This window comes from Phragmites australis, chromosome 2, assembly GCF_958298935.1.
Source record: "Phragmites australis chromosome 2, lpPhrAust1.1, whole genome shotgun sequence".
Taxonomy (NCBI): Eukaryota; Viridiplantae; Streptophyta; class Magnoliopsida; order Poales; family Poaceae; genus Phragmites; species Phragmites australis.
The window spans coordinates 50,713,181-50,774,128 of NC_084922.1; the positions used below are offsets into that span (position 1 = coordinate 50,713,181).

Here is a 60,948-nt window from a genome sequence, read left to right on the forward strand (position 1 = left end):
TCTGTCCTGGACATCTTCTCATGCATCATGTCATCGTTGACGACGACGAGTGTGGACCTGTACCCTCAATCTGATCGTCTGCAAGACTGCGACGGTCATCTGAATGCACAAAGACAAAACTAGGACGCCCTTTCCATTTCGACGAGAAGTCGAGGCTCCGTTCTAGCTGTTCTAGCCACCGGATAGTAGAGGAGCGTATGAATGCAAGTATCTTACAGCGCAGCGGTAGCACTTAGCTCGGATGCCAGAGAACACTACTGTTCTGATACCATAGGAAATAAGCGGTGCACGATTTGCGGCTCAAACAGATGCCGAACAGTGCATGCCAACATTAATTTGTGGGTGTTTGGAAATGATTGCTGAGATGGTGCAGCAGTGTCGCAAAGTGTTTAGCAAGTGGAGTGGCGACAAGACAAAAGGGAAGACACTCCGGGGGGGAAAGAGCTAAGAAGGGTAATTGGAGACCCTTTTTCCATATCTGTGGTGGTGCTTCACCACCGGCACCGAACCACACGATCCAAAGGTCACTAGCTGCAAGACCGAAGCAGCGTAGGACACAGCAGGAGGGGAGAAAGTGATGGAGCAACAATTATTGGGTGCATCATGCAGTCCACCGCTGAAGCTTCCATGGCATTGGATCCTTGCTTCGATTGCACTGCAAGTAGTACAACAGCAGTGAGCAGCATGTAAATTATGAGGCTCTTTGCTGCATAATGTGCGCGTTCAAAGGAAAAAAATACTGCAGGAAGGACCCTTTTCCATGTTATCACTCCCGCAACCCTAGTTTGCTGGTTCTTCTTCTACCAATTTTTTAGAGAATCTTTACGGTACACCATGATACTAGATAATGGAGAGTATTATTGTTGTGATTCAACCGTTCATTTTAGTAGGTATTATTGTAATTATCTTGATACCCTTAGCTGTAATTACGTCATTGACTGACCAGATTTCAGACTTTCGTCACCCATCATCGACCGACCGACCGACCGACGGAGGGTGGAAACCCTAATAAATAAAATGAACAGAATAAGTGAAAGCTTATCCGAAGAATAAACTAACATTTTGATCTTCCCTAATTAAACATATAATTTACAAGTTTATTATAATTTTTTTTTTCCAATCCTAACCTTATGATACACATGGTACTCTTTAATGATACCTATGATACTGATGGGCGATAAAGTATTATTGAACCAATCTAAACCACCGAATGAAGAAAATGAACAGTATATACTCGTTTAGATGTATTGTAAAAGTCCTCATTTCTTATTTTGGCACCATACGTTGTCTAAGGTAACATGTCTTTCGCATAAAATATCGGTGTCGAGATTTCGGTTTGTGTGCAGCACACATTTCTTTGTTTTTTGAAAAAAAAAGAGGTGCAGCCTCACTACTGTACCACCTCTAGTATACAGCGTGCAAGAGTGCCGACGGCACGGCGCACACCTATCACAAGTGAAAATCTGGCGTATAGTACTCGTGCATGCACCTGGAGGCGCGGTTGGCGCAGAGTGAGGCAGATGTGCCCAACGGGGATGCATGGCCCCCCCGCGCACGGGGAAAGAAACTTTCGGCGCAGACGCCACGCCACTTGGACGAGGGCGGAGGAGAGACGTTGCACGCGGGCTGTGCAGCAGGGAGGGAGGGAGGGAGGGAGCGACAGCCGGCGTCTCCGTCTCGTCTTTGGCGCCGCGGTTTCCGAGGAACAGCTGCCGAGCGGAGCGGTGGATGGCCGCCTCGAGCCCCGCGTGGGCAGGCGAAAGAGGGGACCGGGCACATCCACACACCTACCCATGCCACCCGGCCTCCGTCCTCGTCTCCTCGGTTTCTTTTCGTTTGTTTTATGCGCCCGGACAGCGACCACAATAACTAAACCCTGGCGCTGGCAGAGGCAGTAGCAGTAGCTAGTGGCCGCAGTCGGAGATTAATAAAGCCGGCGCTGCACTGCACCGCGCTGGACGGCCAGCCTCTGGTCCGGCCGCAGCCATCTCGTCGCCTCCCCGAACGCCAACACGTCCCCGGCGTCCCCCACTTACGTCTCCCCCGCGGAACCACGCTCACGTGACGACTCGTGTCTCGCGCGCACTAAAAAGGCCCCAAACAGCCACGTTTTAGGACCGGTTTGTTTCAACTCTTGGATTTTAGATCGTACTAACATCTGTTTTAAAATAATTGATAAGGTGATTTTACTATTTAAATTTTGACAGTTCATATTTACTAATAATATTTATGCAAATAGTTTGACCTACGTATCATGCTTAAAATATATTGATAACATATCTACTGATACTTTTCGCTTTACATAACTAAATATTTAAACATATATAGTTAGTTAAAGCTTCAATAGTAAAAGTCAAAGTTATCAATTATTCTAAAACGGAGGTTAGTTGAAAGTTGATTGTGAAAAGGTGGGTGGTGTTTGATAATCTGGATTTAGGTGGATTGGATTATTGTTTTTACATATCAAAAGTTTAAAATGCCATTATCTGTATTGGGTGTCTGTTTACTATTTCGTAACATGTTTCTTGTTCAGTCGAACTTGTATCTTCTAGTAGTCATAACTCTAATAGGTATATTCTCGGTTTCTATCTCCTCAACAAAATTTCACAAAAAGCTCTATTATTGATGGTATTACAATTGGCTTTGTCAAACTCATCGATCCATTCGGTAACAATAAGCAAGATTAGCAACCGTTAAACATGCAACAGAACAGCAGAACGACACCAAACATGCTCCAGAAGAATTTCAGAACATGTGCTGAATCAAAGATGGAAATCAAATACATATATGTAATTGTTCAAACATCCAATTACACATAATTTTTTTTTCATTGTCACTATAAATTTACTCAAAAGTGTAATTGTTCAAAGTTCATGTATTATTCAATCATGAACAAAGCATCATGTATTGTTCGATCAATGAGAATTATTATTGTCTATTGTTTGAGCATATGTGATGTTATTATGGTTCAGAAATCAACTCTCGCAATATGAATTGTGCTACAGAACATAGCAAACCACCTATAGTATCAAGCAGTTGCACTATACTAGTGCATCACTCAAACAGAATCAATCGCTTCACATCACTCGAATCACATGAGCAATCCACATAAAACATCACTATATCTTCACTCAAGGGTCGCCCCCGGTATTCCAAGGGTCATTTTCGTGCCACCAAATTGCGTCGCCCCACGAGAGGATCATGACAGGGAGACACACTATGCGCCTCAGCCTCATCGTAGCTAGGGAATGAGGTAAGCGAGGGAGAGGCGCTGGTGAGGGCATCCCTATAGGCGAATGCATCGTCGAGAGGGGGAATATTGCTGATGCTTTCATCCATTGTGGCGGTGCTAGGGTGTGGGGAGCAGAGAGCAGCACTCGAGCTGTGGGGGGTGGAGGTGGGGTTTAGGTGCGGGGGCGGATGGATTGGGGGTAATTCAATGAGAATGACGGGTAATAACACCTAAACCCCGATTAGTATTTTGGTCTTTCACATATCAAAAGCAACCGAAAGTTCTTCTGGATCGGATTGTGGGATTTTAACAATATAGAGGATGAGATTTTGGATGATGGGGTCAAAAGCTAGTTGTTTTTTTCCACTTTAGATTATACAAGATGCTTTCCACAATTAAAATGGAAACAAACAGGTTCTTACTCTGACCACTTTTGGATAACCTCAACTTATCGCTTCAAGGTGTTTTTGGATGGATGGATGCATGGTGTTTTTGGATGGATGGATGTATGAATGAGATATGATCATTTATATTTTGTTGGATAGAGGGGTTTGATTTCTTATTTGGTAGGTTGGATATGATGGTCCAATTTTTTATTTGGTTGAACGGATAAAATTTGGATGAGGTTAGCTAAAATTTTATAGAATTCGCTGGTCATATATTTTGTTTTTCAATAAAAATATAATCATACAAGATCTTATTTTGTTAATTTAATTGCAATAAATATAATAGTACAATCAGATCACAAATAAGATAAATGATTTATGAGATAATATCATTTAAAGCGTGTTAAAAAACTACATTTACTCTAAACAACTATAATATGCATGCTGATAAGTAGTATAAAACTCCCGTATACGACTACCATATACATATATGAATCCGCTAGGGTTTTATAGATTCTCGGAGCATACGACTATATTTAAAAAATAAGCCCAGAACATATGAAATACGACTATCCGTATGTTTCAAGATAGCACTTAAACTAGAAAGCCTTATCCCTAAGTTCAAAGATTACCGAATCCTACTCGGAAAAAAATCTAGATGCTACACGATAATCCATATGTATACAGAACCAGGTGACCCTATGAAAGAGATAAGTCCATCCAAGTTCAACAAACAAACCCTAAGCCTAAAGAAGTCTTGAGCCCTTGAGCCTTATGCACTCGCGATCTATATCAACATCTCATCAAAACTATACATATGAAGTTATAGATTAGTTTTAGATCCATCTAGACTAGCTAAACCCTCAATTGATATATTGTCTCAAAGATTAATACAAGACTATATGACATATGACTATTATCCTCTGGGAGATCTGCAGCTATATAAATCTCTATGTTTTGACATGTGATTTAGCTACAGAGAGTATCAACTACATACTTCACATATTTGTAAAATATGCCGTTCATAAATCGTCCATAAGACAACATTGGTAGAGATAAAACTCATTCGGAATATAAATAGCTCCGTCTAACATTTTTTTGACGGATGATCTCGACCAACATCTCAGATAAATATTCTCTCAAACTAGTCATTTCATTAAAGCTGAGTTTCCACCAAACACTTTGATAAACTGACTGGCCCTATCCCATCCGGCAATATCCCAGGATCCAAACACACTCTCGCGCACAACGGCGTCCATTTCAGAACTCATTGAGCTCGTCCCTCTCGAGTCAAACGCTCCAGTTGCATTTGTGTAGTCATGACTTGCGCTCCGACGCCCCCGGCGCGGCGCGGCGCAGGAGGTTTGTACACTGGCACGCGTTGCATCGCATTGGCACGCGTGATGCCGCCTCCTCGATGCCGGTGATTTAAAGGCTAATCGGACCAGGGTGTCAGTGGGCCAGGTCTGAGCGCCCCAGAGGCCTGCTTGATGTCTGTCCTGGGCCTCAGGCTAGTGCATGAACCCTAGGGCACGCTGGGCCTGTCCGGTTCTCTTTACAGCTTTCTGGCCTGCTTCCTGCAAAGTTACTACATTTTATCTCTTCGCTCGCTGCTGCACACAGCGTTGCAGAGTTCCCCCACGGTACGGTACGGTACGGAGGAGATATCTGATCCATGATAACCTGCCTCAGTGCTTGTCTCCTAGTCCTGTCACGTGACGTTATTTTTGTTCTGCACAAGGGGGGACCTAGCTAGTCACTGACGGTACCGCACTAAGCTGCTGGCTGCAGCATGAGCTACTCGTTTGTGATAAGAAGGGGTGCAAAGGAATTTGATGCTACCTCTGTATAGGGCTGGATCCGTGAGTCGCGTGATTCCATGGGTTTTGCACTTGACGGTTCAGGCTGAGATCTAGATTTTCTCTCATAGGTCTGGTGGATCGGGTAGGGGCTGAAATTTCATTTTCATCCGCGGATGTCCACGAGTTGTCTGAAATACATGCTCACGTACATAGGTCCATCCCAAGTAACCAATCAGCCACCAAACGCACTATACACGCCCGGTCTCCTTGACTCCCCATGCGGCCTCCCCGAGACCTAGACGCGTGGCCTCCTCGACGCCACCGGTCACCCCGCGAGGCCTCCCCATCACCCCGCCCGGCCTCCATGACGGCTGGCGAACTTCCTGACCTGGTGGGTGTAGATTTGGATCTTAGTTTTAGACCGTTCGTCATTTCAAGCTCAGGTCGAATTGATACTGTCGGGTTTCGGATCCAATATAGTTTTGCTTTATCTAGCATCAACCCGACCTATTGCCGTCTCTGCCTCTATATTGGAGTCAGTGGTTGGATTTCTTTTCTTCTTCTGGTTACACAGCAACAAGCCAGGACTCCTGTCGAAAGAAGAAAATGCACTGAGTCAGGACTGGTGGTGACTCGTGTTGGACCCAACTTTACAAGCTACGAAGAAAAGCTTAAACTCTTGTTTCAGAAGGAGAAAAGCCCATCTTAAGTTCTTCAATGGAGCTACTGGAACCCAAGCTTTGTTTCAGAAAGATCTGCATTCCAGTTCCAGAAACTCTGGCCTACACGGCCCATATGATAAGCTGAGTACGATGGATAGCTACCATTGGGCCGTATTGATAAAATGCTACACCAAAAACATGTACGGGCTGGCTGGAAAACTAAACACCAACTTCAAATACTGCACTGCAGGAATCCCTATCTGCCGTGTAAGCCGACGGCATTGGATTAGTGTTGGGGTTGATGGACTTGAAGGCCAGCCAGATGGGTGTAGAAGACTACCCTACTTCTTTAAAAAAATAAATTGAAAATGGGACATAATCATCGAAACTCTAATATTAAGCACAAATTCTATTACTAAACTTTCACCTATGCTTGGCAAACATTTCCATCACAATAATCTCCAAAAGGCGGCAACCATCCTTTATATAGTGTCACTCCTCCTACTTCTGCAACAAAGATCATAAATGAATTCAATAGGTGCCCCTGAATACAACCTGCTTAGGAGAATGAACTATTGTTTTATTAAAAACAATGTCATTATGATTTAGCCAAATCGCCTAACACATTGCACCTTCCCCAACTAGAATTTGATTCTTAAGTTTTAGTTTCACACCTGGTAGCCAGGTTCCAAAAAGATGAGACACACTATTAGGATCATGAATACCAAAAGCAACCTGAACCATGCGTCAAATAAATATAGCAACATCGTACTTGTACAATGATATCTCAAAGATGTGTATCAATCCAAGTTTGAATACTAATGTGTTCTAGGATTCCAGAATAATGTGGCAAATTTTGAATATGTTCATGATTAAGGAATGTTTTCAAGTATCATTCAATCAGTTCCTCTGCGTGATCATACTCTCCTCTTTTCTTTTTAATACTTATTTATGGTGTACAAGAGTTTTCTTAAACAAACTTTGGTTCAATGCTGCACTCTTATATTGTTTGTTTGAAATATAATTTTCTTTTATTTTTTCACTGACACACCCAATATTTGTAATGAATGCATTTTTGGCATCTGTAAATTATATTTGAAGTGGCTGATGAAATCCCTCATCTGTGCTTCTAAATAGACCAGAAATGTCTTGGGGAGGGAGAGGAGGAAACCGGCCTGTTTCTTGCCTTGTCAGCGCTCGGTTCCCACGTCAGCGCAATGTCAGACAGAAAACCGGGCTAAGACCAAATTGGTACGGTATTGCGAGATGAAGGATAAATCGATCCGAACAAGAGTTTGGGGTGAAAATTAAACCACTGAAGGAGTTGAGGGATCAAATATGGTTTTTTTCCTTCCAAAAATGCTTATTGGATCAAATGTTTTGCTTCACCACTTCAGAACCGATTTTATGCTTCATCAGGTCGATAACCACGTTACACTAACAACGTTCCATGCAATGAACCAAGCATCTGCAAACACACGGTGACGGTGCACGACAACCAAACACTTTAGCACACATCAGATATTCACGCGTTCCGTCGATTCAGGCCGTGCAGAGTTCGCGCGAGAATCCGACGCGGGAGTTGGCGACGTCGAACAGCACGCGGTGGTTCTGCTGCTGCATGCTGGCCAGCACGTTGAGCGCCGCGTTCACGCCGTCCGGCGGCCCCGCCGCCATCGCCAGGCACGCGATGCCTCCCGACGAGCTGTGGATCATCACGTTCTCTTCGGGCAGCGTCACGGTGACCGGTCCGGCGAACGCGAACGTGATGGTCGGCACCGTGATCGTGACGTTGTAGCACGTGTCGAACCCGCCGAGCGGCCCCGCCACCGGCGCCCGCACCCTGCGCCGGAACGCGTCGCGCACGGCGGTGTACACCGGGGCAGACAGCCGCGTGAACATTGTCCCGGCGTCAATGATGGTCCCACTGCCACTCACCAGGTCGAACGCAAGAGCTGATGCCGGCACCGGCACGGGCTTGCCGCCAACACGGATGCCGACCATGTTGACGTAGTAGAGGGAGGGGCGTCGAGGGTTGTAAAGCAATGGCGTCGTCTTGATCTTCTTAGGTTGCCCAATGGGACCTAGCTTGAGAGTGCCCGAGAAGTTGGAGGACTTGTAGTTTGGAAGGCAGTAGGAGAAGACGGAGCCGTACACGTCCTTGGTCTGTGACAAGAAGGATAGGGGCCCGCGGCCGAAGCCGATGAGCCCCTGCGGCGGCAGGGAGGTGCCCGTGATAACATGGAGGCACCCAAAAGTGTACGACGCGATGGCGTCGTTCTCGAGGGCAAGGGAGTCCTGTCCGAGCAACGCTTGGAACGTGGACGCCGCGTACGTAAGGTTAAAAGCGCACGACGAGCCCGCCCCGCCGGGGCACGAAGGGCTGGGCACCTGCGAGCACTGCGGCGAGCCGCAGCTCACCGGGAGGTACGTGGCTGATTGCGTCGGGGAGAAGGACGGCCCCGAGGCACAACCCGTGCAGGCGCTGCATGGCACCCACGCGGCGTCGTTGCTGGGGTCGATGGCGACGAGGAGCGTCTGCGCCGGCGTGCCAAGGCGCGCGCGGGCGACGTAGTTGGGGATGTTGAGGATCTGCCAGCCCGGCGCGATCGGCACGAACGAGTGGCCTTTCTTGGCATGAGCAGGCCCCGCGGCGAGCATGGTCACGCGTGCTGCGTCGGCTGCCGACTGGGCAGCGAGAGAGGCCGCCCAAGTTGTGATTGGTGCCCCGACGTCGGGCGACACAGAGTGAGAGCGTGCCAGGTGCAGTGTCGAGCTGCGCACAGCAGTGGCAGCGGCCCAGAAGTTTGACAAGAGGACGAGGACTAAAAGGCTAAGCGGTGACATTGTTGCTTGCTCCCAGCAAGTTTGAGGAAGGATCGCAAGGTGGGAGATGGGATGCAAGTTACATGGTGGTGTATTAATTTATAGGCCCTGCCAACAACAGAGGCAACAAGGGCACAGTGTGTTTGGTAAATGAAGTTGCATGCATATTCATCGCCACTCAGTAGATGCATCTAACGGTGCATATCTTACACGGCGATGTTTTCTTCTGCGTCTTGTCATGAAAACTACATGGCTAAAATTCTTAAAGATGATGCATTTCCAGAGAGAATTCTTCAACAGAGGAACATCATTCCGTTGCCGTGTCAGCCCTGGTTTAATTTCTGCATAGCGCGTAACTATCATGACGATCTATTGAACGGCATGTTGATTGCAGGTACCCAAGGACCACATTGGGCATCTCTTGATCCAGACCGCCGATTCCGGATCATGTGGATTCCACACAATGCGTGATCACTAGCCGCGTTGGTGACCGACGAGGGTTCCATGCACTGCAGAGACTACACTCCATGGTGTCGGTGGTTGGGATGGTGCCCGATGATGATCCTCATCGAGAGGTGCAGTGCTGGCTGCTGGCACTGTGAGCTTGCGGTTGTGTGGGTTAGCGGGAGGCAGGAGGTAGTGCTGCACCGGGATGAGGAGTTGAAAGGTAGGCGAGCGAGACCGCTAGGCCGGTATGTGCTTGCTAGCTACGGCTGCCGCGCTCGGGTCCGGCAGGTAAGGAGAGCAGCACATGCATCTGGCTGCATTTCCAGCGATGGTGGACCGGTACTTTTCCGCGTGCAAACGTCAACGATCGGTAGAAGACAGTTGTTGATTACTACGATTGGCCACCCTGACACCGTTGATCTACATCTCTGCACGCTTTTAAATTTCGATGCCTGGTGTTACGACTTTCTTGTATTTTAACAGGCAAAACTGCACTTGCTCTAATAGACAATGCGATCGCCTAATGGTATGGTGTAGTTGTGGATCTGATCCTGCTCGGCCTGTTCTTTTTTCTTTAATTATTGTCAGAAGACACAACACTGCCAAGCAGAACACGAATCTGTATAACAAGCAAATATATTGTTCGTACATTTATCTGTTACCCAAAACAACCCTTGAACATATTGATATTGCCAGAAAGAGATTCCTTTGGTAAGGTGGTGGAACAAAGAAGAAATATCATTTGGTTGCTTGGGAGAAAATTGCAGACCTAAGATGAAAGGGGGTCTAGGCATCAAAGACCTTAACATAATGAATTATACTCTGCTGTGTAAGTGGTGATGAAAACTCGAAAATGAGGAAGGCACGTGACAAAGTATCGTAAGAAAGAAATATTTGTCTAACACCACTATTGCTTTGGTTAAGCACAAATTTGATGACTCCTCATATTGGTCTAATCTTTTAAACGTCAAAGAGTTATATCTTTTAGGGATAAAGTGTGTTGTTCGCAATGGGAAGAGCATCGGATTTTAGGAGTATACTTGGATAAAGGATCAACCTCTTGCTTTTCTTTTCCCTACTCCGGATAATGTTTGCTAGAATAAAAATATTTCTGTTCATGATGTTGATATGAAGCGATGGCATTTATCCTTTAGAAGCTGGTTAAATGGGGACATTTTCATTCAGTGGGAAGAAATTAGGAGCCGGGTATCCCATATTCAGCTTTCGGCGACTGATGATGTGATAAAATGGAGTTTTTATGTACTTTTGATTGATGAGAGATTCTCCCAACTACCTTCACAAGCATATTTGGAAAGCTAAAATTCCTACCAAAATTAAAATCTTTCTTTGGCTTATGGAACACAAAGTAGTGCGCACCAAAGATAATTTGCTTAAGAGAAATAGGGTAGGTGACGGTACCTGTGCACCCAACTTGAAACCAATAAACATATGTTTTTCTTATGCCCTATTGCTATGGTGATTTGGGGTATAATTGCTGTTTAGATTGATACCAATACTATACCTAGTTCTATATCTCAGCATTATGTTTGGATCGACTCTTTTGTGAAAGTAGATAAAAAAATTCCATACTATGGATTTGACTGTTGTTTGCTAGGCTATTGAAAGCTCGAAACAAAGCCTATTTTGAGAAAATTATGATTTGTCACCCTAGCGAGATTATCTTTCATATTTGTTCTTCACTGATTTTATAGGCAGATTACCTCAAAAGTACAAGTAAGGAGGAACTGATCAGAGGGGCACAAAGTCTACTTCAGTCTATGACTCAGGTGCTGGCTCAGCATCAGCCACCCTGCAATAGCTCCACCTACTGGTCGACTGCTGCTCCTGTCAGGTGAGGATCAGACGGAAGGTGACCATGACGATGAAAAGAAGAACTGAAGAACGTTTTCATGTTTTCCCATATCATGATATTTTGGATTTTCTGGACTTCTGGATGTTGCTGACTATGCCTCTGGCTTTAAACTCAGCCCGTTTTATCTCGTTGTTCTTAGATTATCTGGTTAGATATCTGTCTATCGGTGATCTGATAACTGTCAGTTTTATCTTTCTTTCATATAAGACTATAATATGGTGTGTTTTCCGTTAGGTTTCTTAATGGAAATGGATTTCCCCGAGTTCGAAATTTCGTTTGTGCAGCACATGTATACTTCGATCTAGCGCGAGCACAATCCACTGGCCGTGCTGGCTCTTCTGTTTGTAATGTAATTTTCGATATCAGTTTCTATGCTTTCTTGTTTGTCTCTATGGACGTTGAATCCTGGTGGTGAGGGAGGGCCTCATCTTGACGATCTGCTCGTCGTCGACGCCCATCCGCTTGGCCGACATGCCGGCCTCGAAGAAGCGCTTTACAGCGCTCCTCATGTACGCGATGCCTTCCCTGACGTTCATCTTGTCCCTGATCCTGTCCTGCAGGCTGGTGAGCTGGTGGTCCCCGTTGAGCACCGACGCGAGCTGGATGATCTCCTGCTGGAACTCACTCAGCTTCGCCTCCTCGTTCGCCTCCGTTTGCCTGATCCTCGTTGGCATCGGAAGTTGCTCTGCGTATATATGTGCATGGATAAATAAAATCAGGGACTGAATGCAGCAAAGCAAGCAACACAAACAGTGGAACGACTGACAAGACGGAATCCTACTCCTACCTGGGCAATCCGTCCTCGGTTCGGTTCTTGTCTGCACAACGCCTTCGAAGGTTCCAGCCCATGCGTCTCTTTCCGTCAAGAAATCTTGCGGCAGATCGAACAATTTTTTCACCGTTGCAGGGATCGACGAATGCTCGTATTGCGACGTCGGCGTTGGTCCATTTGCCCCATGGACGACTGAAGATCATTAGCATTCAGTCTTTGATCAGGACAGACACTCAAAGCCAGTGACAAATACTAACTCAATTTCACAAATTAACTAACTCCGATTACCTGTTCCTTTCTCGATCCATGGGGAGATGAAGATGGCCGGTACGCGCACGCCCAACCGGTCGAAGGCGAAGTTGTACGGCGGCGGTCCGACGATGCCGTCGGGGCTGGGCACGCCCTGGACGGGCGTGGGCACGTGGTCGAAGAACCCTCCGTGCTCGTCGTAGGTGACGAGCATGAGCGTCTGGTTCCACTGCGGGCTGGCGCGCAGAGTCTCGTAGATCTCCTTGATGAACATCTGGCCCTGGTAAACGTCGTGGGAGGGGTGGTCGTCGTTGGCCGGGTCGAGCTTGGAGTCGAGGTAGTGCTGTTCGATGACGGCGTAGTTGGGGAGGGAGCCCCGGCGGGCGTGGTCGTGGAAGGTGGGGTGGAACGGGTGGAGCTTGGTGAGGTACTTGAGCTTGCGCAGGTTGCGGTAGAAGAGCACCGCCGGCACGTCCTGGAAGTAGACGCCGAACGACTTGCCGGCGTCGTAGATGCTGTCGAAGATCGTCCGCTGTGGGTAGCCCTTGGCGAGCAGCCTGCACCATCACGCTCATTGCTCATTTTAGGGACTTCAATTTTCACACAGAACAGCACAGCTAATAGTCTGTCACTGGCATTTGCATCGTTAGTCTGCCATCGGAGAACAACTGGGCCGACTAGGCTGGGCTTCTGGGCCATGTGAGGTATGGCCCGAGTAGTGAATGAGCCTGTTGGTTCTTAAGGCCCAATTAGTACGCGTAAAATGCCTGCTTTCCTTCTTTTTTTTTAGAAAAAAATGCCTGCTTGATATGCTTAAGAAGTTCATGTCCGTTGTACCAATGAACATGTTGATCAATGAATAAAATGCCTGCTTTCTTTCCTTTTAAAAAAACTAAGCAGCTCATGTAGCACAGTCGATAGACCATAATCAACACCACTATCTCGCACTTCGCTTGATAAAGCTGACAGGTACGGCCATCACGACATTCTACACCAACACAGGTTGGGCTAATGTGATGCTTGCATATTTTACTCCTCCCAACAGTGGAGCAGCACATATACACCTCCCCGTAACACTGCCGATGAGCATCTCGTCCCTGTACGCGCTCGAATTTAAGAATGCTCTCGCATCTCTCACTCGACCCCAGCAGGCACCGACATGAGTCGCTGGCTGCCTGACACACCTGCTCATCCGCAGGCATATCCACTCGACTGACGAGTGAGATCACGATACTATCTACAGTGCTCCATGTCGTCTTTATCTCTCGATCGAAAGGGACCACACCACCCTCTCCCTCGAGGTTGCGTGCCGCCACCCTTGGCCTCCTTTCACATGGACGCTGGCTAATTCTTTGGTCATTTCTTCATCGTAGCGCACTAATCTCATCTCCGGAGCCGGGGCAAAAGCAACGCCATGGCCGGTGGCCCAGAGATCAACTAGCGAAAGTTTGCCGGGCGACGTGCTGGCACAACACTGGCAATAAAAAGGCTCGCCTCTGATATTAGTTAATCACAGCCGGACGCGTGTTCTTACCTACACTAGCATCAATTGTGAGCTGTGACATTTCTTTAAACACAGTAATCAATTATGAGAACGAACGATAATCTGTCAGAAATTCAGAGTTGGACAAATATGTTTATGTCAGAAATCACACTTCTTGCAAGAGAAGATATATACTACACCACACACACAAAAAAAAGGAGGAAGCAAAGAAATGTGTTTTGCCGAATTGTTCAGGTAAGACAAGTCGAGTAGGTCATCCGGCTGGGGAAAATATATGCAGACAAAGAAACCGTGACTTGGTATTGGATTGCGGTCCTAGACAAAAAGGATGCAGGTAGCAGTGCAGCACTGGGACAAAGAAACTTCGAACTCAGCGTTCGTTTCTAGCTTGTTCTGGCATTCTAGAGTTCGGGCAGGAAAGTACAGCGCAAAGTTGGTGCCCCACGGTGACTCTGATCTCACAAGGAAACCAAAATGACTATTGAGTATATATTGGGCTGTACTTTCCTGGCACAGGCTAACTTCTGCCGGCAACTGAAAATCCTCTACTCTCACATGTAAATACTGGCACGTGATTTTGACAAATATGTTTACGCAACTTGACCGCTAGTTAGCATTTGACAATTGAACTTCTATCTCAGTAGCATTCTTGTACTGGCGCAATAAACAATGCTCAAAATCTTCAAGTCAACAATATCCAAAAGAAAATGTAGTATGTTAAGGCAAACATGGGTTAAATGTTGCTTACGTATGATTTCTTTCGGAGATAACGCTGCCTGTGTATGTTCACATCAACTCTATTTCTGAAGTCACTTGTACCAAAATTTTGGTTAATCTACTGCTATACTAACACTCTCTTATAAAGTAACAAGGATGCCGTTAGCAATCTATCAATAAGTTTGGCGCCAGCTTGCAGCAGCTCTAACACCATAGCAATCTATCAATAAGTTTGGCAACCAACTCCTGCGGCGGTTTGGCATTCATACGGTGCATGGATCGTCCACACGCTACGGATCGAAGAATGCATCGCGGAAACCAGCTAAATATCTACGATATTAACAGCTCAATTCATAAATATGGAATTACAAAGCGCTGAATTTAAGAGGAGCCAGTGGATGGATATGATGCACGTACTGCGGGTTGTTGCTGGTGGCGCCGCCGGACGTCCCGGAGTGCACGAACAGCCGGTTGGGCTGCGTGGACGACGGCACGGACGCGAACCACCGGTCGCAGACGGCGAACTCGCTGACGAGCTCGCGGTAGACCGCGACGCTGTCGGGCGCGAACCCGTGCATGACGGCGTCGGTCATGTTGCCCCCCAGCGAGCGCGCCTGCTGCACGAAGCCGTCCATCTTGGCCGGGCCCGACGCGTCGTCCGACCCGAATATCTGCTGCCGGATCTCCTGGAACGAGTGGCCCGGGTCCGGGTCCACGTACTGCGCGCCCTCGCCGAAGTAGACGCGCCCCGCCGACGGGTCCGTCGTGTTGGCCGGGTTCCACTCGGCGCCCGTCACGCCGTCGATCTCCGGGTTGAGGCGCTTCATCCACCCCAGCATGTGGTCGAAGGAGCGGTTCTCCATCACCACCACCACGAGCGTCTTGATCGGGCTCTCCGCCAGGCACGGCGCGACGCCGGCCAGGAGGAGGAGCACGGAGATGAGCGCCAGGAGGCTCGGCCGACGGTGGCGGCCGCACGTGCGCACCGCCATCCCGTGCTCCCTCCGACTGTGAACTGTGTGTAGTGGGGAGGAGGATTGGGGAGGGAGTGCGGGTGTGGCCGTCTTTGGGGAGCTCAGCTCGTGATGGAATGGACCCATGCTGGTGGTGGCAAGTGGGTGACGGTTGTCTTGTTGTGGACGGGCACGGACAGGGTCTGTTGCGGTGCATGTGTAGCCCCAAAGGAGCCATGTGTGTGCCGCTTTCGTCATGTGTAGCCAAAGGAGCCATGCAGCCGTGCCCGGAAATAAATTCTATAGTATTAAATTGAGAAAGATTTTTATAAAAATTTATTTATATTATTAATCTCGTAATATAATAGCTGAACTGAAGAGAATTGAAAAAGAATAAACACATGTTATCATAAAGGAGAATAACTTTTGTATAATAGAGCACTATAAAATTTATTTCTAATGTGCCCATCCGATGAACTGCTTCGGTTCGTTGGGATCGATCCGAAAATCCCGTCAGGCTCGTGCAAAAACTGCGCTTAACTTGAAGCCCACTTTCACCGAGCAGTACTCCTCCACTGTATCGAAATACATGGAATGCAATTGAAATATTTTCGTTGAAAGATGAGAACTGTTCCGACCCGTGTACTGTAGCGCGATAACGTAGCCCGGAACGCTGTAGTAATACGGAGCCGGAACGCAGTCGGACGGCCGGGTCATATGCATATCATTCTCGTTGAAAGATATGGTGGCCAGTAGATGGTGTTTAGGTGATTCTTATGAGAGATGCAGTATTCCTGCGTGATGATTAATTCTCGAGTTGTAAAAAAGGAGAAAGAATTAACTATGCGCCCGCCCATCTGCATTTTCCATTCCAAAATAGGAGTGAGTTTACGATCTACAAATCTTGTCCATTTCAACTATGTAGGATGTAGGACACCGATTAGGGTAGCGTGCAGAACGAGCAGTAATATGCTTCCGAGATCCAGCCGTAAGATACCTTCCGTGTGCGTGGATCAGCTGCTGACAGAATGGCGGTCTCAGCTTGGCCATGGTCTCGTTCTGCTTTTCCATGTAATCATGCGTGCGTAGCTATCAGCAGAAATGGCATGTCCGTGCGATGCGCTGCCGTGCACGGCTGCTGCCTGTTTGTTAATTATGGTTGTGTGTAAACACTTGGATTGCTTGGCAAGTCGGCAGACAGATACGCATGCGACTGTTTGGCATGTGATCAGACGATCTAGTCTTCAGGACGCAAATCCCTTCATGTTGATCCTGTCAGATATACCTAGACCTGGTGTACCATCCCAGTTTTCAGCCAAAATTCGAATTCAAAAATCATTTCAAAATTCAAACTCAATTTTAAAATCTTTGTCTCTTCTCTCTAGGCTCCAATAATCTATTTTCCCGGCAGCCCATCTCCCTCTCATTTTTCTTTTTATTCCCCGACCCATCTACCTCTTTCGGCCCCCTCTCTCTTTTCCCTTCTCTCCCACACATCAGCCTGGCCTGGCCGCCTCTTTCTTCTTCTTTTCACCACCCACGTGCTCCCGAGCTCGCGGTCGCCACACCCGCGCTCATGTGCCAACCGCCACCCGCCAATCACCTCCATCGTCGCTCCGTACCTCCACCAGAGTCATCAGTTCACACCGCCGCGTCGCCGCCCCTCTACCACTGCAACTGCGCACGACGACCACACCCAAGAAGCACCACCGGCTGAGCACGCGCACGAAGAAAAAGTCACATCCGTCTCGATTGTCGAGCTCGACTTCTCCCTCCCCGCGCCGTGCGAAGTTCGCACCTCTACACCGTCAACATTTATTCTCTTGACATTTCCTCGCGCCGTACCACGCGTGCACCATCATCGAACCCCTCTATCACTCTTTCATTGGCTATAAAAGCTCGATCGACCGCTCCCTCACCTTTCACCGCCTTCCACCAAGATCACAAGGCAAGCCTTGGCCACCCTCTCTCCCATCTCTCTCCCTCGCTACTCTCTCCCTCTTCCCCAGCTATGCACCACGCCCCTCCTCTTCATCGATCTCCCTCACCGGCCCTACTTCGTAGCTATCAAGCTCCTCAGAGCACCACCTCACCCTCCTGTGAGCTTCTCCCCCTCCTCCGGCCTCCACCAAGCTCCTCAACGAGTTCCCTGAACCACAGCCATGGTTGCGGCCAGCCATCTCCATCCCTCCCTCGCTTGGGTTTTCCCGCAAATTGAGATCCGCATGCTCCTCTCTCTCCTCATGCAATCAACGTCATGAATGGTGGCTGGGAGACCCGTGCCGGCGAGTCTCTGGTGAGCCCGCCGCCGTGACCAGGCTACTGAGTGACGGCGCCACCTGAGACCCGCTCCGCTTGGGGTGTCGTCTCCCACGGGCCAACACTAGGTCACCACAGCCCGATGGCCTACTCGGCCTAGCATCACACTACCCAGCATAAATCGACCTAGTGGCCTGAGGAGCCCAACCCAAATGAACAGTACAAAAGACAAGTGAACAATAGTCAGCCTAAGCTCACCTACGATGCAGCTCAAATGCATAACTTCAGCATGGTAGCATTTCCCTTTTTCCTAGATTTAAACTTTCAAGGCATGTATCTCCTCCATTTCAACTCTGATTTTAACGATTCTTCCACAAATATTTATCTAAATTCAAATCCTATCTATTTATACACTTTTATATTTATTTTAAATTTATTTATATTTTATTTGTGTGTTGATATTATTGTCTATGTGTCGCGTTTTAGAAACTAGAGAGTTCGAGGAGGAGGAGGAGGAGTCGAGAATGCAAGACTTCAAGCAGGACCCCATCGAAGACTTCAACGAATGCAAGTCCCGATCTATTTCACTTTGATCATATTAAATTCAATTTTATCACCACGACCCGTAGCAGCTGTTTTCCACCATTAATTGCATGAAATATTACTTGTTGGCATAATTTAAACTATTGAGCTAGTTATGTCCTATTTAAGATTAGCCAGCCTGTTTGCGATCATCCTGAATATAATCTTGGTAATCCTATAACTTTCGTCTTAGCTACTTTATTTATGCTAAGATGATTACCTTGTTACTAGTACGCTTATGACAATAATCTCTATTGTTATTTCATGCTTAATCAAATATAGCTTTACGAATTGTGTAAAACTTGATGCTTGGCGTTGCGTGAGTTGTGGGATGGGATAACTTACTGGATATTGATAATAGTATAAGAACATGTTAGATCTGAGGCAAATCAGGGTTCTATCGGGAATGCTTCAGGAGTTGAAGTTTTGGCTATGTGGCAGGCTTCGTGTGGAGATATTTGCCTTGGCTAGATTAAGGACTGAGTTGATGTGACATCCTACCTAATCTTTACAGTATAATCACTCGATCTTATATGTGGCAGAGCTTAGTATAAACCTTACCAGCTAGCCTACTGGTTGTCCGAAAGCATGTGTGCAACGGGAGGCCATGGAGCAGGTGCAGGTGCAGGTTTAGCGACCCAGTTGGAGGCTTAGTTAAAGGTCAGGAACTCCTGATTAGTTCCCGTAGATGACTATTGAGATGATGATGTGGTGGATAATGACTTTATTGAGTCGCACTACCATGACGGTGGTATGTTGCTAAACTCAGCTTGTGGGTAAAGTGTATCACTCTGCAGAGGTAAAACTATTCGAATAGTCGTGTTCACGGTTATGGACGAACTATGATTTAGTCACAACAATTAGCTTGGGTTGTATGTGTTTTCCTTTTTGTGTGAGTGGGCAAGGTATGTCATTTTTGAAAAATAGGTCTAATCGTATGCTGTGGGTTGTCATGGATGAGGTATCCAACAATGTTAAAACTTAGGCCATTGTGACCTTTCACCACGGCCGAACCCCTTTCATTTGGGAATAGTGATATGACGCTTTCACAAAGCTGCTTTAAGAAAAATGCACCCTAGCATGTGTAAACTTGGCCTTTCTGCAAATATTAACCTTACATCTTATTACTTGTTGATATAATATGCATGGTTTTGTATGCCGTAGGGTAAGGGTTGAGACTCACTGAATATATGTGTGCTCATCCTTACTTGTGCTTTCAGAGGACGATCCAGATTTCACTAAAGTAGACGGTGAGGGGTTGACGAGTAGGTCTCAATCACGTCCACATCCGAGTTGCGTGTGGAGTGGCGTGTCTTCATGTTGTTCCTATTGTGCTATTTGATAATGTGGATTTTGTTGATTGTATAAATTCTTTATGTGTTTTTAGGATGATGGATCTTTCTCATCACTTCCCGTGTTGTATGACGGTGATATTATATGTTGTAAGATTCTTATTTATCAGTGACGGATCTAGAGATTGGTATAATAATAATTGGGAAGATGTCAATGCGCACAGCATATACTATACAAATGCAGCCATTTAATTTGGTATCCCACAATAGCTAGCTAATTAATCTTCAGATGTACGGTTGAGATCTTGCAAGAGCCTGATCGAGCTGATGGGGAGCAATATAATGCAGTTATGAACTAGCTAGCTAGCTAGGTGTTTGCAATTAGAAATTTAAAATATATACGCTTGCACACCTTTCGGCGCGGCTGGAGAAATAATAATCCGCAGCGCTAGTGTTAGCTAGCTGTACGATGATCCAACTTAATCACTAGAAGCAACAGCGAAATGAAATGCTTTCCAAGGGCGTGAGTGCATGGTACCGTACGTTTATGAAAGCGGAACATAGTGCACAGCCCCTTCAACTTCTAGTCTGGCGTATGCTTTTTGCCAGTGGCCTGATTCCTACGTGGACAGCATCATTGGATTCGTTGTCGGTATCTTCGCATAAAAGGAGCTATTTATCGCGTGGGGCACGGTATTGGTGGCCTGTCAACCTCCACAGTGCAAAACAAGTGCGCTTGGCTCCATCGATCGAGAATTCGAGACGTTATTTGCATTTGCATAAGCAAGAAGAAGATACGCATGGCAGCGGAGAGCAGTACTTGCTTGCTCCGGACCCATCCGTGTGCCGCTTGGCTTGGCTTGTGTGCCTACCTACCCAGTGAAGAAGCATATTGGACGACGCCAAGGCGGTGGGGGTTGTAGTGCCATGAAAGCAAAACCGTTGTACGTCACAGGGCGCAAACATACCACCGCCGAACAGCAAATATCCGGAAGATCACAGATCATCAACACTATTTTTTCTTTTTCTTTTTTAAGGATCAAAAGCACTACTATCCTAAAGTCAGCGCTAGCAGATCTGTAAATCCAGTGCTACAGTGATTTGCTGACTATTGTAGCGTCAGAAATCTTCTTAGATACTCTATCCAGTGCTACATACTTTATCCGTAACACTATAGTAGTACTGTTTTATAGGGGCTGACAGTGGTCCGGAGGGGGAAAACATTGTAGTAGTACTGTAGCAACACTGTTCATAGAGCTGCCAGTGGGTCCGAAAGGAGAAAAAAAGTAGTAGAAGTAGTAAATAGAGTAGCTATTGGAGATGAAAAAATAAGGGATGCTGTAATAGTTATAGATGATGCTGTAATAGTATTTTTGAGATTGAAAATTTAAAGTAGCTGCTGGAGATGGTCTAAGTCATATTTTGTTAGCTTACTAGTCTATACAGTATATACTTAGTTTTTTAACTAATTTGATCATATTTGTAACTACAAATTTTTATTTACGTGTTTTTATATCAAATCATACTTAACTAAACTTATACGCAACCTATATAGATCTTAAATTAAGATTTTCAAGACGCCTAGCCTGGAAACAACACAGCACTGGGGCGGTTGGGCTGCCGCGTGGGTTGTTAACCGGCAACACTCCCTTCTTCCAAAGCAACCCTCGTTCAGTCAGTCATCGAGGCAGAGGTGTGCGATGCAGAGGCAGAGGTCGAAAATTCAGGCCCATGTTGCACTATCTGCTTGCATTTTCAGATTGTGGATCAGCACGAGAATACCGACTAAGGACAAAACAATCCACACAATGAGCCTATTGAAGAGCACACAGACAGTCCACAATCGGAGTTCACAAGGGAATTACAGTATTACGCCTATAAATACAGACAGAGCTGCCAATTTAACAAATGAATGAACGAACGGACTATGTATGAACACCCTACACCAATCAAGTGAACCAATCAACAGCTATGTATATACATACACGTACGACAACCGGCAACAAGAAGCACAACCGATCGATCCTGATTCCTGACAAGCTTCAAGCGCTCATCATGATCTTGAACTCGTCGAAGCTGAGCACGCCATCGCCGTTGAGATCGAACCTGCAGATCATGGCGCGGCATTCGTCGATGCCCTGCTCCGACCCCAGCCGGCCCAGCATCCGCTTCAGGCTGCTCGGCGTGATGCACCCTTGGCCTTCCATCTCGTACATCCCGAACGCCTCCTCGAGCCCTCTACAGCGCTCCTCCTCCTCCACCTCCGCATGCACCAGCCTCTCGAACTCGTCCCCGTCCAGCAGCCCGTCGCCGTCCGCGTCCACCGAGGCCACCAGCGCCTCGGCCTCCTCCGCCGACACGTCCTCGCCCAGCGTCGCCTTCATGCAGAGCCGCAGCTCGGCGGCCGAGATCCTGCCGTCCGCGTCCCTGTCGAACGCGGCGAACAGCGTCCCGAACTCGCTCGACGACGACGCAACCATCGCACGTCTCCTTGGCCTCGGTGAGCTGACAAGGTCTCGGCGGGCTGGTTGATTAGAGGGAGAGGCTGCTCAAACCAACCCTTTGCTTTGCTTGACGCCGCTACGTTGCTGCAAATGTTGTTGCGTGGCCATGTGTTTATATAGGCACGACAGACGCTAGCTTATGTACGTGGGAGGGAGCTCGCTCAGAAACGCGCATGTCGAAGCTTCACGGCAAGGAGGAAAGCTGGTCGTCGTAAGAACGCCGTGTCTTAGTTTGGACCAAGGTAGGAGCCGACTTTGATATTAGTACTGGACTAAAATGAAGTCGCGGGGAAGTCGAATGGGAACTTGGAAATTCCGTGGCGTATGAGACGACGTTTCAGCGTGACCGCCGGGTGGTTCAATTTGGGTGAGATCGGATCAGATTCCGTGTGATTGCTTCCGCTTTACTTTTCTGGTTTCTTCTAATTAAATAAGTTGTTGAAAAGTGGTTTTTAAGAAGTCAGATGTCTGTTTTTGAGAAAATAAATTAGAAACTGAGTATAGTTTTTATGAGAAGTAATGTGCTGAAAAGACAAAAAAATGTTATAAAATTCAACCGCTAAAATTTAAAAGCATCTTTTAAGAAAAAACAAAAACACAACTTTTCAGATAAATCAGAAGCAGAAACACAAACAAACATGCCCTAAGTTGAAATACATGCGACGTACTTATCAACAACGAGATGAATCAAGGGCATGACCGAAACCGGTGATTAATGCTTCACCCTCGGAGCTCTTAGAAAACTTCCTTCTCAAAGAAAAGGTGCTGCCGAGGAACTGGGGGATCGGCTTGCCTCTAGGCATATCAAATGATTGCATTGCAAAGGGGTAAAGGGAGTTCGCTGTATGATAATTTTATTAATCTTTAAATTTTATCTCTCCAATTTTCAATAGACATTATGTAAATACAAACATATAGTGATATAAATATATACGTATATCTACTTATTGTACCGGGTTTCTAAAAAAAGATTCTGTGGGGTTGAAATTCAAAAGCAGAGGAAGAAGTGAGGGTATCTTCCGACTTTTACGTGGTTGGTGTGTTCGGTCCGACTCCGACCTGGATAATGGGCCGGTCCACGGAGGTGGCTCTTATCCGATTGGCTGGGACGCCGCTCCGCGTCTTTCCTACATGTGGACCGGGCTATATTCGTCCGTCATGTTGTCATCGTACCACTGTTCCATGAATATTTTTTTAACAGTAGTTTGATTGAAATCGACAAATGGGAAAGTCTGAAGAAGTGACTAGTAATTTCTATTCAACCTTTCGTCATTGGCATTTCACTTGTAAAACTCGGTAATCTCGGTTACTGACATGTGCAAAATTTACAAGTCTATAACGCTAGATGTAGGCAGGTGAAGTTCCGGGAAAAAGGATTCCGTGGGTATCTCTCGAACCCACATATACGCTGACGTTGACGCTTGTCAAGACGCACCTCCTAATTCAGGTTTACACCGTCTGTTTTTAATCATGTTAGGATCAATGTTAAACATACCGGTTTAAAGAAATTACCTAGAAACCCCGGCAAGCCGATTACACCGGTTTATTTATCCACGCATGAGATCATCAATCTCAAGAACAGCAAACGTAACTTGATTTTTGGCAATAGAAAATTGACTGGATTTAACAAAATTTCAAATTTGTAACAAAATTTATTCAGTTCCAAACAATTCATGTCGGTAAAGACCTACCGGGTACTAGTAAGGCCACTACAAGATTTAGCTAAAATTTATCCAAATCATTTTCACCGGTTAAGATAGGGTAAACACGTGCTGATGCCATTGCAACTTTAATATAACCACCACCCAATACTACATAACGAGTGATCCATACCTCTTTTTAATGTTGGTTCGAAAATAACCGACAATGATAAGGTATCACCATCAATTCACAAGCTTCAACGACCGATCAATCAGAGAGCCGTTAAGAACTGGCAGTGATATAATATTGCCGATTTGTGTTACAGATTAACACAAATCGGCAATGATATTTCTTTATCATTATCGATATTTTCATGTAACGACAGTGATATTTTTTATCACTAGCGGTTTATAATACGAACTAATCGTGATATAACACTGTTGGTTGGTATTATTGACCGGTAGTGATCTGGCGTTCTATAAGCTTAATAGGCAAATCAATGATTGAGCCATTATGAAACAACTGTGATATGTCGGTTCATAAGCTCAATCGAAATATTAATGATTGAGCTATTATGAACTGACAATGATAAATCTTATCACTGCCGGTTCTAGCTCATGTCATTGATCTCGTCGCCGTCCTCGTTCAAGATTGAGGCAATAAGATATCTAAATGAGTGGTAGAAAACATATTTATTTTAAAATGATTGTGTTTTCACTATTTATTTAGGTTTACTATTGTCATTCGAGGTCGACAGCTTCGGATAGCAAGAGATGTAAAACTGGTATAAACTATGGTGCAAAACTGCTCTACCAAGAACTCTTTATCGTATGAGAATATGAGATAGATACTCATGCTAAAGAGCTCCTAATATAGCAGTTTTACACCATTCATGTCCATTGATCATTACCGGTTCAAAACATAAAACTAACAGTGATAATTAGGTTATAACTGCTGATTTATACCATAATAGCTATACCCATTATCATTGTCGCTTAATCTCTACCGGTTTAAAAACTAGTAGTAAAATAGTTTTTAAACTGATAGTAATGAGAAGTTATGTAGTAGAGTGTACACTATCTTTGCCATATATTTTTTAATTTGACGGTCCGAATTTAGCACTAAGTTGGTTTCGTTGTTATCATTGCCTATTTGACATAGTGAAAAATTGCTGCAGTGTTTGCACGTACTATTCGATGCTGGTTAATTTAGCGGCTTAAGTTGCATTCCCCCGAGAAGTAGTGAACCCATCATAACAAACCTTGGGATGGCGGCAAATCTATGTCTAATGCTACATCCAATTGGATTCCTACAGGTCAAGGTTATTTTAACATTGAGTGTGTTGACTTCGATGTCCTAAACGACTTACTTTTTGATCGGAAGGAGTAGGTCCCGAATTAGTTTATATAAGCGAGTCAATTTATCATTTGCACTTGTTTAAAACTATAAGAATTAAAGTACTAATGGCTAATAATAATTACTAGTTGGATTAGAGTATTGTTTAGAGCGTTTCTAACCATATATATCATCTAGTTATAAGGTTATTTATATGGAGGAGATAGAGAAAAGAGAGAGAAAAATTTAATCTTAATCTGTAGTTAAACTATAACATACGAGGCATTAAATACAAGACAAATATATATATGGTGATTGGTTGAGAGAGAACATTGATATGTGAACTAATTAAAATCTTAATTATGCTATAGACTAATCATGGGAGATGTTGGCTTTTGTAATAGATATAAATGGTATAAAAAAATAATATATAATAACTAGTTTCACTTTTAAAAACACTCTTACGTGGTCCGTGCACGTAGTGATCTGGTCCGTGAGAACCCAGTCCCACTGAAGTTTCAGAATAGTCGTTTTAGATATGATTGGTTTGAGTTTAATCTTGTTACATCTAAGCTTAGTTATATTATAATATCTGTTTAGTTTATTATTATAATTATAGTAAATCATACTGTGTTAGTATTTATGATTCACATGTTATATACTTAATTTTTTTAACTAGCTTTGATACATTTATAACTAAAAATTTGTTAACTATACTTTTTTGACAAGTCATATTTGGCTAATTTTAGGTGTGACGAATATAGTTGTAATACAAACGGACCTTCAGTGTTGGTGTCAGCAATTTGCATTTCATTGTGAATTTGTAAACATTTATAGCATTATCCATTTAACCATTATGAAAATGAATTTGCAATGACCAGACACATCAAAACAGAAATTACAGCTTATGCAGATGCTAATTCAATCAGGACTGAGAAACAAAGGCTGACCAGAAACCATATTTATTAGCATCGATCTCAGCCCATCATCATCGTCTTGAACTCGTCGAAGCTAAGAACCCCATCCCCATCCAGATCGAACCTGCAGATCATCGCCTGGCACTCCGCAATGTCCTGGTGGCACCCCAGCTTGCTCAGCATCAGCTTCAGGCTCAGCGGCGTGATGCACCCTGTGCTCTCCATCTCGTACATTCCGAACGCCTCCCTCAGCCACCTGCGCTTCTCCTCATCCTGGCCCGCTTCCATTTCTTGTGCCAGCCTCACGAACTCCTCTTCGTCCAGCAGCCCGTCGCCGTCCGTGTCCGCCGACGCCATGAGCGCCCTGATGTCCTCGGCCAACATGTCCTCGCCGAGCGCCGCCTTCATGCAGTGACGCAGCTCGGCGGCCGAGATCTTGCCGTCGCCGTCCTGGTCGAACGATGCGAAGACGCGCCTGAACTCACCCGAGGCAACCATGTCCGCGTTCACCTGAACAAGAACGGTTGGTGCAGGTGGACTTGGGGACTTGTCCATGGTTGTTTGGTTGGCTCTTTGACTTGAATCAGTAGCTGGCCTGGTGGTTGGGAGATCATTCGTACCAGAATTTATAGTTGAACATCTAGGTAATAAGCTAACTGGGAGTCTGGGACTGCTACTAGATTAAGCAAAAACAATTGGCATCACGTAGTGCGTTTCTAAGGGAATAACAAGAACAGGTAATTTTTTTTGACTGGAAAAGTGGGTGGCGGTTTTAAATTGCACAGGAGCGTTGAACAGATTGAAGTCCTTTTTTTAGGTCCAAACAAACTGAAGTTCGTGCATGCCTTATGTGACTGGCGTCCCCAATTTTATTGGCCTGCGGCGTTTATCTGGAGCTCCTCTTCTCTCCGGTAGTGTAGACAACTATTTGCACGATCTGGCTCATGTTGAGTTGTTCTTAGTTTTGGAGTGTAAGGTGTTTCTGAGTTGCAGGTCTGGATTTAAGATGCAGTGTTGCTTTTTATGCACATTGAGGTTCAATCTTTTCTCCTTTCTTTCTTTCTTTTTTTCCTTTTTCTTGTGTAATGGGCAAGTGCATCATGCTGGACGCAAAGGATGTTTCACGGACTCAAAACATGAGTCGAACTGTTATATAACTTGAATGTAATAATATGCGGGTGTACTAGTATACACAAAGTATAAAAAAATAGGAGAATATATAACGGAAACGTTTGAATTTTATTCATTCATGTCGAATTCATCAAGTATATTTCTCTGATTACAACGTGGTATTTCACAACACACACGCTATCTGACTATCTCGATATAATCTGGCAACTGCTTCATCTTGGTTCCCGAGACTTTGTGAAGCTCTCCAGTTAATTACGCACATCCTCATGCTACCTCCGATTAAGCTGTATTGGCGGTCGTCATATCGAGATCATCTCCGAGTCTGCAAGGTTGTAGTCACAAACATCAAAGATCAAACAAAGTGATAGCATTAGTGGTAGAAGAAAGGACAAACGGTCTCATATCATTGGCCGTTTAGTCAACTTGAGACATCATCAGTCTTGTATCATCGACCTCAACATATATATAGTGTAATAGAGGTGAGTTAGGAGCATGGCACAACATGTAGCTTCAACCGGTACGGCAGCTAAGCCAAGGCTGGTCTCGTGCTTAGCTCATTAACTCCCTCGGATCCCCGTATGTACGTCATCGTTCCTCTCCGAAGACAATGAGCAACTGCCACGAAGGCGATAACCACACATGTATCGTGCCACAAAGGTGGGGTGATCACAAAGGCAACCTAAGAGGGCTCATAGCAGCAGAGCCACATAGGCAACAAGCATGCCAAGTCATCGTCAACAGCAGACAGGAACACATTAGTAGCCATCGGCTGTGGCGGCGCCATCAGCATGCTTGGCAATAGGGTGGCCGACAATAGCATAACACCAAATAGTAGCTCAATTGGCAACAGAGGCCAGCTATCAAATCCTCAGTTCACAAGACAACTGAACTGACAAACAAGAGATCAACAACAAGTAATCCACTCGTGGCCGGACCCCAACTACGCTATCCTATGATAGCCAGAGGTTGAGCTGGACATCGACCACCAGTGACAACATTGGGCAATAGGGCAATAGAGAGCATAGCCCCAACACCATCGGCCAACAGAACAGGACCAACATTGACGCATCAGGCAATAGGGCAACAGAGAGTGCAACCCCAACACACATCGGCCACTAGAACAGGCAGCAACAACATACGGTGTCGGTGACCGGGCCTTAAGCTTAGGAACGACGGCGTGTGACAAAACTAGACAGCCAACAATACGACGGCCGGGCTATAACACAAGCACAACAGCGACACGATTGCAATCCCAACAGAGAAAGGGGGGTCACGATGGCCGGGCTTTAGCTCACAAGCACACCGCACAAGGCCGACGAGCACCCACAACAGCACCACTCGACATCAAGCAACGACGCTAAGTTACAACAACGTGACACAATTGGATCCCTATGCTACAACGACACAACACATCCGTGGCCCAAGGCTACAAATGCGTGGCCAGAGCTTGAAGCTTCAACGGTGCACGACCGGAGTGGGGCATTCATGATACGCGCTCGAAACGCGGACCTCAACAGCATGTGGCCGGAGCGCGCCATCCATGGCATGATGGCCGGGCACAGAAGCAATCCTCATGGTGCGATGGCCGGCACAGTGTCACACATTACTGATCTCTAACAGATTCAATTGAAGATTGATCAAATTCGAGACGAATTTTGAGGAGGAAGAACGATGAACTACTATTACTTGGATGAAAAGTTCATACTGGATGAATGGTCTGGAATGTCTCCCCCCTTCTCTCTCAGTTGTCTATACACATCCAATCAGATTAAAACTTAATCAAGCCTAAGCTAATCACATATGAACCATAATCCATTTGATTAACTGAAATAACATGAATGAAAACGAAAAGAGGTGCGCTAAGCAATTGTCAATTGTCTGACACTTTTACTTAGTTCTCCACCGTCCATCATCAACTCCAAGTGGTACCACAGTATCTTGGTCGTTGCTTCAGTCTTCCTCCTTCAGTTCATAACACACAGTTCTCATTGGTGACATCACGAAGGCATGACCGAAACCAGTGGTAGAAAAAAGAGGACGGGAGCTCTAAACATACACACGGCCACCCAACTCACCAGCGAGGATGACGGTGTTGAGCTCCATCACAACAGTGGGCAAGACAGCATGCGGCGATGGCCGTTGGCGAGCACGATCAACCTTCACCAATTCCCTGACTTGGTCACTCAAAGATAACCAGAGGTCAAGCTAAATGCAATGGGTAGATGTCAAGACTCGGCGATGACGATGGTGCAGCAAGGTCGCAGTTTGATGGCCAGGTCTCAAAAAATCGATCCCCTCAGGCACCCTCCCCCCTGCAGCCTGGGGTTATCACGCGAGGAGATAAACATCAAGCCAGGTGGTTTAGATTTGGTGGGGAGGAGGGATAGAGATAGAGCATGTAGAGACTTGATTTGGGGGCGATATGGATAGAGAGAGGGGCGGTAGCACCCAACTTGGAGATAAGGATGCAGGAACGCACAACTCGGGGGGAACAAGTGCACGCGGTTGGTGTAGCACAGTGTGGGCACCACTGGAGGTAGGAGATAAGAGCCTCTCGAGCCGACTCTCTAAATCTCGCTTCTTGTATCTCTAGTAAGTCTCTCTAAAAACATTCACTCTTTATTTCTCTACGCGCTCCAACAAGTCACTAAATCTCACTCTCTAAATTCTACTCCTCTATATTTTATTAATATCCTATATAACTTTAAAAAACATTTCCAATGATTCAGACGTTCGATGCTATCAGTGATGACACATTTTTCGGTGGAGGTTTGTCAGAATTGGGCACGGCGTGCGGTTTCCTCCGGTGAGTGGCGGAACACGGAAAAGGGGCTTTGGTGAACCCATTTGAGGGTGCTCCGGGCGACAAGGCGCTTCACAAAGGTCTAGTGACGACGAGCGGCGACTAGGTGCGCCCTTCCCTCGCCGCCATCATCACTCAGTCGTGCTCATGCACCGTCTAGCCTCACCGTCGCCCGACCGAGGAGTAGGTACTCGCAACCGGCCTTTCCGCTACCGCCGCCCCACTTGTGCTATCGACCAACCAGCTGCTTGGCCAAAGGAGCCGCCATCGGGAGGCCCCTTCCCCGACCGGTCTTCCTCCCTAGCCAACCTCCCTCTCTAGCTCCCCCCTTCTCTCTCTCTCTCTCTCTCTCTCTCTCTCTCTCTCTCTCTGACAATGGTGAGCTCATTTTCGGTCACTAGATTTGGCGAGCGATGGGAAGCAAATGCCGAGCCAAAAAAATGATGAGCAGGAGTATCAGCCGGTTGGAGGCCATTTTTTGGGATAAATCACTATATCTAGTGATGGGGACCAAGATATCAACTAGGTTGGAGTTGCTCTAAGAAGGAGAGGAGGGCGGGCACGCCTCTTGGGCCGGCTCAGCTTCAAGGAAGAAGATAGGTGAGGGTTGGCTCAGGCCGGGAGAAAGAAAGCAGAAAGGGGGGCTCGGCCAGGTGGACCTAGGCTCGCAAGGGAAAAGGGGTAGCAAACCTGGGTTGGTGCAACCCAAAGGATAAGAGAAGAGGGGCTGACGGAGATTCTTGGCCGGTAAGGCAGAGGGGGAGCACTAGGCCGAGCCCGTGCGGGCAAGAGAGGAGGGGAGAGATTTTTTTAATTTTCATTATTTGCAAAAATACATGCTCGTTTAAATATAATGCACGTCTAGACTATATGTCGCGCTTCCAACAAACGTCATTTTAAAAAAAATAAAGATATCGCCCTTCCAACGGGCGAAACTTAAAAAATAAAAAATATTGTGTTTTGTTGCTCTCAAAATTCAAAATACTATAGAAATAATCATGAAAAATTATGAAAAAGAAATATGTGGTAGAGGATGCTATAATCTACCTCTCTAAAAAAATTTGAACTCAAAAAATTACTTTTACAATGAGAAACAAACTCAATAAAATTTGTCTTTTTTTGTTTCTCATTGTACAAAATTTATTTTTGTCTAAAATTTTTTAGAGCTAGATCATAGTATCCTATATAACATATATTTTTTTAGGATTTTTCATGACTATTTTGATAGTATTTTGAATTTTAAGAGTAATATAACACAATGTTTTTTTAAAGGTGTCACATACCACACCTTGTTGTCGCCCTAATAATATGCGATTGTAGGCTAGATGTGCAATATTTTAAAATAAATATGTATTTTTACAAATATTAAAACATAAAATGAAATAAAATCGGAGGGGAGAGGAGGAATAGGAGAACGGGCCGGCTCGGGTAGTTGGTCCGAATAGGAGAGGAGGGAGGCATGCATGTACCTTTTTATTTTTTTCCTTTATATATATATATATATATATATATATATATATATATATATATATATATTTTGCAGGTATGCTCATTGTAGTTTATATTTGTGTATACCCATAAGATGTAACTAACAGTGTTTCGGTTGTAACTGGAGGATGTGCGCAGTGTGAATAACAAGTTGTAACTCACAGTGTTATTTTTTCGTGTTGCAATTATGTATTTATGGACGTGAAATTATAACTGGTCTATTTAACAAATTGTAACTCACAGCGTTAGTTTCTCGTATTGCAATTATGCATTTCTAGACGTGAAATTGTAACTGGTGTACCTAACAAGTTATAACTTATAGTGTTTCAGGTTGTAACTAGGGGATGGGTGCAATACGAATAACAAGTTGTAATTCACAGTGTTAGATTCTCATGTTGCAATTATATATTTCTAGATATGAATTTGTAACTGGTTTACCTAACAAGTTGTAACTCACAGTGTTTCGGGTTGTAACTGTGAGATGTGCACAGTGCGAATAACAACTGCGTATAGGTGTAGAATATATATATATAGAGAGAGAGCTCCCTTCGTCCAAAAAAAAAAAAGTTAGACATCTGCTCGTCTGTAACTGCAGTCACCCTGGTTCAGGAAACAAAAACACAAATGCTGCTGCACAACATCACTTCCAACAGACATTCAGATGGAATAATGTACAAGAGCGGCAATAATGCTGATAATTCGAGCATTTTCTACCACTTCCATGATGTTGGTCAATTGTATCACTCGTGAGAAAGACAAAACAATAATAATGGACCAACAGCCGAAGCAAGACTCTGTCATCGCCGGCTGCACAACAGTTATTATATGCGTGCCATACTGGAGACGTCAAACTCTTGCAATATACTGCAAATAATTTGTCAGCAGCAACTGACGAGGTCCCTTTCTGTTGCAGGCCGGAGCTCTTCTTGTATTAATTATTTATCGCAAAAAAGACCGAAACTACTAGCACTAAAAAAATATCATTGACACTATCAACTGACTCATTCCTGAGGCAATTGTGCATTGAATTCATCAACACAACACGCCCAGCCCATGCATGTTTGATTCCTGTATAAATGCATGTTCCATTGCAGTTGCAGACAGATCACGAAGGCAAAGTGCCCAATACTCATTAGCTGCCTGCCAAACGGTCTTTGAACTCTTCGCAAGATTAAAAATGGTGGCCGCCACAGCCGAGTTCAGCCGCGTGTTCTCTGCGTTCGACCGTGACGACGACGGCAAGATCTCGGCCGCCGAGCTGCGGTTCTGCGTGAAGGCCGCGCTTGGCGAGGACCTATCGGCCGAGGACGCCGAGGCTCTTGTGGCGTCGGCTGACACCGACGGCGACGGGGTACTGAGCCAAGAGGAGTTCCTGAAGCTGGTGCAGCTGGAAATGGAGGAGGAGGAGCGGTGCCGGGGACTGAAGGAGGCGTTCGGGATGTACGAGATGAAAGGCGAGGGGTGCATCACGCCGCTGAGCCTGAAGCGGATGCTGAGCAAGCTTGGCGCGCACCAGGAGATTGACGAGTGTCAGGCCATGATCTGCAGGTTTGATCTGAACGGAGATGGGGTGCTCAGCTTTGAGGAGTTCAAGATCATGATGCATGATGCATAGTAGTACGATGTATCACTGGCATGTTTGTTCAGTGTGCTAACTCAAATGTTCATTAGTTTGTGTAGTGGTATCGTGTATGCAAGAGGGGAAATTTACATGTATTGATGGATTTTTTCATATCTTTCTGCCAAAAAAAAAGGTGCATCATTGACTTACTCTGGTTGCTCTGGCAATAGAAGAACTTTTGATAGCTACAGGTGTATGACTACAGAGCATACTGGAGATGACGTAGCAAAGAAAAATATTGAATACTAACCATAGAGCTCAAACGAAAAACGAGACAACGACACAGTAATTTTGGTGCGGACCTGGATATCTGCATCGCAGAAAAAGAAAATCATACAAGTTCTATAGGGTTTTGCATCTCTACCGCACTATCAGAACAAAGTGAAAATGTATGTATAATCATCAGGATATATTCGGTTCATCTTTTTTAAAGATCAATAGGACACCTACATTTGGTCCCCCAGTTCCAACTTTATTGAAACTGAGTGTATACAAAGTTCAGCTCAAATATCTCAACAAGGTAGTCCAAAACTAACTTCGGAGAAAGAAACAGTCCAAGAGTTGCACAAACAATTACAAGTGCCACAAAAAAACACAAAGATATCTGATACTGTTGTAGGCCTCTAAATCACATCTTGGCAGGGCTCCTTCGGAATGCAGGATTGTAAAAACGCAAGAATTCTGTAGTAATTATTATTTGGATGAGTTGTAGGAAAAACGCAGGAATTGTTAGAAGAGAAATAGGGAGTGAATGGTAGGTAAATCTTCATGGTCAATCATTACTTTGCAGGTCAATTACTTATATATCGTTATTTTGCAGGTCAATCACAGGCTAATGACAAGCTTTACCTCGGGCATATGTGAAGCAGCGAGCAAAAATGAGGTCAGAGTGGATGTTGGATTTCCTGCGAAATTCCTTCAAAACCATAGGCTGTGAATAGTGTTCCTCTAAAAATGGATCGATGCGATCATGTAATCCAAAGACATGAACAGTACAAATTCCTAAGGAATGTCGAATCCTCCGTTTTTCCCTTGGAAACCCCGTATTCCAAAAGAGGCCTCAGTCTGGGCTCCTCCTTCAGCAGTTCAGCTGCAGGTGGGCTACCATGTAGTCTCCATATTGGCTACTCGATACGAGTATCACTTTCACCACTAAACTTGTCTAGTATTATACAGAACCATATTTTTTCGAAAGATAGTATTATACAGAACCATAAAGAATAACTGATGGTACTATGAAAAGCTGACCTGAGAGGTGTAGTCAGATCAGGTTTCACTGCCGGTTGGCAACCGTAACTAAAATAGCATCATTAAATTGTCTCAAGAAGACAAAAAAATAAGAACATATAAGAACTTGTTTTAAAAACTGCGAGGAAGCATGGAAGACTGAAATCATTCAGAGTTGTTGTGCCATTTAAAACAGAGTCCATTTTTGGCCAAGTGGACTACTTTGACTGTCAAAAAAGAGTCTGATTGTTTCATGCCTCTGTCAACATCAGCTTCAGCAAGTTCAGTCCTTGGATGAACTGATGATGCATTTCTCATCGTTCCGATCTCAATTGCAGAAACATCTAACTTACTAGGAGATAATAGTATCCGAATTCCCAATCTATCCACCGATAATCACGTACGTACGCAGGTGCTCAATCTTTTTTTTTTTTTTGACAAATTGGCAGGAGCGCAGCCTTTCAATTAGAAAAAAGAAAGCTTACATGATTGCAGCACTGAATAGGTATTAAGGCTTTGCAAGACATTAGTTGTATGCTTTTATTACAAGACGGAAAACATGACTATCGAAGAAAACATGACTAATCATTTGGTTGATCTCCTTGCAGCTGCGTCTTGTTCTCGGTTTGAGCAGGTGCTCAATCTCCTCCAGCGAATTCAGCGGCGCTTTCGCGTCCTTCGACCGCGACAGCGATGGCAAGATCTCGGCGGCCGAGCTCCGGCTCTGTATGAAGGCCACGCTCGGCGAAGATCTCTCGCCCGAGGATGCCGCGGCGCTCGTGTCGTCGGTCGACACCGACGGCGACGGGATGCTGAACGAAGAAGAGTTCCTGAAGCGGGTCGACGTGGATAGCATGGATGACAAGGAGGAGGAGAGGTGCGGGGGACTGGAGGAAGCGTTCGGGATGTACGAGATGAAAGGCGAAGGCTGCATCACGCTGCTGAGCCTGAAGCGGATGCTGAGCAAGCTCGCCGCGCACCAGGACGTCGACGAGTGCCAGGCCATGATCTGCAGGTTCGACCTCAACGGAGACGGGGTGCTCAGCTTCGACGAGTTGAAGACTATGATGCATCACTGAAAGTGTCCTCGGGCGTCGCGGTTGGTTGTCCGTCCTGTATACGTACGAGTTGTATTGGTTTGTTCGTTTCGTTTCTGGTGTTCTGCGCATTTCGTTCAGGACAGAACTGCACTTGTTGAGTTGTTGTACTACATGTTATTGTTCCGATTGTTAACTCCGCTAAATTATAAGTGAGATTTATGTTTCAAAAATATTAATGCCCACTATATTATCTACTTATGAAATAGTTTTACAAATTCAGCCCGATCCAATTCGTTACCAACGTTGTTGCCTCCGAGGCTGAAGTCTGAAGACTGCAGTAACAAACAGATGCAGTTGAAGGAATCAGGCAAGAGCAGCCAGGGGCTCGAATAGACTGACCGAAACGAACCCAACCACCAGCAAGGGCATTACTGTAATTGAGCAGGATAGCTGCCGTGTGGACCCGAGTGGTCAGCGGGTGTGTGGAACGGATAAGATAAATACTCTGTAACAGCTGTTGCTGTGTGTATAGATGAAGAAGAGAGCTCTCCCTTATCCTAATACCTTTGGACTCCTCTGATCCCAGCTCCAATTTGTCTGAATTCTATCTCCAATCTCTCGTAGTTCGTCGTGATTCCTGATTCCGCGGTTGTTTTTAACGCTGTGCTACCTCGGCTAGTCGAACTCCTACAGAATGGTTGGTAAGTGGAATTCGATTAGATTGTAGGTGTGCAATGGGCGCCGTCGACAGCACGGTCTCTTGCAATATTCTGATCCGTGGCCTTAGCTGCTGCATTGGAGATATCAAATGGGCATGGAACAAGACGACTGCTTTCCTAATGTGGGCACGTAGCTGGACACGATTGCATCTGGACACGGAGCTAGGGAATATCGTGTAGGCTGTGGCAAAGGTTGCCAGATTTCTGTTGCTGCCTTCTGACATTGCTTCCTGTAGAGGGTATCACTGTCCTACACACGGAACATGGCTAGCAGTCTGACAAATATATGTAACAGAAGTACTCTAAATCGCAGGGAGACCGATCAGCTTCGTGCATTTCAAGAATGGAACAAGATATACTCAAGCCAGGCAAGGTATGCTGAACTATTTTTGTCAGATTCATTCTTGTTTACATCGGAGCACCGATGAGTGCAAGTGCGTCTTTTTTTTTTATCGTCAAATCGCTAACACGGCCAATCATTCTCTTTCGAAATGTTTGTAATTCTTTTGAGCCTCAGAAGATAAATAGGCTGATGTGGAAAAGAGAGTTTCTGCTTGATGTGGCCTTCGCATTTCGATTCTATGTAATATAACACATGAATGGCAGTGTTGATGTTTGTTTTGATTTAACAGTTGGAGATCAGAGTCAGACCCATAAGGGTGACAAAGCTGAACCAAAAGGCCCAAAGCCTAGTGATGCAAAAAAGCTTATTCAGTTCATGGAGAATCACTATGAGGAGTTTGTTGCCCGTGTGCAATCCTTTGATGAGTTCTACCACGCCATTTTTGAACACATCGAGTAAGTTCGGTAGCCTACGTTCTCAACTACAACCAGCTGAAGAATTAAACATTGACACCATTTCTTAAGTTCGATTGCATTAATTGGTAGCGATCATTTTGAACAGTTGCTTATATTCCACTAAATATCACTTGTTTGTACTTAAAGCAACTTAGTATTCAATCTAATATCACCAGTTTTATTTAAGGATATCTTACATTAAGCTTGTTCCTCTTCAGAATGTTTTGCGAGGAACGTGGTCAGTTGCAGTACAAGATACCAGATAAAAGAAACCCTTTTGAAGGCATATAGCGTGAGTAGAAACCATCTCTTTGTAAGGTGCTTAAAGTAGAAGCCTTTGTTCGGCTGCGGGCGCATGGGCCGGCCTCAGCAGAAGAGGGCGCAGGAGCGGCACAATGGGCCGGTGGAGGCTGGCCGGGAGCCTCTGCCCAGGCAGGCGTTCGGCCCGGTGGTGGCTGGCGGGCGTCGTGGGCTGGTTCTGTTGGAAGAGGCCCAGGGGCGCATGGCGCCAGGAGAGAGACGGCCCAGACGAGCGGCCAGGCCACAGCCGCACGGCGAGCGTGCATGGGCCAGCTCGTGGCGCTGGCAGCCCGTGCGGCTGGAGGAGATGCAGGCTGGGCGCGCGCTCGCGTGGGCTGGCGTGCCCGGCAGGCGCAGTACGCGGTGCTCCACGGCCCATGCGCGGGCGGCTGGACAGGAATCAGCCCAGGCGAGGGCGAGCGCGTGGCCACACGAGCAGGCCGGGGAGCGGAGGCTGGCCCAGGCGCGTGTGTCCGGCCGGCTCGAGACTCACGGCTCCAGCACGGAGTGCCCAGGAGCGCGGCCGGCAAGGAACGGCCAGTCTCTGACGACGCCAGTTGCGGGAGTGCCCAGGCGCGGGTGCGGCCCGGGTGGAGCAGTCCTGGGAGCCGTGGTTTGAGTGGATGCACGTGCCGGTGAAGCGTGAGGCGGTTGGAGATGGGCTGGTGGAGACGGCGCATGAGGTTTCGTTTGGTCGGTGGAACCAAATTGAATGCGATGTGATTGTTTTGGATAGCATGCAAGTGAACGGAATGATTAGTGATATATGTAGATTGTTTGGTTAAGTGTATAGGATTGGTACGAGAATGTTTTGAGTGGTTGTATAGAATGAGATGATTTGATATAAATTATGTTTAGTTGGTTAAATGAGTTGATTCTGAATATGTTGTATAGGATAACAAAAATATATATAAATAAAGTATTATAAAAAATATTTATTTTTTCACCATATAAACTAGGATTGAAAATAATTTTAAATTAGTCTATCAAAAAAAATATTAGTGAATTTTTCTAGATTTTCAAGAATTTATTTAATGTACTAACAATTGTTAGAAGTTATAAAAGTAGTATTTTTTAGAGAATTTTAGTTTCAATTCTACGATGATTTTTTATGTGAATCCAATTAAAATATGTTGTATATAGATTATAAAACATGTATAAAAAGTTTATGATTTTTTTTAAAACAAAAGGCCACCGTTTTGATTTTTGAGCATTAGACGAACATGAAAAAAAAAAGTACTGTTCACACAGACGACTCGCGTTCGGCTGATTTGAGCTTACGAGTTCGTTTAGCATCACAAGCGAATATCCCGGAATTTGGAAGAGTTGATCCAACTCAAGGAACAAAACGGACGCACCCGCCGATGCTGGACCAGCTGGTCTAGGATGGGACTAGGAACCAAACACATGGTTAGTTGCGCCCAGAGGTGTTCGATCGTTGGTCAACGTACCGTAGTGCAATACGGATACTTTGGTGGTGATGTTGCAGTGGGTGGTAAAGATGAAGAAACTAGCAATTAATGATATAAGAGTATGGGGTTAGTTGTGGCTGTTGTATGTGGCATGTTAACCTGCGGTGCGAGCTGATATCTTTGTATTGGAGAGGGTTTGTGTGTTTCAGAGGATTGATTCAAGTTGCATATACGAGGTTTTTGAAGTGTGGATCGAAGGATGTGAAGATGTATCAAAGGTTGAATTAAAAGGGAGTAGAGATATTCTTTATTTGCAATTGGAGTAATCTAATTAGTTTGTGATTGTAGAAGGCTATGGTATAAGATGTCGGTAAATTGTAACATACATAGTCGGGTGAAGGAGCAATGCTAATGTGGTGATTTTTATATGTGACTCGGAAAACAACAGTAAAAATTTTAGTATCAAGAATGTATTCAATTATGAGCATAGATGGTAGATTCAGTTGGCTTTTTTATGTCAAATTCTCTTCATGAAATCTGGTGATTATGTTTTTACCTACTTACGCAACGATGCAAGCTACCGCGATGTTGGAGTAGATGTTATTAAAATCAATATCTATAATAGAGTTATGTACTTCAAAGAGTTAGACATATGTCAAGACTAAAGATGAATCTAATTTCGCTCAAAAAGACTATACTTTGACTAAATAGGAATCTGATTTCGCTCAAAAAGACTATGCTCATAGAAGAGAAATGTGCTCAGTTGCAGTGAAGTCATTGAGATGAAGTTACAGAATTACAGTGTCTTTAGAAGACGGTGAGTATGAGTAAAACTCATCACACAGCTCTCGTTGAGCAGCAAAGGCAACAGCTTAAGTCTGGTGTAAATGGAGGTTTGCTTATGACAGCTTTAAAGTGACAGATTATTTGATAAGATGGAGTTTGTTGAAAATATATCGAATAATTATATAAAGTTGGTTATATACATGACTTGTAGTTGTATTAATGTTACATAGTGGAGTTAGAGTAGGACTTTAGGTGAAATCTTAATATGACTCATGTAATTAGGTCTCCTCATAAATATGAGAGAATGATTGTTGTTTGTAACCATGACGATAGGTTTGCAGGGGTAGTAATTATGTCAGAACTTCAGGTCAGCAGCCGATGTTGCTAGTTTGGGGAGGCAACTGTAGTTATGCTCTGGTGATATAGATCTCGACTAAACCTCGTTAATAAATTTCGTGACTTTAGTCTCGTATGTGATCTAATGCATCATCTTGTATATCAATTTGTTGGTTTAGCTGATGTCTAATTTCTTAACAGTTTCGCTAGCACCATACCAGTTAACTGACTTTCTAAGAAATCCAGAGGAACAAAACAATTTTGACACAAACATGTCTTGAGTGCACATTTGTTCCATCCCGATTACTGCATGTATATCTATTGTTTGGTTTCATCCTTCGAAAAATAACCTGTAAATGCTGGAGAATAGAATGGGAGCCTGGGCTCCAAATACTCAAATAGAGTGCAACGCTGCAACAGCATAGAACGAGGTGGAATTTCGAAGGGGGTGGGACCCTCACTCCACCTGGCTCTTTTCCTCCACTGCAGAAATCATCACAAGTCGGAGGGCGAGCTGAAGAAAGAGAAGTTCGTCGCGATCAGCAAGGAGGTGATTGCTCATAACAAGAAGTGACATATAAGATGATTATGATATGAATTTTATTCGAATGATTAGTTTTTTAATTAATTATGTAATATTTTTTGGTTTTGTGTCTACTTCAATGTTTTTTAGTTTCGTAACTAATTTAATGTTTTTGTTTAGTTTTATAATATTTTTTTTGTTAGTTATGTAATATTTTTTGGTTTCGTTACTACTTCAATTTTTTCGTTTAATTGTACAATAATTTTCTGGTTAATGATACAATATTTTTCGATTTTTATAGCATATTTTGGAAATACATATGGCCGAAATAAAATTGATATTTTTTTAAGTTTAGAAAGTTAAAAGATAGGAGCGAGATTTTTCATATTTGAATACACAGATCGAACTGCACAGTATATGATAGGTTATTCAGTTAGATGTTCACTTTATGGTTTAAAGATATATTTGGGAACATTTGTGATCCAATAGGAGAAATTGTTCTCAGCTGAGGAAAGATAGAAACATAATTAAGTTATTTTATAGTTATGTGTACGGGAGTTATATCGATTTGCACGAGGAAGAGTTCTGAACAATTATTAGTAAAGACCCGTGCCATATAAAAAGGTGATGGCGGAGAAACATAATCAACTTCAATTTATCATAATCATTCTTCGTTCTCAGAGGTTAGTTTAATTTATCTAGCTACCTTCTTTATCGGTTAACTTGTAAATTGTTCGTGCATCTCCATATAAACTAGATACTATTTATTAATTAGCTTATAAATCAATCATATTCTACCAGGTAAGTGCAGCCATATATATCCTTTCGGTCTTCATCAATTAGAGGTATGCGTGCGGGTGTCCCAAACAAATTTTCCGCGTCAACAGTGATCAGGCCCAACAGTTCACCTTGGGCAAAGCGACCATAGAATGAATTTGCCATGTTCATGTTCGGTGCTTCGGCGTGCGCTCTTCTCGCGAAGCGGAAGAGAATCCTGCCGGGGTTGGGTTGGCAGTCGGACGACGTCGTGATTCCGCTGGCCACGTCCGGTTCCGCCGCCTATCTCATCAACACAGAGACAGGGACTGTGAACCATCATACGCTGTCTTTTTGTTAGAAGCAAGAAAGGAAAATTAGGAGGGAATCGGAGAAGCAAAAGTGGGAGCAGTAAGGACAAGATGACAAGAGTCCAAGACGCAGGCTGCACGATCGATCGGGGGGCCAGGAGATAGGGTCGTGTCGACTCGCTCGCTACTCCAGAAACGGGAACACCTCCCAACGCGTCGCGACAACAGAATAGCGAGGGATAGCGATGAGATGAGTAGGGTGCGGTGGCCGTGGCGGGCAACCGCGTCCCGTCCGCTGCTGTCCTCAGCCATGACCTCCTCCGCTCCCGATCTCCATCCGCCGCCTGCCATGTACCACCTCACACCTCAGGTCAACACCCGGGCCGCCGCTGCTTTTCCCTGAACCGTCGTCGGGCCCTGCGCTACCGGGGCCACAGCATGTGCGCTGCGTTATTTTTCGGCTATTCTGCTGGCACCATCCTGGGCCCCGGCAAAACAGGGACACGGCAGGTGGTGGGTAGAGCCTATGAATTACTAGTAGTGTGTGCCCTCTCACTCTCGATGCCGACCAAAAGATTCGCGGGCCAGCCCTCTCGATCTTCTCGCCCACAGTGCCGCTTTCTTCTTCTTTTCGAGAAAGAAACACCGTGAGGCCCAGGGGCGGATGAGATCCAGCTTTCTCCGAACACTGGTCTAGGTGCCAACCCAAAGTCTCTTCCGCTGAATTGAATAAAGCCTTTAGATTAAAAGAAAATCTTGGGAGAATCAAACTTGTGTTTGGCTGTTTAGCGGAGGCGGTGGTTCCTTGATCATATCCTAAGTATCATCTTGTCAAGTATAATTTTCTTTCAGTTATATATAACATGTTTATCAATATCAAGATGTCTATAGTGATTTCGTTAATATTTAAATTTTGTATCTTCGGATTTCAACAGATGTTATGTGAGTATGTACTTATGGTGATATAAATATATACATGTGTCTACAAGTTGTGCTTTGTAAAAAAAATCTTGAGAAACATAAAATTGGTCATCCCCACGTGTGTAAATAAATAGTCAAGGACTTGTGAGCAAATACAAAAACTGCCAAAATGCAAACGAAACAGTTTTCCTCCCTCCAAGAGCACACGGAACGCAAGCAGAGGCGAAGCAACACAACGCAACCGCGAATCTTCCCCCCTCTTCCACGATTCCACCGGCACTTATAAAAAAGCAGGACCAATTCTCCTACTCCACCCGAGCGAGCAACCAGTTTACTCCTAAATCTCGTCGATGGCGCCGCCGTCGCCCATCACGTGCCGCCCCTCCGCGGCGCGGCATCCGCTGCTACTCCGCGTCCCCACGGCGCGCGCCGCGACGCTGGGGCTGGGTCTCGGGCTGCCGAGGACGGAGGCTGTTGTTGCGCTGCGGGCGCACGTGCGGCGGATCGAGGCGGAGCCCTGGGCGTCAGCGTTGGTTGCGGTGAGCAGGAACAGGAGAGAGGAGGCAGTGAGGTGCGCGGCGGCGGGGGAGGTGACGGGGAGTACTGGGGTGGGGAGGAGTGCGGGCATGGAGGTGGCCCTGGCTGCCGCGGCCGTCGTGGCCATGGGCACGGGGAACCGCGTCCTCTACAAGCTAGCGCTCGTGCCGCTCCGCCAGTACCCCTTCTTCCTCGCGCAGTTCGCCACGTTCGGGTACTCCTCTTCTCGCTTAATTTGCTCCACCATTGATCGATCGTCGATGCTTTGCCTTGTGTTACTCCTACTTGTTGCTGTGTCCGATCGGATCGAGCAGAGTCGCAAGGACTTCGAAGTTTGAACAACAGAGATTCGTCTCCATCAAGCCGTGCGGTGTCGTGAATCATTTCTGGTTGGGGTCCCACGTGTCTGAGGGAATAACTGGGCGAGATTTTTTGTTGTTATATCTGGATGCTGTACGAAATTGTCCTGTTTTTTTTTTCTGGTGCATGACTGAGCTGATGAACTGGCGTCAATAAAAAATGGCTCATATTTTCGGAAATAAGCTATCGTGATCCAGTTGTCACGCCCTTAAAATCGTAATGCAACATTAAGTAGTAGCATGCATCAGTAATTTGGTTTCAAAAGAACATACATCAGTAATCGTACTGTCACACTCGCAGAGGGCATTGCACTTTGAGCTAGATAAAATGGCTTTAGCTTTTAGAACTCTGAGTGTATGCTTTCTTTTGTTTAGCTTATCATGCACGAGTGAACTTCTGTGGATGTCATTCGATATTAGTCATATTGCTGTTTCTGTTAAAACTGATCGATATACGGTGCAGAAGTGTGCATCAACTTGGCACTGTTTTTATTGATATATGCTGAGGAATCAATAATTGTTCTAAAATTCCTTGAACATTGTTGAATAAGTTCTGTTTTATAATGTTTGAGGTTGTTGCTCTGCCATTACAAAGGATCTATAATATCAAATGACATAATATTAGGTTGTTTGATGACTTGTTTAAGTGTTATTGTGCAACTGTCATTTCATTCATCTTTTTAACCTTTGCTTAGCGAGACTACATACTCCATAAATTTGTTTGAAATGTTATCTTTCTATGAAGTATGCTTGAAGCATTTCTGAGACACTGATAATATGTTGTTAATCTTTTATTTTTTTTTACAGCTATGTAGTTGTCTATTTCTCGATCCTGTATCTTCGTTATCAAGCTGGTATTGTCACCGATGAGATGCTGTCTCTACCACAGAAACCTTTTCTAGTTGTAGGACTCTTGGAGGCCTTTGCAGCAGCATCAGGGATGGCTGCTGGAGGTAATTTGCTCTAACCAAATTCAACCTATTATTCTGAATCGGTAAAAATTGAAGCAAAAACACCCACTTACCAATGACAGATATCTCGTTGCTGTTATAGATTTTTTAATAACATCTGCCACTCACGTGCATAAATGACTCAGTAAACTGTTCTAGACTTCTAGTCACTTTCAGCTTCACACCTGTACATATTCTTCTGTACTGATGCTATTGAGTTTGGCTTGATAGTTCATTCGTAGAAGTAAATGTACTTGATATTTAATACGTGAAGCTTGCCCTCACAGTGTTATTTGTTTTGCTTTTGTTGGAGTAGCTGTTCTTTCTGGGGCTTCAATACCGATACTGTCACAGGTTATGAACACTATCAGTATTATATGACTATCTCGAGTCTTGACTTAATCACATTTAAGCACATGTCTATAATTGCTTCGTTTATTTCCCTGCAGACTTATCTTGTTTGGCAGCTTCTTCTATCTGCTATCTTTTTGAAGAGGCGCTACAGAATCAACGAGATAACTGGATGCTTTCTAGTGGCTGTCGGTGTCATAATAACTGTAGCAAGGTAAGTAATCTCTAAGTTTATTGTAGGTTTCTAAGCACCTAATGAAGCCGCTGAACACCTTTTTACAGCTGTAATCCATGGAGTTGTGTTCTTTCCGATAATGACGTCTTAAATGACACTTGAACAAATCTTATTGTTAAATCTAGTAGACAAGAAACCTCGAGTATTGGGATATGGAATTTTATTAGTATTTGGGAATGTGCACAATATACTCCAGAAATCCTCAATATAGCTCACAGTGGTACATGTACAGGCATCCTGGGGAGTATGTGTTAGAGTACTAATGTATTTCATTAATCGCTGCTGCTGGAAAAGACACTCTACTTGCAGCTAAAAAATGTGCATGGTTTACAAAAATGTTTCACCCGTGGTTCCTAAGCATGGAGGATTTGATACTATGTTTCAGCATAGTATCATCTTTGACATATTGAACTTTATATTGCAATAGAGTAAGAGACGACATCATTTGAGGTTAAGGAACTGTTATACACCTGCTTGGAGGATTTGATACCATGTTTCTGTCATTGCAATAGGGTGAGAAACAATAGCATTCGTGGTTAACTGTTTTACACTCCCTGAGCAAACTGTGTCGAAGTTATAATGTCAAACCGGAAGGCTTGCTTTTGATTAAGATATTTGTTGCCTTGATGTGAAAAAGAAATAACACGAATCTTACTTTGGCATGTGTAGTGGATCTGGTACCGGTGCTTCATTAAAAAGTACCGGAATTTTATGGCCACTACTAATGATAATATCATTCTTTCTCCAAGCTGCTGATACTGTATTGAAGGTAGCAAATATATTTTAATCAAGCAAATTACTGATTCCTGTGCTTCTCTGACCAGTTTTACCTGATCCAACTGAAGTCTATTGTTGCAGGAAATTATATTTATAGACGCTGCTAAGAAACTGAAGGTACCGACTTCCTCCCGTGATCATCATTTTTCACCACAATATGTAGAGCTATCATTAGCTAAATGATAATAACCATTCTTCCCCAATTTTGTCTGTTGGATTCTTTTCTCATTCCAGTACTTTTCTTTTGTTTCTAGGGTGGCTCAGTTGATCTTTTTGTTGTCAACTCGTATGGCTCTGCTTATCAAGTACGAATATAATCCTACTGTCTACTAATTTGCATGCAGTATATGGCAGCAACCCATCATAATTAGTAAAATTTCCATTTCAGGCTCTTTTTATGTGTCTCTTGCTGCCTTTCCTGTCAAAATTATGGGGAGTTCCATTCCATCTACTGCCAACATACATCAAAGATGGTGCAGCTTGCTTCCTAAACATGGGATCACTATCTTCTGGTATTTTGCTGCCTAACTATCTTTTACATCATGGCACCTCTTCAGGTTTAAATAATTACTGATGATTTGTTACCATATACATTCAATTCCTGAAGTTTCTACCCATTCTATTTGTGCTTAACTAGTCTCATTTGCCTCTTTGAGTTGAACTTTATAAGCATGTGAAATTTCATAGTTGTAGTTACAGTATGTCTTAAACCTTGGATTCATAATAGCAATGTTTGGTAAGATACTTCTTCACTAGTAATTTGACACATTTTTAATTTAAAGAACACATCAACATTGGATTGGTTTCTTCCTGTCAAAGAAATCATGTAAGCATGCTGAACTAGCATCTTCTTGTTAAACCTCCGAACTGTGCAGGTTGTGAAGGGGCACCACTACTTCCACTACTATTTGTGTTGGTCAATATGGGATTCAATATATCATTACTACACCTACTAAAGATCTCTTCGGCAGTTGTATCTTCCCTGGCCTCTACATTCTCAGGTTTACATACTTTCTTGAATGCACCATCTTATTTTTACTGGTGAATAGCACATATAAGATTTTGATTTCCTTTGTACTTCACCTTCTGTCATTTTTAAGACAAAGTGCCACATCTAAACGTTTTCAAGAAAGGTAGGGTGTTCAGTTTCAAACTCAGATCAAGTGTAAATCATTCGTATATCCAGTTGATATAGGCGCAATAGAGCATGAGATCAAGTTAAGGAGATAGGTTACCTATTTAATTAGGAGATAAGTTTGGTAATTTAGGATTTGATTTGTTTAGAGATAGAATCAGCTAGGAGATAGAGTTGGATTCGGTTTAATGGTTAGTTGGACTAGGATTGTGACTCTTTAGTCGGCCGGCTATATATAGTTGGCAATAGCTGTGTATTAGGGCAAGCAAAAAAATAATCAAAGTAAAGATTAGAGCCTAATAATCAGGGCGATCTACTTATCCCAGTTGCCATCCTTAATACAGTGTTGATTGATTTAAAACAGTTCTACTACTGATTTAAAACTGCTGTACACAGTTTATGAATATCATCTAACCTTTAAGTTGTGAAACTGCATTATGACCACACAAAAGCTGAGATTTGGTTTTCACATCTTGTTTTCCAGTAAGTCCTAACTGACAAACCGCTTCTTTAGTGAGATTCAACATTAAGCTATATGCCCTCTTTATTGAGAAAAACCTGGGTGCAGTGCTTATGTGCTATGCAGAATGTAGTGTGGATAGCAAGATGTAACAGAGTTACTTATTCTCATACTTAATCTAATATTTTGATCTGTTTGGTTACGATCTCAAATATTTTAGATATTATCGGTAAATGGAACTAGGGAGCCATCTTTTATTGAATAACAAGGTTTTCGTTTTTATCAGAATGCTAAATTGTCATCTATTACATGCATGGTATTCCTCATGTGCATTAGTCATATAGACCATTGTTGTTTAGATAAATAGTTTGATGCAACCCTTATCAGGGTATGACGGTTTGTCCAAAGCATCAGGATTTTGGATGAAATAAATAAGTAGCAATTAGCCACAACATAACAAATTATACTGGGTGTTACAATGCAGAGTTGTAACATTTATATCCCCAAGGAAGAAAATTACGTTTGGTCTGTTGACATTGCTGTTGTGGTCCAGTATGGCAATTATAACCAGAAAGGACAACAATATGGATGATAGGACTTCATATCTCCGTTCTTTCTTTATCACCATTTTGTAACTTTCTATCTTTTGAGGTGTAGGTTAGTTGGTTGGAACTTGACCATGAGGATATTGCAGACTGTAGGCTCTTTACCAAAATGATGACTTAGGGAGAAGATCGAAGTATTGAGCCAGGAAGTAAATCCTATTGAAGTCGCTAATGAATGTTCCCTACTTGGCTTCTATATGTTTAACTATCATAGCTTTCTAGAGCATAAGCCTAGGAAGGGAGAAAAGAAACGTGTGCTGGCTGCTTGGAATTGAATCCTTCAATCCGGACTGTGGAAAGAACTGACGGCTATGTTTTCTAGTCCTTTTATCCCGCATAACTGAGTTGCATCATGCCAATTTAAAACTAAGTTTACTTATATCATCAAGGAGGGAAAATACGGGAAGCAAACACAAATATTCTTCTTTAACTTTTTTTTCCTACATCATGATCTACAAATTGGTTCCTGCATAATGATTGTGAGCCTTCTCCTCGGCCATTTTCCTAGTGCAACTCTCATTGATAGCTACTTCCTGTCTATCTTCAGGCGTATAAGAGGCTTGCTGAACTTGTGCACGTGTTAGTGGTTTTGGAAAACTGTGTGCTCCTTTAGCACAAAGACTAACCTACAGACTAACCTGTGTCAGCAAACCATAGGCCTGCTTTTTCCTCTATTACCAATTGCAAATAGTTTAGGGTTTTCGTCATTGTTTGGTATCTCCTGTTCACGCCACCAGCTGCCGTGGCTGAATCGCTTGTAGGAATAAAGTGAATTTTTTTTTTAACCTTCACAGTTCACAGGCTGAGCAAGAGCACAATTTATACTCATTTTCTTATTATTCTCGTTGCTACCGTGTACAAGAAGACTGCAAGTAAATGGTAGCTTGCCATGTGAACTGATCATTAATGATGGTTTTCTCGTGCAGTTCCGCTGTCCATCTACGCTTTCACCTTACCACTGCCTTACATCGGTGTGGCATCATCTCTCCCACCTGGCTTTGTTGCTGGTGCAGCGGTACTCACTGCCGGCTTACTAGTGTACAGCCTCCCACAGGGACAACATTCTGGAAATTCTTTCCGCAACAGGAATGACTAGTTAGCAATAGTATTCTTTTCTTTATTGATCTACCACCATTTACTATGGTGCTTGATCTGGGCTTGAAAGGTAGAACAGAAGTTCTCCTGAATCCCATCTGACTGTTGTATTTTGTATGGTACATATCATATATACCCAATAAAAGCGGGGAAATGGCACACGGATAGGTAATAAATCTTTAGAGCAGGAAGTACCTGGCAATCAGACATTGTTGAATGAATGTCGGAGATGGGCATGCACCGTTGTGTGAGGCGGGAAGAGAATCAGGGAGAAGAGCAAGAGGAGCATCACCACAGGGACAAAGAGAAGGAATGGCGGCGGCGGCGGAAGCGGTGGCAGCACCAATGGCAACCACAGGAGAATCATCGCCGCCGCCAGCATCATCATCAGGACACCCTTGTTCATCGTCGTCTCCAGCCTGCAGTGTGAAGGAACTTCTGCCCCTCCTCCAATGGCTAACTGGATCCAGCCTTAGATGTCCATGCTTTTTGTGAGGAAGTGTTGTATGTCTTGAGACAATGTTGTATGATTATATCCAGTGAAACTGGAAAAATGGCAAGCTATATATGGCCAGCGTGAAGTAGCAGGGCCAGATGGGGTGTTATATTTGAATCATGCGTGTTCGTGTGACTTGGCATTTTCGATTTGTTGTTGCTTCCGGTTCCAGTACAAAGACTGCACTGACTGGTCAGGGGACCCTTCCTTCTGATAGGTCGAGGAGTCGGGTGGGCCCCCAGGGCTGCTGCCGGAAGGTCCCACTCGGTGGTCCAGACTCCAGAGGTGGGGCAGGGCTACCTGCTGCTGGCGGATTTCCAAAACCACCGGATTCTGGGTGGCTCTGATAGTCTGATTACGTGTTGACGATAGGGTCGTTCCTTCGGTTGATTCGGTTCGACAAATTTAGTATTTCAATATAATACAGTATTGTTACTTCGGTTAATATAGTATTTTATAAAATTACGGTTTGGGATCGGTACCATTTTGGTTCGGAGTCGTTAAATACCATTCTTATCAATTTTGATACCACTTGAGAATAAGAAGACGTATGCACCAATGCCGCACATAAACACTTTTCATCAAATATCACTATATCAGCGTTTAGCAATTCCGGTTTTGTTCTGTTCAAGTGTTTAGTCGTTCAAGTAGTTCAGTTTAGGCAGCACAACATTTAGGTAGTTCTGTAACTCCTGTTCAACCATATCCAAGTATCCAATAGTAATATAATACATCCCACATCAGGCGATATGCAAACGGGCATAAGCAATTCAGCAATAGGGTAGCAATCATTATCGGCATTGAACAAGATAGCAGTTCAGCATAGCTCCACAGGGCTCAATAGTACAACACATTTTAGATTTAAGAAACAAATCCATCAATTTAATCCTTTGTGCTAGCAGCCTAGCATGCATTCCAATTCAAAGAAAAAAAAGAGCTAGCTTTCACGGGCTCAATGGCTCATGCCTCATGGCGTGTCGTCACCTACTCTGCTCAGTACTCACCTTGCACTTGCAAGTTTCAATCAGCAATTGGGGATGACGGGGAGGCAATTGGGCAAAGCGGCAATCAACAATCTCGGCCTCGGCAGGAGGCATTGTAGATCCGCAGAGCGCTGGTCTGCTAGAGCAATGGAGCGACGGGTGAGGGGCAACACCGCAACGGCAGCAACGTCTAGGCCTCTAGGGAGTGGAGTCAGGGGGCGTCGGAGCGGGGCGACGCTGCAGCGGCTAGCGGGTGACGATGTGCAACACAATGAGGTGGGTGATGGCGATGGCGTCTGAGGCATTTTGATTTGTGATTTCTAAGGCATGATGCTACCTGCTAGTGCTAGCTAGGTTAGATTGTTAGAAGATGGGCTTGATTGAATGCTTGATGCATTTGAGAATTGAGCCCAAGTGCCCAACGCGGGACCCAGACATGCCAATGGTCCAACAGACCGAGAGGGCAAGACCAACAGTCAACAGAGAAAATCGATTCCTTCAGTTCATTCGGTTTTTAGCCTGTTTATACTAGAAAAAACAAACCCTAGAAAACTAGAGTTATTATCTACCTAACCGAAAACCGGTCAAACCGAGTTGACCGGTTCGTTTCAACATTTTTTTTGGTTCAAATGTGCACAGCCCTAGTTGAGATATCCCACAAAGTCGATTTCTCCTATTCACCGTTCCAGATTTATGTTTTCTATATGATGTGTTACCAGAGCGTGCTGACTTCAGTTGCTTATCTATTCTGAGAAGGAATTACGCATTGTAAGATTTTAATCTTGGCTTTCCACCCTCGTTTATCTTGGCTGCTGAAGAAGTACTAACAAAGTGATGCACTGTAGAGTTCTAGGAAGTAGAGTACAATTACCTTTTGTTTTTTTAGAGTTCTAGGAACAAAGCCCCATTCCAGCATTGTATAGCAAAAAAAGACCAATTCAACCATTTACAGTACTGGGTCATTACAATCTATCCAAGCGATTTAAAGCCAAGCCTCAACTGGCACCAAAACTACAAGAAATAGAACAATAGAAAATATATTGAATTCTCCACAACAGCTTCATGGCTTGAGCACGGTCTCAGCATCAAGGGCTGAAAAATCAGTGAACTTGCATATAATTAGTGTGTTTTAGTGATTAACGATAACATAGTTAATAATACTAACTTTGTTTTATATATATAAGATTTAGTCTTATGGATGCTATGTGATGTGCTTGGGTATCAAACACTTTAAAGGAGTTGCAATTCAAGGTTGAAGAAGAGCTACATGAAGATATAAGGACTATTATTTGAACAAGTAATCATGGTGTTGAGAGCATCATTTGTGTAGATATATTTATTTTCTTTGACCGTTCTTAAAAAAGAGGTTTATGTTCAGTAGCTTGATTTAGTGTCTTTAGGTTAATTATCTAGTACCAATACACACTAGGCTTAGCTAGTCCTAATACACCAGAGGAAGACATAAGACATTAAGGAAGAAAAGATATCAAAACCGGAGCAAAGTCCCTATCGCATGACACTCACGGAATGATCCAATGTAAACACCAAAAGGTTCATCAGAAGTTCTGGTGTGCACTGGAAGGTTAAACCAGAACAAGTTGTTTCCAGAGAGGGGTGAAGTGAAGAAGTCCATATGCCAACACTCATTGGACGATCCGTTGTTCTCACCGGATGATGAACATTACACTCATTGGATGTTTCGATGAGCACAACGGAGAATTTACTGGAAGGTTTATGCGAAGATATCGCTCGGTTTGGAGTTAGTGAGATACACTCACCGAATGTTCCAGTGAAGGAGATTGAAGACCATTGGATGATCCGATGATATGACAGTGGACTCCAACGGCTAGTTTTTGTTGCACTAACTAGATGTTCTGGTGCTAAGAAAAATATGCTCATTGGATCATCCCATATTCACAGTTTTCTAGGTTCGAAAGGCAATAACTTGTTTTGGGAGTTGGGACTACGAATACCCTCCCCCACTTGGCCATTTGATGCTGCTAGAGCTCATGGAACATACACTTGAGATGAGTTCTTGCCACCAAAGTTGAACATATTGAAGACCAAGGCAAGTAGCACAAGATTAATGACTTGATTATTGCTAGTTTAGATCAAATGTGCATCTAGCTAGGTGATTAGCTTAGGGTTGGATCAAGTGAGTGATTCACACTTGTTACTCTTAGTGCTAGCTGGTACCTAGATGGCTGGGTGGAGTTCTTGTCTTGCGAGACCCTGCAAGAAGGTTGTAAAGCGGCTGCAAGCTTTGTGAGCGGGAGAAGTAGCCCGTGTTGGAGTGACGAAGCACTACCATAGTGAAGATGGTGGTGAGCATCTAGAAGAGGCCTAGTAGGAGACCCATTTACGAGTGGGTTGCTCTAACGGCTATCTACGGAGTTATTCGATCGAGGAGTTTGGCCCTTGTGAGGGGCTCCCATATAGACTAGGGGTGGACGGAAATTCACCGATATCACACGAAAAAGTCGTCACGCCGAGTGTTGGTATTGTCTCTCTTCTTTACATTTCGTACTTATTTTTTACACTTACTGTTCTGTATTTATCTTTCTTAGAATTTCCATGTGTATCTGATATAATTAGTTACTAGAGTGCAAAACTTTGCTAAGGTAGAGTAAAAATAAACGCTAGCTAAATCTAGAGTACATTTATATAGATATTAAAATAGGTTATCTTATTATTTTGAGCATTTAGTTTAAGTGATCTTAGTTCACCCATCCTCTTATAATATCATAGATACTTGCAGCAGCATCAAGTTTCCTGTGCACGGCTGAGTCTTTATGTCCTGGATGCCATTTGCTCCAAACCGTGAAGTAATAGGTGCAGCTCCTCCACATTGTGCATAGGCACAAAAGTACCCAATTCTTGAGCATAGGAGTCATATCACCCGACACCAAACTAGAGATATATTCCTGCAGGAACCATTCTGAAAACATAAATGATTGCTTAGTTTCCACATCCCCATAAGGCTGCACAACTAATCATATTCACTAAAGCATGCTTCTTATATTACTGATCCACAATTGAGCTACTGAAATAAAACTGTCACCCATTGACTAAGCACAGAAGTTTTAGTCAATAGGTTTGTTAGCCGTTAGACCATCTCCAACGGTTTCCCTTCAGGAGTCAGAATCCCTTCACGACGGGATTTTCGTTCCCTTCAGCGCTCCAACGGTTTCCCTTCACGGTTCCCGTCACGACAGGATTTCCAGGGTCATTCCCTTCAGAACGGGATTCTCTCTCTGTTCCCTTCGCAATTCCCCTCGAGGGGAAGCTGTTGGAGATGAGCGGAAATAAAGGGAATGAGAACGGGGAAGGGAATGAGGAAGGGAACGAAATGAAAGGAATATGGTTGAAGATGGTCTTAGATTAACCGTAATATTATCCTATGCATGCGTAGGAGCCAGTGGGTCTCATGTCGGACTGCAAACAGCTACAGCTACAGCTACAGACAGGCCTGGCGAGGTTGCCATTATTGGGCCGCCAGTAGCCCCTGTACGAGGTACGACGACGCCAACCCAGCCCTTAGGAGCTGGAGCAGCCATGTTCGGTGCACCCGGCGCAAAAGCCCCACGACACGTCCCCAGAAAGCAGAGGCAAGTTGGCAAGAGGGGCACCAAACTGGCAGTCTGCAGACTGAACGTGCGTGTCGGAGTCTTTGGCGACACGCGCGCGGGGCGGAGGGGGTGGGGGCGGCCACTTGGCGAGGCGTGTGCAGCGGTCGCTCCAGGGACGCGACAGACATAATAATGAAGTTACGAGCTTTGCGGTCGTGACTTATTGAGTAGCACAGCGGTTCGTTGGGTCTTATTTAGTGTAGGTCGTGAGTTTGAGTTTCTTCATATATGAAGTTAAAATAAATTTTTTCACTCTACGATATTAGCAGTGAAAGTGGTTTAAGTGACGGTGAATATGTTCACTCTACGATATTAGCAGTGAAAGTGACTTAAGTGACGGTGAATATGGACCGACAGTGAAAGTAGTTTCACTGCTGGTACTTCTTTTGAGCTGATAGTATTGAGTCGACAATGAAAGTCCTCCCTATAAAATGGCTCAATGCTCTGCACTCTTTGACACTTTAAATTTTTTTCCCCTTCTTATGCCCTCTACCCAAACGGCTCTTGACATCGAGGAGCCCACGCCGCCGAAGAACCATAAGCTAGCACCGATGAGCCCGTGCCTATTGTCTCTATCCTCCTCAATAGTGTCGTCCTCCTCCCATTCCCGTCCTCCTCGATATCCAGTCCACGAAACCCGTCGCTCAGACCCTTACCGTCTTGCAGGTACCGACCGTTCTGAACCTCATACTGACTTTCTTACCTCACCTCCTTGTCTCCTAGCTATTGTAATGGAGGCAAGTGACATATAATCCTTAGTTGAAATTCAGGCATTATTTTTTTTAGAAAATGATGAAAGGAGATAATTATCTCCATAATCAGATGGAAATGCTGCTAGGTTTTCAGATTTTACATTAATATTGAGTTGTTATACACCGTTTTTAGGTAAATGCTCTCTACGAAGAAGCAAATATTTCTTTTGAAATACAATAAAATAGTAGCAAGCTAACAGATAGTTCGATTGCTTTGTCTTAATGATTAATGATTCGCCCTTCATTATGATTATGGTGTACATATGGAGGTTTATCAGTGTATTCCATGGGACCTAGGTCGACTTTCTCTTCGAAAGGAGCTAGCGCGTTGAATTGATTATAGTCTTCCTCACCAACAACATTCTTCACTCCGATAATCATTCTTTTTCTTTAAAAAACCACGTGGTGCTCCTTCGTATTAGCCAGCTCCGGGTCCTTTACATAGAAGACTTGCATAACATCATTCGTATGTACGAATGGTTCTTCTCTATTTCCAACGAGTTTTTGTCCGCTATAGTCATACCGTACTTGTCGATCTTCACACCCCCTGGGAGTCTGACCCATTGGCACCGGAAAAGAGAAACATTTAACATTCCATAGTCGAACTCCCAGATCTCCTCTACGAATTCATAGTAGGTCTCCCTATTTTCATTGTAGTCATAGGCATTAATACGGACACCACTATTTTGGTTGGCGCTCTTATTATCCTAAGCTCTCGTATAAAATGTATAGCCATTTATGTCATATCCTTGGAATGCAAAAATTATAGTTGATGGTCCGTGAGCCAACACAGTCAACTGAGCGCACACTATCTGCTTATACAACACCTGTCTACGTAACCAGCTGCCAAAATGATCTTGATTCTCTCACGCGATCCAAACATCGGGCTTTCCTGAGTTTCTAGTGCGTAGCATCTTCTGGTGTTCTAAGACATATGGATCCACTATAATTGATTATTGCATAACTGCAAAATGTGCTTGTGTGAATGAAACATGGTCGTTAGTGTGGAATGAGTTTGCACCTATCGTCCTTTTCCCCTGTAGCCTCCTCTCATGGAGAGATACAAGCACACCAATCAATTTGAGATTCATGTAGTATTCATGTAGTCGACGTAGAAATCAATGACCTCCTCGGTTCCCTAGCCCTCGGCCATGCAGCCTTCCAGTCGATTTTAATTATGAACATATTTCTTCGAAACTCTCATGAACCTCTCGAAAGGGTATATTTGATGCTGAAAACACAGGGCCAAGAATTTGTATCTCTTTCACAATGTGAATAATGATATGCATCATGATATCAAAAAACGATGTAGGGAACAACGCCTTAAGCTAGGATGGAGTCTCAACCATGTCTTCTTGTAGCTTATCTAATTTGGTCGGATTGATGGCTTTCTGTGATAATATGTTGAAGAACGAACACAGCTTTATGATTTGGTTTCGGATCTTCGACGATAGAATATCTCTAATTGCAATTGGAAGCACCTGTGTCATCATCATATGACAATCATGAGACTTCATGCTAGTTAATTTTAAATCTTTCATGTTTACTAATCTCTTTAGGTTGGCGGAGTAACCAGATGGAACTTTGATTTCATGCAAGTACTTGCACATTACAATTTTCTCCGTCTTGCTCAGACTGTAGCTAGCAAGACCAAGATATTTTTTGCCTTCTTCTATATCTTCAGGATGTAAATCCTGTCTGAGTTTCAAATATTTTAGATCCTTCGGTGCTCAGAGTGTATCCTTTGTTTTGCGAGGTATGTCTAGTAACGTACCAATCAAGCTATCACACATGTTCTTTTCAATGTGCATGACATCGAATGCTTGTCGAACCACCAAATCCGGCAATCAACTAAGTAAAAAAAAAAACAGATTTCTTTTTGAACATAGGACCTCTAAGATTAGATTTCAGAAATGGTGTGCTCCCACGTCCCTTTTCAAGGATAATCCTAAGTCCTTTTACCATCTCATATAGCTATATCCCAGCGCGATGCTTAGAAGGTGATTGAGTCTAAACTTTCCTATAAAAAACTCTCTATTACAGCGATACAGGTGATCCTTGCGAAGAAATTTACGATGATCTAGTTACACCATTTTTCCACTATTCTTCAACCACAAGCTCTCTGTTTCATCCAAACAATGTACGTATGCACAGTAGCCTTTAACAGTCTGGCCTGATAGGTTGTCAAGTGCTGGCCAATCCTAGATTGTTATGAATAACATTGTGCGTAGGGTGAAGTTCTCAAAATTTGTATGCATCATGTACCTACACACCATCATTCAACAGTATTACAAGATCTTCTATTAATGGTGTCAAGTAGACATCGATATCGTTGCCAGGTTATCTCAGCCCTGGTATCAGCACCGACATCATCATATACTTCCGCTTCATACACAACTAAGGAGGAAGATTGTAGATACATAGAGTCACAGGCCAAGTGCTATGACTACTGCTCATATTACCGAATGGATTCATCCCATCCGTACTCAATCCAAATCTTATATTCCTCACATCTTCTGCAAACGGCTCCTTGTATTTCCTATTGATATTTCTCCACTGCATAGAATTAACGGGGTGTCTCAGCATTCCATCATCCTTGCGCTCCTCGGCGAGCCACCGTATCAGTTCGACATGCCTTTTGTTTACGAATAAACGCTCCAAATGAGGGACTATAGGAAAATACCACATCACCTTGACATGAGGCCTCTTATTCTTTCTTTCACCATCGATATCATCACGGTCACGCTTGTACCATGATGCACCATAGACGAGACATGCTTCCAAATCTGCATGTTCTCTGCGATACAACATGTAATCGTTTGAACATGCATGTATTTTTTGCTCTTCCAACTCCAATGGGCACACAACCTATTTGGCCTGGTACGTGTTTTCTGGCAGCACATTTCCCTTTGAAAGTAATTTCTACAAGAACAATAATAACTCTGTGAAACTTGTATCAGACCACCCATTACTTGCCTTCAATTGTAGCAGTGAAAGCACGGTACGCAACTTTGTGTGCTCCTTTTCACAGCCCGGGAACAACGGTGTTTTAGAGTCCTCTACTATACGCTACTTTTGAAACTCTCTTTCATTGGTGAAATTCCCCTCCCCATCGCGCAACATCTGCTCCAGATCATCGACGTCGGCATCGAAGTCGGCTGGCAAACATCTCCTCTAGATCATCATCGATCAATGTATCTACGGCAGGTGATATATCGGTGTATTCGTTAACCGGCATATCGGTGCACAAGTCTTCGTCTTCTCTGCCAATGTATTGCCATTCCTGTACGATCTCAGCTTCACCGTGCTTAGTCCAACGAGTATAACCAGGCATAAAGCCCCTTGTCATCAAGTGAGAATGTATCTGCTGGGTGGTGAAAAATAACTTCTTGTTCTCGCAATCGACGCATGGACATCACATGTATTGAGACTGTGTATTTGACTTGTGCGCCGTAGCTTCTACCAGAAAATAATCCACGTCGTTCTTGTACTCTGCGCTCACACGGCTCGCATCATACATCCATCTTCTGTCCATCTACTATTATATCATTATTGTAAATCCAAATTCATAGCATCTAGAAGATTTTGCGATCACCAACAAATAAATTACTTCATCATCTCCTACTGGTAATTGGCCCGACTTGGAGGAACCGCCTTTTGCATGCTTTCGCATCCGCTTTTGATGAGTATTTGTTGGTGCTATCCGTAGAAATTTTCTTTACTATTCAACTCCTTATCTATGACACATGAAGGAAACATGAAAAATAAATATGCTTATACATAAAGTTTCTATATTGGAGCTTGCTAATTAAATAAAATATCATAAATACAATTGGATCTTGCTACATACCTAAATATCATGGCAAAATTTTCTAATTCATTAAAAATCAAAATGAGAGATAAGATCAACTTTGGTTTTTAAGGTAACATTTTGAGTTAAAATATTAAATATAGGATTTAACTTGGGGATTTCAACTTACTTGAACTCAAGAGGCTCCTGGAAGCTTGCTTGCTGTTTGGGAAAAATCCAGGGTTTATTTGCCCAAAAAATGAAGAAAGTCAAATGAGCAAAAGGAGAGGAAAGAAGAGATTTTGTTTGGATAGTTAGAGAGAGCTAATCTAGACCTTCTTCTTGACCAAAAATGAGCTTGAGTGGTGGGGGAATCAAAGTGGGAGAAGAAATAAAGTGGGTGCTACCATGTAAGATTTTGTGAGGGGAGAGAAAGTTCTAATTGAACTATCTGTTATCTCGAGCTTGGAGATCCTATTAACTTACTTTTTACTCATATCCTTTCCTGCTTGCCTAGAATGACAATAATACCCGCAAAGCAAGAATGACACTCCCAGAATAGCAATCGACCCATTGCTCCACTTGGTAGCCCAAAAGTACGGAATGAAATTCCTCCTATCTTACAATTTTCATGTTGACTTTTACAACCAACATTAATACTAATATTGTTACATTATTATGTATCCACGCAAGACTACTTCCCAGCAAGCCACATCTGGAGCCACAAAGGTGCTCAAATCCAAAGCTTCTCATACGCCAAAAAAACAACCAATGAAGGTCACTTCCAGTCACATACTGCTTTTCTAGCCCATACCCCTGCAACTGTAACACGAAGATACTAATCATTCCTTCCTCTTCTACCAGCAGCCGACTAAAACAATGAACACATTTTGGCTTTGAAGCGCTGTCTGCGTTTTGCCACAGGAAGGAGCCTGCTCTTCCCTTGGGGGGGGGGGGGGGGTTGGCTTGCATTGCTTTTGGACCTGTGTTGGCTAGCCTCTTAACCTACCATCCACAGGAGGCGACACTACCACTAATCTTTCTATAACATTATATGTAGATATTGGTAGAACATCAAAGCTATCTAAGGCACTAAGCGTAGCTAACCCGAATTACCATGCGCTCCTGGAACCAGATACTTTGAGCAGGATAGTGTTAGGCTCTCCTAGTGGTGGCCATGTATAGCTCAACAATGTATAATTCAGCACCCACCAATATCTAGTAGAAAAACTACTCTTATAATATGAAGCAACTAGTATAATAAGCATGTTCGGTAGTACCTCATGTACTGTTGACTATTAGATCCCTATTACAATGTGCTAAACTTAATAACCAGTGCTACAACCATCTGTGGTAATACTACATTTAACTCCTACAAGTACCATACACTATGCCGCTATAAAAAAAACTAAATACATAACTTTCCTTCACCATCAATATAACAAAGCATTCATATATTGTCATCGAAATCTACGTGCATATTGCTTTGTGTTCGCTCCGATCATTAATCTAACACATAATTTTTCTCCTACCGTATTAATAGGCATGAGACCTATATCATTTAATTTATGATTCTTCAATTTTCCCCATTAAGATTGCTTTGTTCACCCTTTTCTTAGACCAAATTAATCCAATAGACAAAGTAAATGTTTCATACTACACAAAGTTTTACCTCCTCCACACACATTTATAAAGCGCAAATCAACACAAACTACTAAAACAATACTCAAGGGAAGGGGGAGGGGAACCACATCTACAAGTTTTAATAAACCCTCTCTCAACTCACATAGCCTACATATCCCACACGATAGAGTCCAGTCACATTCCGCTTGATAGAAATAATTCTCCTACACCTTTCCAAAAATATCCCAGAGTCAAGCTTCCACCATCCATAAAGCCATTTATTTATTGTTATCCACCGTAAAAAAGAACTCTAACTACACACCGCAATGTCTTTTATTAATATTTACCGCACACTTCATCAATGACACATAGGCCCTAAAAACATATCTTAATACTTCACAACACCATTATCGCCTGCGCATAGGACAGTCTAATTAGTGGAACCTTAACCAGGTACATTGCACCCACATGAATATATCTTGGTTTGAAGAATACGTATAATCTCAAAGAGAAATATATTTGGTTATCCGTATGTATTATTCTAGTTTAGTCCGATAGATACAAATATATGTCCGCTCATGCAAACGAGTCCACTTATTAATGGTACAAAATCACCTTTATTGGAGTAACCAATAAAAATCTTCACTCTTACATATGCTCATACGATCTCATATTCAATCAATCAAATAAAAACTCAATTCAGTCTGTCCAGATAGATATAACCAACCAAACACTATTTTTTCAACAAACATGACTCCGCTCATTATATTTTTCCTCAACCTACATATACGGTATATATGATCAACCAATCACAACCTTAACCAACATACACCAGCGGTTGAGGCTCATCATGGCACAAGCGACTAACACCGGAGGTGACAAGAATCTGGATATAAATCCAAACCAAGCAGGACTGTAAATTTATAAGCTCCATGCATGATCTATCCAATCACTTTGGCCAAAGTGTTTAGTGTCGAGTTACGTATAACATATGGCAAGGGGACATATTGTTGCGAACTGATCAATTACGTTCTTGATGAATATGA

At 43.8% G+C, this 60,948-nt stretch overlaps 7 protein-coding genes and 1 pseudogene across 9 annotated transcripts; 4 read left to right on the forward strand and 4 right to left on the reverse strand.

Annotated features, from left to right (window-relative positions):
- Positions 1–7,477: 7,477 nt before the first annotated feature.
- Positions 7,478–8,962, reverse strand: LOC133910247 (aspartyl protease AED3-like). The gene has a single exon (XM_062352763.1). It carries the CDS (start codon positions 8,927–8,929, stop codon positions 7,625–7,627), a length of 1,305 nt encoding a protein of 434 aa, XP_062208747.1. The 5' UTR covers positions 8,930–8,962; the 3' UTR covers positions 7,478–7,624.
- A 2,602-nt stretch (positions 8,963–11,564) lies between these two features.
- On the reverse strand, positions 11,565–15,612 carry LOC133909621 (non-specific phospholipase C2-like). Its single transcript, XM_062352132.1, has 4 exons — positions 14,888–15,612; positions 12,289–12,806; positions 12,016–12,192; positions 11,565–11,913 (listed from the first exon to the last, which is right to left on the reverse strand). The coding sequence occupies exons 1-4, from the start codon at positions 15,568–15,570 to the stop codon at positions 11,618–11,620; spliced, it is 1,674 nt and encodes a 557-aa protein (XP_062208116.1). The 5' UTR covers positions 15,571–15,612; the 3' UTR covers positions 11,565–11,617.
- Positions 15,613–21,373: 5,761 nt separating this feature from the next.
- On the reverse strand, positions 21,374–22,259 carry LOC133909622 (probable calcium-binding protein CML31). The gene has a single exon (XM_062352133.1). It carries the CDS (start codon positions 22,034–22,036, stop codon positions 21,599–21,601), a length of 438 nt encoding a protein of 145 aa, XP_062208117.1. The 5' UTR covers positions 22,037–22,259; the 3' UTR covers positions 21,374–21,598.
- Positions 22,260–25,878: 3,619 nt separating this feature from the next.
- Positions 25,879–26,536, reverse strand: LOC133910248 (putative calcium-binding protein CML23). The gene has a single exon (XM_062352764.1). It carries the CDS (start codon positions 26,506–26,508, stop codon positions 26,014–26,016), a length of 495 nt encoding a protein of 164 aa, XP_062208748.1. The 5' UTR covers positions 26,509–26,536; the 3' UTR covers positions 25,879–26,013.
- A 5,951-nt stretch (positions 26,537–32,487) lies between these two features.
- LOC133910249 (putative calcium-binding protein CML19) lies at positions 32,488–33,122 on the forward strand. Its single transcript, XM_062352765.1, has one exon. The coding sequence runs from the start codon at positions 32,553–32,555 to the stop codon at positions 32,988–32,990; it is 438 nt and encodes a 145-aa protein (XP_062208749.1). The 5' UTR covers positions 32,488–32,552; the 3' UTR covers positions 32,991–33,122.
- A 1,586-nt stretch (positions 33,123–34,708) lies between these two features.
- LOC133908327 (putative calcium-binding protein CML19) lies at positions 34,709–35,413 on the forward strand. Its single transcript, XM_062350315.1, has 2 exons — positions 34,709–34,728; positions 34,858–35,413. Exons 1-2 carry the CDS (start codon positions 34,709–34,711, stop codon positions 35,300–35,302), a joined length of 465 nt encoding a protein of 154 aa, XP_062206299.1. The 3' UTR covers positions 35,303–35,413.
- Positions 35,414–36,245: 832 nt separating this feature from the next.
- Positions 36,246–41,254, forward strand: LOC133908328 (uncharacterized; annotated as a pseudogene).
- Positions 41,255–42,288: 1,034 nt separating this feature from the next.
- LOC133909624 (protein CLT1, chloroplastic-like) lies at positions 42,289–49,242 on the forward strand. Of its 3 annotated transcripts, XM_062352134.1 has the most exons (10): positions 42,289–42,876; positions 43,829–43,974; positions 44,288–44,325; positions 44,421–44,536; positions 45,227–45,326; positions 45,416–45,451; positions 45,589–45,639; positions 45,723–45,846; positions 46,210–46,335; positions 48,461–49,242. In XM_062352134.1, the coding sequence occupies exons 1-10, from the start codon at positions 42,476–42,478 to the stop codon at positions 48,628–48,630; spliced, it is 1,308 nt and encodes a 435-aa protein (XP_062208118.1). In that variant the 5' UTR covers positions 42,289–42,475; the 3' UTR covers positions 48,631–49,242. The 3 variants fall into 3 exon arrangements, with proteins under 3 accessions (XP_062208118.1, XP_062208119.1, XP_062208120.1); XM_062352135.1 differs by lacking the exon at positions 45,227–45,326 and having other exon boundaries at positions 45,403–45,451; XM_062352136.1 differs by lacking the exons at positions 44,288–44,325; positions 45,227–45,326.
- Positions 49,243–60,948: the final 11,706 nt, after the last annotated feature.

Coding starts and splice junctions, on each gene's coding strand:
- LOC133909621 (XM_062352132.1), bottom strand. CDS start 15,570: ATGGGTCCATTCCATCACGAGCTGAGCTCCCCAAAGACGGCCACACCC. Junction 12,807..14,887: donor GCCACCAGCAACAACCCGCA/GTACGTGCATCA, acceptor GTGATGGTGCAG/GCTGCTCGCCAAGGGCTACC. Junction 12,193..12,288: donor ATGGATCGAGAAAGGAACAG/GTAATCGGAGTT, acceptor AATGATCTTCAG/TCGTCCATGGGGCAAATGGA.
- LOC133910247 (XM_062352763.1), bottom strand. CDS start 8,929: ATGTCACCGCTTAGCCTTTTAGTCCTCGTCCTCTTGTCAAACTTCTGG.
- LOC133910248 (XM_062352764.1), bottom strand. CDS start 26,508: ATGGACAAGTCCCCAAGTCCACCTGCACCAACCGTTCTTGTTCAGGTG.
- LOC133909622 (XM_062352133.1), bottom strand. CDS start 22,036: ATGGTTGCGTCGTCGTCGAGCGAGTTCGGGACGCTGTTCGCCGCGTTC.
- LOC133909624 (XM_062352134.1), top strand. CDS start 42,476: ATGGCGCCGCCGTCGCCCATCACGTGCCGCCCCTCCGCGGCGCGGCAT. Junction 42,877..43,828: donor GCGCAGTTCGCCACGTTCGG/GTACTCCTCTTC, acceptor TTTTTTTTACAG/CTATGTAGTTGTCTATTTCT. Junction 45,640..45,722: donor CGTATGGCTCTGCTTATCAA/GTACGAATATAA, acceptor TTTCCATTTCAG/GCTCTTTTTATGTGTCTCTT.
- LOC133908327 (XM_062350315.1), top strand. CDS start 34,709: ATGATTGCAGCACTGAATAG. Junction 34,729..34,857: donor ATGATTGCAGCACTGAATAG/GTATTAAGGCTT, acceptor CGGTTTGAGCAG/GTGCTCAATCTCCTCCAGCG.
- LOC133910249 (XM_062352765.1), top strand. CDS start 32,553: ATGGTGGCCGCCACAGCCGAGTTCAGCCGCGTGTTCTCTGCGTTCGAC.